This window comes from Haematobia irritans, chromosome 3, assembly GCF_050003625.1.
Source record: "Haematobia irritans isolate KBUSLIRL chromosome 3, ASM5000362v1, whole genome shotgun sequence".
NCBI lineage: Eukaryota > Metazoa > Arthropoda > Insecta > Diptera > Muscidae > Haematobia > Haematobia irritans.
This window is the reverse complement of record NC_134399.1, coordinates 90,332,736-90,404,824: the sequence shown is the minus strand read 5'-3', so window position 1 is coordinate 90,404,824 and position 72,089 is coordinate 90,332,736. Positions and strand designations below refer to the sequence as shown.

Sequence of the window (72,089 nt, the reverse complement as noted above, 5' to 3'; positions counted from 1 at the left end):
TCAAGACCACGAATTATTTCATTTGCCCCGTCAGATATTTTTCTCATGGTTGCAGCATTTTCCGTCGATATTGATGGTAGGGCCATAAATGCTTCTATGAAAGAAGTAACAATTTGCTTAGGGCGATCATACCTATCATTGAGCCTTGTCCAAGTTGTTTGAAAAGCAGTTTCGGTAACCGGAATATGTTGTATTAATCTTGCGGCATCTTCTTTGAGTAGCGACTTCAGGTAATGAAACTTTTGAATATTTGATATTCCTTTTGATCCTATAGCGCTCTCTAAAAGATCTTTAAAACTTGGCCAATCTTTGTATGTCCCTGTAAAAAATGGAATATTTATGCGAGGTAAATCATTTTCTTTAGGATGGCTAGTCGTTGAAAGTTTTTCCAAAAATGCAGCCTGTTGATCTGCCAACTTTGCTATTGCTCCCGAGTTGGCTGTACTTTCATTCAAAGTAGGAGCATATTGTGATTTTAAAGCATACAGTTTACCACGCGCTGAAAGGTATTTCTCTTCGTAGCTTGCAAAATCAGCCTCCGGGTCCGCAAAATTTTCCACATCTTTGAATTTGTATAAATCATCTGTTAATTTTACAAACGCTTGCCAAACCTCTTCCAAACGCTCCAAGCGGCTAACCACATCATCGAAAGTTGTTTCTGCGGATGGAACCTGAGCAAACGCCAAAGCACGAGTAATTGAGCCTTTCAAGCGACCTCTGGTCATCGTCAAGGAATTCATTTCTTCCGACATGATGTGTTATTTTTTACTTTAATTTGCACAATAACTTCTTCGATTTTGATAGTTGTGGAATTCCAAATTTTATTAAATGACTGGAAGATCCGGTTCCAGAAGGACCAACACTTATGGTGAGGAATAAAACAAATGTTGAGTTTGAATTTTATTACACCATAAGGTAGATTTATTAAAAATTCTGTTGAAGACTTTATTCGCGAGCTGTTCACTTGTTTCAATCAATGGGCGAAGCTAAAGTGATTTTTGATTTCATTGTTCAATTCTAGTGTACCAAATTTAAAGCGGTACTTCATTCATTATTTTATCAATGATATTTCAAAGTCATTCATATTTTCTACATACGTATAAAGTATTGCTTAAGCTTACTCTTTTTCATTCATAGGTTTACATTCATTGATATTAACAGTTTTTGAAAGCAACAACAACATATTCATATTAGTAAAGTAATATAAAAAACAACAATAACAATACTCATTGAGAATCATTCTACGTGAGATTATTAAAGTGACAAGAGCAATGAGTATAATTATGAATGAGAACACAGTGTTATATTTATGAATGAGAGCAATGTGTTATACACAACGAGAAATATATAATATAACAAATAGACAGCTAAGCATGAATGAAGTAAATAATAATAAATTTGAAGCGAGCACAGTGTGGATTAAAAGTACGTTCACCACCAGGTACCTTATACTGAATATAAGTAAAATCGGTTAATAGGCAAATTTTTCAAAATCGGGCTTTCAATGAAATTTTACACACTTAAAAGATGGTGACGACGATCGGGGTGTAAAACAGCGCAATGTATACTCATTTGTTGAAATCGGGCGATACATATAGGTATATGTGAGCTATATCTAAATTTGAAGCGATTTTTTCGAAATTCAATTCGTTCGTCCTTGTTCCAAATAAGCACTCAATGCCAAATTTCATTATAATAATTGCGACCGGAATCGTCGAACAACAAATATATGGACAGACGGACCGACGGACACCAAGGGCTAGATGGACTCAGGTGGTGTTTCTGAGTCGACCGGTATATTTTATGGGGCATAAACCAATATTTCTTGTAGGCACATTTTTTGGCAAAGCAAAGTTGTTATACCCTGACCACTGTGTGGTTTAGGGTATAATGAGAGAGAGAGAGAGGGATAAAATTTGAGCATATATATATGTTCTTTTTCGATGAAAAAAAGAAAACAAACACTGAGAGAGTTTCCTTTGACGTCAGCATGTGTTGAATATCCGCTTCCTATCCGTACTCAACAGGTTATTTTAATGGTATGCAAAAAAGAAACCAGCAGTTCGGTTTTTGTGCTTGTATCGCTTAGTTCGTTTTGTGTGTTATGATCATTTTATTTGGGCAATATTTGTATTGTATTTTTGTGTGTGTGTGTTTTGTTTCTTTTGTGAACTACATAACAGAAAAGTTTTTATACCCATGACAAACATACTCGCCACATAATTAGAGTTTTCTATGTTATTCTTTGATTGAATACAATTGGTGCCTTATATGTAAGTTTGTTTTCTGTAAATTTTTCTTATTGAAAATTCATTTTGTCCAATACGAGAACATAGTTATTGGATCGTTTACGTACTGTGTTTCAGTGTATTTTAGTATTTTACTACAGCAACCATAAGTTGTTCTTTTGATAGGGAAATAAAACTGGCATTTCTTCACACACACACACAGACAAGTTAACGAACATAAAGTGCTTGAGGGGAAATGAACTGAACTCTCCTTTGCTTATCAGTGTTCACCACAAAAAAAAATGTATTGGTAAGAGAACAGGGTGGTGAACAAAAGAGAGGATATACATACAGAGCATCACGTAGATATTCTGGACAGTGTGGCAATTTTAGCATTTTTGCAGATAAATTTAGGATTTATTTTGAATTTAGCCGCAGCGCTAAACCCATAGTTTTGTATATCATTGTCTCAGAAGCAATTTTAGCGATGTCCGTCTTTCTGTCTGTCCATGTATCTTTGGAAGTATAGGTCCAACGTCTTCAAATTTGGAAAAGTTTCGTACTTCGATTCAGTCTGCCCAACTCTTGGCGTATTTATTAACCAGTCTTCAATCAATTTTACATATGTGAATGATTTATTGTTTTCGACAAAATTTATTAATTATTACTTTGCTTTGAATTTATTTGAAACAAAAAAAAAAATAAAAAAATAAAATTTAATGGGTAATTTTAATTTTTTAAATATGAAAAAAGCTAGTTATAAAAATTGAATTAATAGTTTAAATAAAAGACATCTTTGGGACGAAATTTTTCGAAGTTCTTTTAAAGTTGTGCGATGCATACATATGGGAGCTATATCTAAATTTGAACCGAATTAGATGATATTTTGCAGATTTGTTTAATATCACATAAGGGTACCTTATAATGAATTTAAGTACAATCAAAAATCAAATTTTTCAAAATCGGGCTTTCAATGCAATTTTACACACTTAAAGAATGGTGACGACGATGGGGGTGTAAAAAAGCGCAATGTATCCCCATTTGTCGAAATCGGGCGATACATATATGTATATGTGAGCTATATCTAAATTTGAAGCGATTTTTTCGAAATTCAATTCGTTCGTCCTTGTTCCAAACAAGCACTCAGTGCCAAATTTCATCAAAAATAATAATTGCGACCGGAATCCTCGAACAACAAATACATGGACAGACGGACCGACGAACACCAAGGGCTACACACAAAGAAAATTTCATTAAAATTGAGCCAACGAAAAATTTTCATGGATATAACGAAAACATTTCTTTAATACAATGAAATAAATCGTTAATAGTACGAAACGCTGATGGACTCAGGAGGTGTTTCTGAGTCGACCGGTATATTTTATGGGGCATAAACCAATATTTCTTGTAGGCACATTTTTTGGCAAATCAAAGTTGTTATACCCTGACCACTGTGTGGTTTAGGGTATAATGAGAGAGAGAGGGATAAAATTTGAGCGTAAATATATGTTCTCTTTCGATAAAAAAAGAAAACAAACACTGAGAGAGTTTCCTTTGACGTCAGCATGTGTTGAATATCCGCTTCCTATCCCTACTCAACAGGTTATTTTAATGGTATGCAAAAAAGAAACCAGCAGTTCGGTTTTTGTGCTTGTATCGCTTAGTTCGTTTTGTGTGTTATGATCATTTTATTTGGGCAATATTTGTATTGTATTTTTGTGTGTGTGTGTTTTGTTTCTTTTGTGAACTACATAACAGAAAAGTTTTTATACCCATGACAAACATACTCGCCACATAATTAGAGTTTTCTATGTTATTCTTTGATTGAATACAATTGGTGCCTTATATGTAAGTTTGTTTACTGTTAAATATTTGTTATTGAAAATTTCATTTTGTCCAATACGAGAACATAGTTATTGGATCGTTTACGTACTGTGTTTCAGTGTAAGTATTTTACTATATATCAAACAGCAACCATAAGTTGTTCTTTTGATAAGGAAATAAAACTGGCATTTCTTCACACACACACAGACAAGTTAACGAACATAAAGTGCTTGAGGTGAACTGAACTGAACTCACCATTGCTTATCAGTTTTCACCACAAAAAATGTATTGGTAAAAGAACAGAGTGGTGAACAAAAGAGAGGATATACATACAGAGCAAGTACTAGTAGATTATCTGGAACCTCGTTGAAAAAAAAGGAGAGCCACAAAAATGTACAATGATTGAGAGAAAACTACTTCGCTCTTCTCTTTTTCTCTTTAAAACATAAGGTAAAAAAAACGATTCCATTTGAATCAATTTAAATAGATGCAGATCCACTTCCCCTCTATTCCTCACTGGTTATTTCATAATAACAAGCACATAAATAACAAGTATATACGGCCGTAAGTTCGGCCAGGCCGAAGCTTATGTACCCTCCACCATGGATTGCGTAGAAACTTCTACTGAAAACTGTCATCAACAATCGAATTACTTGGGTTGCGGTAACACTTGCCGATGGCAAGGTATATTAAAACTTCCTAACACCGTAATATATATCACGTAGTCCATACGTGGTATATAACATATCAAACTAAACAAGTATATACGGCCGTAAGTTCGGCCAGGCCGAATCTTATGTACCCTCCACCATGGATTGCGTTGGAACTTCTACTAAAGGCTTTCATCCACAATCGAATTACTTGGGTTGCGATAACACTTGCCGATGGCAAGGTATCGTAAAACTTTTTAACACTGTCTTCTAAATTGTAAGTTAACCCATACGGGGTATATATTAAACAAAAAAAGGCCGATTAAATACGTATATAATATAGTTTGACAAAATTTTCTATAGAAATAAAATTTTGACAAAATTTTCTATAGAAATGAAACCTTGACAAAATTTTCTATAGAAATAAAATTTTGACAAAATTTTCTATAGAAATAAAAATTTGACAAAATTTTCTATAGAAATAAAAACTTGACAAAATTTTCTATAGAAATAATATGTTGACAAAATTTTCTATGGAAGTAAAATGTTGACAAAATTGTCTATAGCAATACAATTTTGATAAAAATTTCTATAGAAATAAAATGTTGACAAAATTTTGTATAGAAATGAAATTTTGACAAAATTTTGTATAGAAATAAAATGTTGACAAAATTTTCTACAGAAATAAATTTTTTACAAAATTTTCTATAGAAATAAAATTTTGACAAACATTTCTATAGAAATAAACTTTTGATAAAACTTTCTATAGAAATGAAATTTTAACAAAACTTTCTATAGTAATAAAATTTGACAAAATTTTCTATGGAAATAAAGTTTTGGTAGATTACAAAATTTTGTATAGAAATAAAATTTTGACAAAATTTTCTATGGAAATAAAATTTTGACAAACATTTGTATAGAAATAAACTTTTGACAAAACTTTCTATAGAAATGAAATTTTGACAAAACTTTCTATAGTAATGAAATTTGACAAAATTTTCTATGGAAATAAAGTTTTGGTAGATTGTTTTTGGCGATATGGACCAATTTTTGTGTAATAAGTCATCGGCTATATATAACTAAAGACCGATATGGACCAATTTTTACATGGCTGTTAGAGGCCATATATTGACAAAATGTACCAAATTTCAACCGTATCGGATGACTTTTGCTCCTCCAAGAGGTTCCGGACGTCAGAGAGGTTGGGAACTATATATAATTATGGACCGATATGGACCAATTTTTGCATGGTTGTTAGAGACTATATACTAACACCATGTACCAAATTTCAACTGGATCGGATGAATTTTGCTCTTCCAAGAGGCTCCGGAGGTCAAATCTGGGGATCGGTTTATATGGGGGCTATATATAATTATGGACCGATATGGACCAATTTTTGCATGGTTATTAGAGGCCGTAAACTAACATCAGGTACCAAATTTCAACCGGATCGGATGAATTTTGCCCCTCCAAGAGGCTCCGGAGGTCAAATCTGGGGATCGGTTTATATGGGGGCTATATATAATTATGCACCGATATGGACCAATTTTTGCATGGTTGTTAAAAACCGTATACTAAGACCACGTACTAAATTTCAACCGGATCGGATGAATTTTGCTCCTCCAATAGGCTCCGGTGGTCAAATCTGGGGATCGGTTTATATGGGAGCTATATATAATTATGGACCGATATGGACCAATTTTTGCATGGTTGTGAGAGGCCGTATACTAACATAAGGTACCAAATTTCAACCGGATCGGATGAATTTTGCCCCTCCAAAAGTCTCCGGAGGTCAAATCTGGGGATCGGTTTATATGGGGGCTATATATATTTATGGACCGATATGGACCAATTTTTGCATGGTTGTTAGAGACCGTATACTAAGACCACGTACCAAATTTCAACCGGATCGGATGAATTTTGCTGCTCCGGGAGGCTCCCCAAGCCAAATTTGGGGATCGGTTTATATGGGGGCTATACGTAAACGTGGTCCGATATGGCCCATTTTCAATACCATCCGACCTACATCAATAACAACTACTTGTGCCAAGTTTCAAGTCGATAGCTTGTTTCGTTCGGAAGTTAGCGTGATTTCCACAGACGGACGGACAGCCGGACAGACGGACGGACGGACAGACGGACAGACGGACGGACGGACGGACATGCTTAGATCGACTCAGAATTTCACCACGACCCAGAATATATATACTTTATGGGGTCTTAGAGCAATATTTCGATGTGTTACAAACGGAATGACAAAGTTAATATACCCCCATCCTATGGTGGAGGGTATAATAATATACCCCCATCCTATGGTGGAGGGTATAAAAAGACCGATTAAATACGTATAAATTAAGTTTGACAAAATTTTCTATAGAAATAAAATTTTAACAAAATTTTCTATAGAAATAAAATTTTGACAAAATTTTCTATAGAAATAACATTTTGACAAAATTTTCTATAGAAGTAAAATTTTGACAAAATTTTCTATAGAAATAACATTGAGCAATATTTCGATGTCTTACAAACGGAATGACAAAGTTAATATACCCCGCATCCTATGGTGGAAGGTATTAAAACTGGTTTTATTCTTTCTCCATTCAGTAGTCGTACGATACATAAGGTCTAAACAATTTTGTTATTCATTTACAGCGTGTAATCAGGGTAGAATATTTTTGATGAAAACTAATGTTAGGCAGTTCAAACTTTTTGTTTTAATTTTCTTTTAAAATATAGAAATAAAAAAATAATACATTAAATATTTAGTATTCACTCACATGCTCAAAAAGAGCGAATCCAATTTGCTTAAAATCAGGTAAATTTAAATATACCGGCCTATTCTGGCAAACACATTCGCATAAATTTTGCAAATTGGCTTTCTTTGTGTGTTCCGGTCATCTGAATACGCAAAATTTTGCCGAATTGAAATCGCTCGTGTTTGAGCATGTGAATTAAATATTTTACGGCTTTTTTCATGTCATTACGACAAAATTTGTGATATAATAGAGAATACGCGTAAGAGTTGATTTGTACCAGTCAAGCCCACATCAGAAGTTTATTTCTTGGTAAAATTAATTATTTTCTAATACTCTGTATACACTGGTAGAAAAAGTTTCGTTATATTAATGAAATGTGTCATTAAAATTGAGCCAATGAAACAAATTCATTGATATAATGAAATTTTTCGTTATTATAACGAATTTTCTGTTAGTCAACGAAACGTTTCGTACTATTAACGAACATTTTCATTGTCTTAATGAAAAATTTTCGTTGTATCAATGAAAAATTTTCGTTGGCTCAATTTTAATGAAATTTTCTTTGTGTGTATCAAGATTGATATTACCCACTAAAGTAATGAAGAGTGTGACAACCCCGAAAACTACTCTGTGTGCACAATAAAATTCTTCCTTAAAAGTCAGCCAACGTAGCATTTTGTTATATCAACGTAATTTTACGTTATATTCGTTACATTTCGTAGTATTAACAAATAATACATTGCAATAACGTAGCCTTTTCATTATATTAACGAAAATCATTCGTTATATGGATGAAACTTATTCATTGTATGGATGAAATATAATTTAAATATTGGATAGGATATAGTAGAAAATAACATTCATTGATAAATTAAGCAATTTAGTATTTTTTCAGTCAAAATTGGGCTATTTTCTGTTTAATTTTGACAAATTTTTATCATGTCGTTGGACGATTTATCATATATATTGTGACTTTCGCTTAAGAAAAAACACCTCTTATTTCGTATTATTAATGAACATATTTCATTTGTTTTATTTCAACGATATCATTATATTAACTATCAATTTCGTTCTATAGATTATATTTTCAATTCCAAGTCACAAAATTTCCAAAAGAAACTCTCTATGTGCAAATGATTACAATAATGCCATATTCGTACAATTTTTGATACTAATACTTGACAAATTTACAAAGTTAATATAAGTAATATTAACGAAACGTGCTTCATTTATACGAAATTTTCTTTTAACGAGCGATCACTTTCCTTTTTATAATGAACAAGTATATACGGTCGTAAGTTCGGCCAGGCCGAAGCTTATGTACCTTCCTCCATGGATTGCGTAGAAACTTCTTCTAAACACTTCCATCCACAATCAAATTACTTGGGTTGCGGTAACGTTTTCCGATGGCAGGGTATCTTAAAACCTCCTAACACCGTCTTCTAAATTATAAGTAAGTCCATACGTGGTATATATTAAATTAAACATGTATATACGGCCGTAAGTTCGGCCAGGCCGAAGCTTATGTACCCTCCATCATGGATTGCGTAGAAACTTCTTCTAAACACTGCCATCCACAATGGAATTACTTAAGTTGCGGTAACGCTTGCCGATGGCAAGGTATCTTAAAACCTCCTAACACCATCTTTTAAATTGTATATAAGTCCATACGTGGTATATATTAAATCAAAACAGATCGATTCAATACGTATATAGTTCAGTTTGACAAAGTAGACATAAAATTTTGAAATTTAGAAATAAACTTTTGACAAAATTTTCTATAGAAATAAAATCGTGATAGCTTATTTTTGGCTCGAGTGGCAACCATGATTATGAACCGAATAAAATTTGAACAAAATTTTCTATAGAAATAAAATTTTGACAATGATGAAAATTTTATTATGAACGAAATAAAATTTTAACAAAATTTTCTCTAGAAATAAAATTTTGACAAAATTTTCTATAGAAATAAAATTTTGGTAGATTATTTTTGGCTCTAGTGGCAACCATGATTATGAACCGATATGGACCAATTTTTGTGTGACTGGACCAATTTTGGTATGGTTGTTACTGATCATATACTAACACCATGTTCCAAATTACAACCGGAATGGATGAAATTTGCTTCTCTTAGAGGCTCCACAAGCCAAATCGGGGGATCGGTTTATATGGGGGCTATGTATAATTATGGACCGATGTGGACCAATTTTTGCATGGTTGTTAGAGACCATATACAAACATCATGTACCAAATTTCAGCCGGATCGAATGAAATTTGCTTCTCTTTGAATCTCCGCAAGCCAAATCTGGGGATCGGTTTATATGGGGGGGCTATATATAATTATGGACCGATGTGGACCAATTTTTGCATGATTGTTAGAGACCATATACCAACACCATGTACCAAATTTCAGCCGGATCGGATGAAATATGCTTCTCTTAGAAGCTCCACAAGCCAAATCTGGGGATCGGTTTATATGGGGGCTATATATAATTATTGACCGATGTGGACCAATTTTTGCATGGTTGTTAGAGACCATATACCAACACCATGTACCAAATTTCAGCCGGATCGGATGAAATATGCTTCTGTTAGAGGCTCCACAAGCCAAATCTGAGGGTCCCTTTATATGGGGGCTATACGTAAAAGTGGACCGATATGGCCCATTTTCAATACCATCCGATCTACATCGATAATAACTACTTGTGCCAAGTTTCAAGTTGATAGCTTGTTTCGTTCGGAAGTTAGCGTGATTTCAACAGACGGACGGACGGACGGACGGACGGACGGACGGACATGCTTAGATCGACTCAGAATTTCACCACGACCCAGAATATATATACCTTATGGGGTCTTAGAGCAATATTTCGATGTGTTACAAACGGAATGACAAAGTTAATATACCCCCATCCTATGATGGAGGGTATAAAAAGGCCGATTAAATACATATATAATTCAGTTTGACAAAATTTTCTATAGAAATAAAATTTTGACAAAATTTTCTATAGAAATAAAGTTTTGAAAAAATTTTCTATAGAAATTAAATTTTAACAACATTTTCTATTAAAATAAAATGTTAACCAAATTTTCTATATAAATAAAATTTTGACAAAATTTTGTATAGAAATAAAATTTTGGTATATTATTTTTCCAAATTTGAACCGGATCGGATGAATTTTGCTCCTCCAAGAGGCTCTGGAGGTCAAATCTGGAGAATGTTTTATATGGAGGCTACATATAATTATGGACCGATATGGACCAATTCTGGCACGGTTGTTAGAGACCATATACTAACACCATGTTCCACATTTCAACCGGATTGGAAGAACTTTGCTTCTCTTAGAGGCTCCGCAAGCCAAATCTTGGGATCTGTTTATATGGGGGCTATATATAATTATGGACCGATGTGGACCAATTTTAGCATGGTTGTTAGAGACCATATACCAACACCATGTACCAAATTTCAGCCGGATCGGATTAAATTTGCTTCTCTTTGAGGCTCCGCAAGCCAAATCTGGGGATCGGTTTATATGGGGGCTATATATAATTATGGACCGATGTGGACCAATTTTTGCACGGTTGTTAGAGACAATATAGCAAAACCATGTACCAAATGTCAGCCGGATCAAATGAAATTTTCTTCTCTTAGAGGCTCCGTAAGCCAAATCTGGGGATGGGTTTATATGGGAGCTACATATAATTATGGATGTCGACCAATTTTTGCATGGTTGTTAGAGACCATATACTAACACAATGTACCAAATTTCAGCCGGATCGGATGAAATGTGCTTCTCTTAGAGGCTCCGCAAGCCAAATCTGAAGGTCCGTTTATATGGGGGCTATACGTAAAAGTGGACCGATATGGCCCATTTACAATACCATCCAACCTACACCAATAACAACTACTTGTGCAAAGTTTCAAGTCGATAGCTTGTTTCGTTCGGAAGTTAGCGTGATTTCAACAGACGGACGGACATGCTCAGATCGACACAGAATTTCACCACGACCCAGAATATATATACTTTATGGGGTCTTAGAGCAATATTTCGATGTGTTACTTTATGGGGTCTTAGGGAGCCACCGTGGTGCAATGGTTAGCATGCCCGCCTTGCATACACAAGGTCGTGGGTTCGATTCCTGCTACGACCGAACACCAAAAAGTTTTTCAGCGGTGGATTATCCCACCTCAGTAATGCTGTTGACATTTCTGAGGGTTTCAAAGCTTCTCTAAGTGGTTTCACTGGAATGTGGAACGCCGTTCGGACTCGGCTATAAAAAGGAGGTCCCTTGTCATTGAGCTTAACATGGAATCGGGCAGCACTCAGTGATAAGAGAGAAGTTCACCACTGTGGTATCACAATGGACTGAATAGTCTAAGTGAGGCTGATACATCGGGCTGCCACATAACCTAACCTATGGGGTCTTATACTTTATGAGTTCTTAGAGAAATATTTCGACGTGTTACAAAGTTAATGGATGGGGGGGTATATCCTATGGTGGATTCTATAAAAATTCGTTATTCGTTAACAAAGAAAATTTCATTAATTGAGCCAACGGAAATTTTTCATTGATATAACGAAACATTTTCATTAATATAATGAAACTATTCGTTAATAATACGAAACGTTACGATGATTAACGAAAATTTTGATTATAATAACGATAAATTTCGTTATATTAATGAATTTATTTTATTGGGTCACTTTTAACGACACATTTCGTTAATATAACGAGACTTTATTTTATGTATTTTAAACTGTAAAGATTTAAATGTTTATAATTATAAATTATGCTTTACATATTTTTTATAACTACATATTGACTACAATGCTTTTTTTTATAAACGAGGCTTTTGGGTGTGCCTTCATTAGCAATTGATAATTTCTTCTATAAAGAAATTAAAGAAATGCGATTCGTATTGTGTATTGTTGCTCTGAAGACTCTTCTCGCTGCATAGTGTTCTTCTATCAGTATTTCACGATTCGACATAGGTGATATCTTCGTCAAATGCTGCTATCGCTTATTTATAGAGAGTAGTTTGGCTAGCATTGCAAATGTTTTTCTACCCTCCACTATAAGATGGGAAGTATACTAAACTTGTCATACCGTTTGTAACACATAAAACTATTGGTCTAAGACCCAATAAAAAATGTATATTTGGGGTCTTGGTGAAATTCTGAGTCGATCTAGCGATGTCCGTATGTAAAAATCACTCGAATCCTAACTATCACTTCCGAATCCTAATTCATGCACTGTAATTATAAGATTTTAATATTGTTGTGTAGGTACTCAATAAATATTAAATGAAAATGAATGTGGATATCCGCATGTAGTTGTTATTTATGTAGGCCTCTCATAGCCCCCATATAATCCAACACCCAATTTTATCGGATCCGTTTGAAAGTTGGTATGCCATGTATATACTAAGCTCTCTAACAACCATAGGTCCCATGTCAAATCTGATGATCGATTTATATGGTACACAATTATATATAGGCCCCATATAAATCGATCACCGGATTTGATTTCCGGAGCTCCCTGGAAGTTCAAATTTAATGGGATCCTGTTGAAATGGGATCCAAATTAAAACTCGACATTAAATAGAAATTATTCTAGTAGTTTCGAGTGAAAAATATCTCTAGAACAAAGTGTTGAAAAACATCTCCTATATTTGAATGCTTTTTTGTTTTGTAGTCAAGGTACAAAAAGTCAACAAATTTAAAGGCAAATACGAACACAATTGATTTAAAAAATTGAATATTAAGATTAATTTTAATAAAATCATAAGATCTGTTTTCAAATGCCGTAAACATTTGTTGTTTTGCAGCAAGTAGTATGGGGACAAGGGTATGCCATAGATCTTTCATAGCATACGTGAATTCCCAAGTCATTCCGTTACGAATTTTCTTAATAGTGAAACCCATTCGTAAGTTTACATTTCGCAGAGAAGAATTTGAATATTTCACCGTAAAAGGAATAAAACATTTTTTGTCGCGAACGAATATCAATAGCTTGATTTCACACATGTGCTTGTTTGATCATAACATGAAGTACCTGCACAAATATGATGAGTTTAGACAACTAATGCAGTATGAAGCATTTGACAAAAGCAAACTAATGCACCATGACAAGCAGGATGTCGGTACTCGTATATTCTACTGACATATGAAACATATTTTCATATTTTCGACATGGAACTCTCTTCACATTCCTATGAAAATTATGTGAATACATTTTCATATTTGCATATATGTAGATGACAATGGAGAAAAAGTGATGGTATATAAATAAAACAAAATTTCCCAGCATTCAAAGCAGAAACCAAAAGAACTGTATTGAAGACATCAAGCGCGAGCAATTCACTGCTACATACATGACAATGTTAAGTTATAAAATAATTTAAATTAGAAACAAGTATATACACGCAAAGAAAAAAAGTTTGTAAAACTTGAACCGAAAACGTTTTTCTTTTGTTAGTGTTTTTGGAATTGCTTCGAAAATTTTAACCTTTTATCACCAAAAAATTCGTTTGTTACAAATTTTTTATTTTTTCAATAAAAAAGTTATTTTTGAAACACAACACAGTCCATATCGTTTATATCAAACCCTGTTCTTTTCTGACTTTAGGTCGTTAATAAGACACATTTTACAGTTCAACATTTAATATACTACAATGTAATGTAGAACATTTTTTCGGAATCTTCCGAACATATCTGGAATATATGTAAAAAAAAAAACAAAACAAAAACTTTGGTCGAAGCAGGGATCGAACCCACGACCCTTGGCATGGCATCGGACGTAGCAACCACTGCTCCACTGTGCCAAACTAAACGTTTGTTTCTGTTAAATAAACTTTGTTTATTCGGTTCGTGGGCGCCGCAAGCTATGCTATATAAATATAACTTACTAGCGTAACCCGGCCCGCTTCGCTGCGCCTTCCGAAGCGTATTTGGAGGAACATTTTGCGTTAACTTAGTCAACTATATCCTTCGTGCTGAAAACAAATTCGAAAAGATTTGAATTCTTTTAAACAAATCGGACTACTTGATTTTTCGTTTATAGGTACAAATACGGCGGGAAAGGGTGTACCTTCTTCTATATTTCTTGTGAATTTTAAGTGTGGTTTGTCAAGGAAAGGTATCCTTCTCCTCAACATATCTGAAATTGAATGAATTAAGCATTATATTATAATAACATACAAAGAATTACTGTTTCCCATCAAATAAATCGGAAAAGGCAAAAGTAGTAAAAAATTTTACCACATTAACATTTGCTAAAATGTTGGAAAATAATGCACCCTCTACGTTGGCTGCCAATTTCATGTAAATTTAAGTTCTTTACTAAAAAGAAGTCTGGCAGAAGCCTGTGCAAAAATCATAAAATTATGTACCGAGTTCCCATTTACTTTCAACTTAAGAAAAAAAAAAACGGACAAAAGGGAACCCTCTCTTTACTAATAAGAAGTCTGGAAGAAAGAAGCCTGTGCAAAAATCATAAAATTATATACCGAGTTCCCATTTACGGACAACCCTCCACTTTTAATTTAAGAGAAAAAAACCGACAAAAGGGAACTCTCTCCCCACCTTCGCTCCACTCTGACCTGATATCGGACTATCACGTACCCTATATTAATTTCGCAACTACTCAATGGTCCCTATAAATTCTATCGAAGTAAATCGACAAAGTTTATTTCAATTTTCCCCTTCCCCAACCAGATATCGAAAAATCATATATTAATTTAAAAATCATGTATAAATTTCATCACCTCCTCCCACGTTCCCTGTAAATCGGAGATGTTTAATTTTTGCTCTATTGTTTTAAAGGGACGTCACTTTCCCCGATACAATATCGACAAACACCGTAGTGAATAGCACCCTAACCTTCCATGAAAATTCTTGAAACTTTCCTTCAAGTGTGGGGCAATGAAGGTTGCCTCTTCATTTATAACCTTTTCCCCCGCTTCATTTGTAAATTTCAAGAAAACTTTAATTTTTTTTATATTTCATGTTAGCCTGATACCGAAACAGGCAATTTTCGTCCAAATGCATTATATCTAATTATACAATTATTTTTCGAGCTTTATGGACAGATATAGATTAAGGAACATGGTTAATAGAGCCATTTTTTTCAGTTTTAGAGGAGGACCTCCTCCCCGACCAAATGTCGAAAAGCGTATCTTTTGTAAACGTCCCAGAAAATGTCAAGCAAATTATAAGCCTAAAGGGGCGGCCTCTCTTCCGTCCAAAAATCAGGTATCAACTATTACGGTTGACAGAGGTTACGATCTCTCCCCAGTCCTCTGTAAATTTCAAGTAACTCGGCAAAGTTTAATTGTTTCTCTGTATGTACACCCTCAAAAAAAAAATCGCTTCTCTAACATATGTTCCAAACATATTTTGCAGGAAGCACATATATTATTGGATACTGCCGAAACATTAATATGTTTGTTTTATGTGAGCATATTATATGTTTGGATGCATTTTGAATCCACAAATAGTATATGCTTGGAAGAATTCCTCAAAGAAGATTGTGCCCATTTCCTCAGATAATTTTCACTTCCACGAAATTTTTGAGTTCTTCGCATCTTTTTCTGTAATACAAATATGCTGTTTTTTTTCAAATGTCTATTCTCTTGGTTCCGAATGTCTATTCTCTCTATTCCGAATACTCATTCTAATATTCAAATTAAATAATATTTAGACTTAAGCATATCAAAGTTTTGGCCTTATAATAAACAGTTTTCCGAAACAACATATAAACGGTTTCACAGAAATTGCTCTCATTTCATTCTCGCTGTGTTATGTTGATATCTTTTTATTCAACCCTCCCGGTTTCAATCTCTATTTCTTTCTCTATACTAACTCTCTCTCTCTCTCTGTCGCTCTCTGAATAAAGTATAACAACATATATATGTTTACTCGAAATTTGTAAATTTATATATGTATACATTCACACATATTATTTTTATGAAACATTCATGCCCCAAACATAATATATTCTAACATATTAACATATGTGTCCCAAACATTTTGTGTTAGTTTAGGAACATTACATGTTTGCACTTAAATATATTGTGTTTAAAAATTGTGCCGGAAACACATTTTGTTTATATCGGAACATATGAAAAACACATTTTTCTAACAGTGTACTTAAGAGAAGCGGATGTCTCCCTATGCCCTTTTATTTTTATTAAAAAATCAGGAACCTGATATAAATTTCATAACCTCACCTATTTTTCCGTAAAATTTCAGTCGGGGGAGTTTAGTTTTGTTTTCACTGTACTTTAAACGAAGTCGGGCAAAGGGGTGGCCCCCTCCCCGACCAAATATCGAAAAATAATGTAGCGGATTTTTGTCTAGATGCCAACCCCAACATTCAATGAAAATTTCATGCAAATCGCATAATTTTGTTCCAAGTTTCAAACAGTATGGCAAGGGGGAGGTCCCCCTCCCCGTCCGCATACGAAATCATCAGGTACCCCATATTAATTCCATAACCTCACCGCATGTTCTCTTTAAATCTCAGATAATTTAGAGAATTTTAGTTTTTTCACTGTACTTTAAAAAAAGTCGAACAAAGGATGGTCCCCCTCCGCCACCAAATATCGAAATATAAAGTAGCGGATCTTTGTCTAGTTGCCAACCCCAACCTGCAATGAAAATTTCAAGCAAATCGGTCAACTTTGGTCCAATTTTCAAAAAGTCCGACAAAGGGGAGGTCCCCTCCGCGACCAGGTGTCAAAAAATGAGGTACCCTATTTTCACCACATGAACGTCCCCTATGATCTCTGAAAGTTTCAAGTAAATCGGTTCAGCCGTTTCGGAGCCAACTCGGTTCATACAAACAAACAAACAAATAAACAAACATAGATTGAATTTTATATATATAGATATGGATATTTATCTATTGATGACCATAACAGGTACATAGCTCAGTGGTTAGTGTGTTGGCTTAAAAAGTGCATAGTCCGCGATTCGATTCTCCGTCCAGGCGAAAGGTAAAAAAATTTAAAAAAATTATAAAATCGTATAATTTCTTCTACATTGTTGGTATTACAGGAAAAGGTGTTAAGAACTAAAAACCTCGTGGATGTGAGAAAGATGTGAGGGAAAATGCAATTAGCAAGGAAACAATGTGTTTTTTTTTTTTGAGTTTGTCTTTATGAAATTGTTTTTACATCCTGGAAAAGAATAAACGTTTATCAGTATATACTTTTCTTCTAAATACACTTCCTTACAGCGAAAAGCAAATGAGAAACGAACTTTGTTTGTCTAAAATTTCGTTTGGGAGGAAAGAATTATTTTTTTTTGCGTATACCTCTGAATACCTTCGACATGCAAGAATTTCTATTTCTATTATTGCTAATATCTCCTCGTAATGAATTACCATATATGGTAGATAAGAGGGTGATTTTTCAGTGATTGTCTTTTAGGAAAAGCTAGTTCAAACAGCTGACGGCCATTCCGTGTTTTGTTTCATTGTCAAACATCTTCAGTTAGATTAGGTTAGGTTATAGTTGCAGCCCGATTTATTTTCAGGTTCACCGATTACCTACAGGCACTTTTAGTTTTTACCGCTGAATCCAACCAGATTGTTCCAAAAGCATTAACAGACTGCATTTTACAGGTACGCAGGATATGTAAAATTACTTTACACATTACACAAAATGCAGCATAATCACATAAGATGTGTTTAATTGATTCCTTTTCCTCCAAATCATGCAGTAGTCATTATAATTCACCCCAATAGACTTTACAAACTCGCCTATCAGGCAGCCACCCGTTATTGTAAATATCAGGAGTGATATCTAACGTATCGATAACACTAGCATATCTAACAGGATGGCTGATAAGTCCCCGGTCTAACACATAGATGATGTCGCTAGTATTAAATGCATATTATTTTTATATAGTACCAACCTTCAAATGAGTGGTGTCAAAATTTGACGTCTGTAAGTCAATTAGTTTGTTAGTGTGGGGTTTAAGTTTTATTTTCTTAGTGTCGTTGTAACCCTTGCAATTTTCCCATCGGACATTCGCCACCATAAAAGCCTACTCACGCAGTATGAGCTTACAGGTAGCCAGAGGCATACCAACAGATTCTAGTTCCCCAGGAATACGTAAGGTAGTTCCTAGCCTTGCTAACTAATCCTCTTCGCGGTTCCCTGGTATGTTTTTGCTGTGAACATTCGAGTTAAGAAAGGATTTTATAGCAGGTTAACTGTCTGCGTATATATTAATGCCAACATTTAGATATTTTTTAGAATATTAAATTTCAAGCAAATCGACGAATTTTGGTACAATTGTAAAAAAAGTGGTGCAAATGGGGAGGTCTAAATATTTAAAAATCGGGTGCCCCTATTAACTTAATAATCTCCACCCACGTCCTCTGTGAATTAAAAGTTAGGTTGGATTCTAAGTTCGAGGTTAGCCGCTAAAATCGAAATCAAATCTGTAAAAGCAGGGCGAAATTATAATGCCAACTTAATACCGGCCTTAACTCGGAGAAGTTTAGTTTTTTTTTTCACTGTACTTTAAAAAAAGTCGAACAAAGCGGAGGTCCCCCTTTGTCTAGATACCAGCTCATCCTTTCCAGAACATTTTAAACAAATTAGAGAACTTTGGCGTTTCAGAGCTTACCCGGAACTTAAAAACAAATAAACAAACAAATTTCGCATATAATATACATATAGAAGAAGAAGATATGTATATGATTACATGTAAATAAAAGTGAATTTAATACATCTGACATACAATATCAATAGTTATAAATAAAGGACTTTTTTGAGCTAACCTCTAATTAAGTTTATCGAATTGATTTATTTTTACATGTATTCTAATTTGATTCACCAATTATCTATATTTAATTATTGATTTATTGTGGTATATTTTATAATATTGTTAAAAGTCCAATTACTATTGAAATTGTTGTAAAAATCGTGAGCATTTGAGGAGTTTATATTGCAAATTATTTCCATGTGGGTCAGACATCAGAAATTTTTAGCTTTCGTCTATATATTGAAAGGTTATGTCCATACATACATATATAAAACTGTGCCAAAAATGAAAATATTTATTATTTAAATTTAAATATAAAATGGTGACAAATTGAAAAAAACATGCCTACAATGAAAGAAAAAAATTTTTTGTCTGGTTTCAAACATTTGTCGTTACACCAATGATATTGGTATTTATTCCAAGCCATTAATCGGATGACATTTCTGCACATAAAATTGTAAACTGTTATCTAGGGAAAATGATCTACCTCGTACGAAAATTTAACAAAATTTTACTTCACATTTTGAGATTTTCACAAAGCGTTGTTAAAACCAGGAAATTTTAATGCCCTGATGTACTTTTAACTGCACTTTACGAAATTACATCCTATCGTAGAAAAAAAAGTATATACGGCCGTAAGTTCGGCCAGGCCGAATCTTAAGTACCCTCCACCAAGGATTGCGTAGAAACTTCTACGGAAGACTGTCATCCACAATCGAAATGCTTGGGTTGTGTTATCCTAAAACTTCTTAACATCGTTTTCTAAATTGTGAGTTAGTCCATACGTGGTATATATTAGACAAAAAAGGTATATATACAAATAATTACGAATCGATATGGACTTTTGCACGGTACGTAGAGAGCCAGAATTGAAATATGGGGGTCGCTTATATGTGGGCTATGTATATACAATTATGCATTTGATATGGACCAATTTTTGTGCGATTGGGGATCGATTTATCTGAGGGCTATATATAACTATAGACCGATATGGACCTAGTTAGACCGATATGGACCTAGTTAGGCATGCTGTTAACGGCCATATACTAGCACAATGTACCAAATTTCAACTGACTCGCATGAAATTTGCTCCTCCAAGTGGCTCCAAAACCAAATCTCGGGATCGGTTTATATGGGGCTATATATGATTATGGCCTGATATGGACCACTTTTGGCATGGTTGTTAAATATCGTATACTACCATCACGTACCAAATTTCAACCAGATCGGATGAATTTTGCTTCTCCAAAAGGAACCGGAGGTCAAATCTGGGGATCGGTTTATATGGGGGCTATATATAATTATTGACCGATGTGGCCCAATTTTTGCATGGTCATTAGACATCATATACTTACACCATGTACCAAATTTCAGCACGATCGGACAAAATTTGCTTCTCTTAGAGGCTCCGCAAGCCAAATCGGGGGATCGGTTTATATGGGGGCTATATATAATTATGGACCGATGTGGACCACTTTTTGCATGGTATTAAAGATCATATGTTGACACCATGTACCAAATTTCAGCCGGATCGGATGAAATTTGCTTCTCTTAGCGCCTCCGCAAGCCAAATGTGGGGATCGGCATATATGGGGGCTATATACAATTATGGACCAATTTCGACCAATTTTTGCATTGGTGTTTGAGGCCACATGTTAACATCACGTACCAAATTTCAACTGAATCAGGTGAATTTTGGTGTTCCAAGAGGCTCCGGAGATCAAATCTGGTGATCGGTTTATATGGGGTCTATATATAATTATGGACCGATGTGAATAGTTTTAATATCAGTTGCTATTTATACCCTAAACCACATATTGGTCAGGGTATAATAAGTTTAATCTGCAAAAAAATGTGCTTACCAGAAATATTGATTTTAGACCTCCTGAGTCGATCTAGCGCTTGGTGTCCGTCTGTCCACGTATTTGTTGTTCACACTATTCCGGTCACAATTATTAACCGATTTTGGTGAATTTTGGTACAGGGAGTTTTTTTAGGCACAAGGACGAACGCTATTGAATTTGGAAGAAATCGGACAAAATTTTGATATAGCTCCCATATATATGTATCGCCCGATTTGGACAAATGGGATCACGTTGCACTTTTTTACTAACCGATCGTCGTAAAATTTAGCACAAAATAATCTTTTGCATCACCCTTTAAGTCTGCAAAATTTCATACATAGTTGGCTAAATGTAATCTTCTATAGCACTAACTATATTATTTATTATCCAATGCTATATATAACTATAGACCAAAGTAGCCCAATTTTCGTATGGTTGTTAGCGGCCATATACTAACACCACGTTCCAAATTTGAACTGGATCGGATGAATTGTGCTCCTCCAATAGGCTCCGGAGGTCAAATCTGGAGAACGGTTTATATGGGGGCTATATATAATTATGGACCAGTATGGACCAATTTTTGCATGGTTGTTAGAGACCATATAACACCATGTACCAAATTTCAACCGAATCGGATGAATTTTGCTCCTCCAAGAGGTTCCGTAGGTCAAATCTGGGGATCGATTTATATGGGGGCTATATATAATTATGGACCGATATGGACCAATTCTTGCATGTTTGTTAGAGACCACATTCTAACACCACGTTCCACATTTCTACCGGATCGGATGAATTTTGCTCCTCCAAAAGGTTCCGGAGGACAAATCTGGGGATCGGTTTATATGGGGGCTATATATTATTATGGACCGATATGGACCAATTCTTGCATGGTTTTTAGAAACCATATAAAAATACCACGTAGCAAATTTCAACCAAATCGGATGGATTTTGCTTCTCTTTGAGGCTCCGCAAGCCAAATCTGGGGATCGGTTTATATGGAGGCTATATATAATTATGGGCCGATGTGGACCAATTGTTGCATGGCTGTTATATATACCAACACCATGTACCAAATTTCTGCAGGTTCGGATGAAATTTGGTTATCTTTGAGGCTCCGGAAACTAAATCTGGAGATCGGTTTATATGGGAGCTATATATAATTATGGACCGATGTGGACCAATTTCTGCATGGATGTTAGAAACCATATATTAATACCATGAACCAAATTTCAGCCGGATCGGATGAAATTTGCTTCTCTTTGAGGCTCCGCAAGCCAACTCAAGGGATCAGTTTATATGGTGGTCAGCCGGATCGAATGAAATTTGCTTCTCTTTGAGGCTCCGCAAGCCAACTCAAAGGATCAGTTTATATGGTGGCTATATATAATTATTGACAGATGTGGACCGATTTTTGGATAGTTGTTAGAGACCATATACCAACACCATGTACCAAATTTCAGCCGGATCGGATGAAATATGCTTCTCTTAGAGGCTTCGCAAGCCAAATCTGGGGGGTCCGTTTATATGGGGTCTATACGTAATAGTGGACCGATATGGCCCATTTGCAATACCGTCCGACCTACATCAATAAAAACTATTTGTGCCAAGTTTCAAGTCGATAGCTTTTTTCGTTCGGAAGTTAGCGTGATTTCAACAGACGGACGGACATGCTTAGATCGACTCAGAATTTCACCACGACCCAGAATATATATACTTTATGGGGTCTTAGAGCAATATTTCGATGTGTTACAAACGGAATGACAAAGTTAATATACCCCCATCCTAAGGTGGAGGGTATAAATAACAATGGAAACTCATAAATAGGTTATCAAATTCTAGGGGGGACACTAAAATTTTTCTGGGGGGGTCTAAGCCTCCTCCCCAGAGGCCTTCCTACGCCTACGAGTGCATTCGTACTTTTTTGGAAATCGTACGGAAAAGTGTTGTTGATTCAATGTAGTGAACAAGGATTAAAAAATTTTCTACATAGTATATTTTGTCACAGTGTAGACAATGAGTCGATCTAGCCAGGTCCATCCGTCTGTCTGTGAACACATTTTTGTGATCAAAGTCTAGGTCGCAGTTTTAATACAATCGAATTCAATTTTGACACAAGTATGTGGTTTGAGTCAGAATAAAGCCCTAATGATTTTGGAAGAAATCGGTTCAGATTGAGATATAGCTCCCGTATATATCATTCGCCCGGTTTATACCCATATAACCCCAGGAGCCAGAGTTTTACACCGATGTTCTTGAAATTTTGCACAAGGAGTAGATCTAACATTTTTACTATGCATGCCGAATTTGGTTAAAGTCTGATCAGATTTAGATATCGCTCAAGTATATATACATACATGTTGCCCGATTTGCACTCATATGGCCACAGAGGCTATAGTTTCTCTCCGATTTACGTGAAATATAGCTCCCATATATATCTGTCGACCGATATGCACCTCATGGGAAATGGATCAATCACATATGACCACGGTAGTTCAAAATTTCACTCCGATTTCCTTGAAATTTTACACATACAGTACAATCAACATTTTAGCAATGTGAAAATATTTTTTTACTTCAAGTATATAAATATTATAGTGCTTGAATTTTGAAGAGTTACAGGAAAATTTTTCTACAAAACCACAAAAAATTCTAGAACTCGAATTTTCACAAAGAAGAATTTTGTGTTCGCAATTAATCCCAAAATCCATAGGGAAAGGTAAAAATCTTTGAATCCAATTAATTTTTTTAGTGATGAACTAGACTGCAGGTCAAAACTCATTGCAAATAAATTGCTACTTTTTTCTGTTGCACTTTGAGGTGTTTCAGTTGCCCAACATTAACCGGTTGTAAGTTTCCTGCATTAAGGAATCTTCGACCCTAGGCCAAAGTAAAGTCGACTTCATGTTCAGATATTGTTCTGGGACAAAAAATGACGACCAATTAGCTTTAACAGCATAATCATTAAATTTATGACCATGACCATATTATTAAAACCACCTTTGGACCAAGAATAAAGAAAATATTAAACTCATTTATTTACAATTTTGTACAAGTTTAACACTTAATAAAAACCAAACTTTGTGATTTAATTATGATGCTTTTCATTTTTGTAATAAATTTAAGTCAAACATATGACTTTTCCTCTTAGTCTCCTGGGGCAAAGTTTGCTAAAGTGGTCCCTATCTCTTTCCTCCCCCGCCAACACTCTTGTTCTGAGCAAGGAAAGACGAAAATAGGAAAAAAGTCGATGATTGCTTCTCTGTGGTGCGGCAGGCATTATGTTCGAAAAATTCTGAACATTTTCTAATGCTCGTTCATTCAGAGTCACACAGCGTTACCAGCATCCATCCGAGCAAGCAACCTCCATAACACTCCATTTGCTTTTGCAAAAGGTTTAATAAACTGTCGGCCGTTTGGAGCCGAGAGTAAATGAACGCTTAATTGTTGCCATAATATCCTAAAAGTGAGGTACTTATTCACATTGCAAGGGCTTGGTTTGGTTGAGTATGTCAGTTGTGCACTTAAGCATCATCCTCCCTACAGAATGTGAGTCTAAAACTACACCAACTCACGTGCATTCAAAGCACACACACAGATAGACACATAGACACTCGCATCTGTCTGAAGAAACAGACACAACAAACACAGGAGTATTTAAGGCGTTTTCAAAAGGCTTACAAATATTTACAGACATCTTAAGATGGAACATTCTTATCCGCATTTTTAAACTTTGAACAATACTTGCAAAAAGTATTTTGCCACAAGAACTTGTAAAACGATATGTGTATGTTGCAAAACTAAATGTGTTTCTTGAAAATTCAAGATTTTGCTTACTGAAAAACGAACAAAATTTTAACGAAATAATTACTTAATAGGGAAGCTGATATTGTAGCGGTGTGTATGTGTGTGTGTGCCTGTCATTATATATGGTTAGGTTAGGTATATTAGCAGTCCGATATTTTTGGCTCGCTGAGTTTTAGTACACAAGTGGTGAACATCTTTCTTATCAATTACCCACCAAAAAAGCGTCGCCAAAAAAGTAATGAAAATGTTCTTTTTGGATCCGGAAGTGGTGCAAAATTGACACAGAAGCAATGAATTTAACATGGGCTTGTCATAGGACCGAAGTCCTCCATTTCAACAGCCGTTGCATTGAATTTTAATCACTTCTTTAGGTGTGATCCAAATTCAATGTTTTGGATGTAAATTAAAAAATTCTGTGATATTTTGTCAAATAAATAATTTTTATAATTTTTTATAATTTTTAATGGATTCTAACGCTTCTCGGAAACGTTCGACCTCAAATATTTTCAAAAATTCATAATTTTTTTAGATTTGATTCAGCATTTTTTTCGACAAAATTAAAATAATTTGTACCATTTTATGAATTCTTATTCTGTTTTTAACCTATTTGAAACAGAAAAAGTAAAAATTATCCATTAAAAGTGTGAAAAAAAAACATGTTATAAAAAATTGAATTAAAAGAACTTCCTGGGTAGTGAAAATAAAGAATATCATTTGGAGTGCATCTTCTGGAAGTGCTCTTAACGTTGTGCCTTTGGAAGAACTTCCAATTTTTTTGCTGGGTGGTGCTGCCCGATTCTATGTTTAGCTCAATGACAAGGGATCTCCTTCTTATACACATAAAAAAATTTCCGTAGTTAAAGTAATGCTAAATTGAACTTATTTTTATTGCAAAACAATATTTGCTTGTAGTTAAATTTTATTATTTTTTGCGAAATTTTCCACAGCCCAATGAAATCTTCGTTTTTTTAAGTAGGCGTCAAACATTTTATGAACTTAACGTGGGTATAAAGTTCAATGACCGTACACATAAGTTAAATATGAACTAAAGCAAAAGAAAATTTTCGTACGATTCCCAAAAATAATAAGAATTAACTACTACACGCAAAAAAATAATCCTTTCCTCCCAAACGAAATTTCGCTGTAAGGAAGTTTATTTGGAATAAACGTGTATTCTTTTCCAGGATGTGAAAACAATTTCATAAAGACTATCACAAAAAAAAAACAATCTTTTGTAAATTTTTACAAGAATTATTAAAATAACGTAAATCTCCGACGGTATCCATAATTAAGAAAATTAAGCGCTGCTTATTTATGGCAGCATAATCTAAATATGAACTGACATGCCTGATATTTTTCAAATCTAAAAGATGTTACAAATTATTACCCTGTGCTAAATTTGAATAAGATAAGATAAGAAATATTCTGATCTGAATCTGAGGGTCAGAGGAAAATTTTGAATTACAACGATTAATAGGTATTCGTCTGATATTATGATATTTCGAAAGTTTGTGCGGATATCACACCAACTTATTTTGCGGAAAATTGGAATTTGTAACAATGTATGAGATATCTAACAAGTATATACGGCCGTAAGTTAAGCCAGGCCGAATCTTATGTACCCTCCACCATGGGTTGCATAGAATTACTTGGGTTGCCGATGGCAAGGTATCTTAAAACTTCTTAACACCGTCTTCTCAATTGTAAGTTAGTCCATACGGGATATATATTAAACAAAACAAGTATATACAGCACTAAGTTCGGCCGGGCCGAATCTTAAATACCCACCACCATGAACCAAATATTAGGATTTCCTTTGAAATTTCAGGAGGGCTTGAGGACTTGAGGACACTTCCCGAAGATACATTTAAAGATTTCACCTATGAGGACTATATCAGATTCTGGATTTATAAGAACCATTTTTGTTTGAGTTTTAGAGGAATCATTAACATCTCTTGTAAGTGTGCAAGAAAATTATAAAATAACGTCTTGATTTGAAATTTTAAATCTGTAGATTTTCACCCGAAAAATAAAATCTGGAAATTTTACATTGAGTTTCAAGCAATTTTCATGATCAGTGCGCCTTCTATACTCACAAGAAGTGAAATTGGTCTATATGGAGGCATTACCAAATGGACCGATAAAAACTTAATCCGATACACGTTTTTGTGAGCCTTAAATGCGAGAATATTTACAATTTCAGGCAAATCGGATAAAAACTACGGTTTCTAGAAACCTAAGGAGTTAAATCGGGAAATCGTTCTTATGGGGGCTATACTAAAATACCGACCGATACTAACCGTTTTCGGCACACCTCTTTATGGCCCAAAAATACCTCTAGATTTCCAATTTCAGGCAAATTGGATAAAAACTACGGTTTCTATAAGCCCAAGAAGTAAAATCGGGAGGTCGGTTTATATGGGGGCTACACCAAAACATGGACCGACACTCACCATTTTTGGCACACCTCTTCAAGGTCCCAAAATATCTCTAGATTTTTAATTTCGCGCAAATTGGATGAAAACTACGGTTTCTATAAGCGAAAGACCCCAAATCGGGAGGTCGGTTTATATGGGGGCTATACCAAACCATGGACCGACACTCACCATTTTTGGCACACCTCTTCAAGGTCCCAAAATACCTCTAGATTTTCAATTTCGCGCAAATTGGATGAAAACTACGGTTTCTATAAGCGAAAGACCCCAAATCGGGAGGTCGGTTTATATGGGGGCTATACCAAAACATGGACCGACACTCACCATTTTTGGCACACCTCTTCAAGGTCCCAAAATATCTCTAGATTTTCAATTTCGCGCAAATTGGATGAAAACTACGGTTTCTATAAGCGAAAGACCCCAAATCGGGAGGTCGGTTTATATGGGGGCTATACCAAAAAATGGCCCGATATAGCCCATCTTCGAACTTGACCTGCGCGCAGACAAAAGACGATTCTGTGCCAAATTTCAGGACGATAGCTCCATTATTGAATGCTGTAGCGTGATTACAACAGACAGCCAGACAGACAGACAGACGGACATGCTTATATCGTCTTAGAATTTCTCCCTGATCAAGAATATATATACTTTATATAGTCGGAAATCGATACTTCGATGCGTTACAAACGGAATGACAAACTTATTATACCCCGTCACCATTCTATGGTGGTGGGTATAAAAAGGTCGATTACTCGTAAATACGTAAATAATTCAGTTTGACAAAATTTTCTAGAAATAAAATTTTGACAAAATTTTCTACAGTAATAAAATTTTGATAAAATTTTCTATTGAAATTAATATTTTATAAAATTTTCTATTGAAATTAATATTTTATAAAATTTTCTGTAGAAATAAAATTTTGACAAACTTTTCTATAGTAATAACATTTTGACAAACTTTTCTATAGTAATAAAATTTTGACAAAATTTTCTATAGTAATAAAATTTTGACAAAATTTTCTATAGTAAAAAAATTTTGACAAAATTTTCTATAGAAATAAAATTTTGGTAGATTATTGTTGGGGATCGGCTATTAATAACTAGTATCGAATTTCATCAGCCTGATCGGATGAAATTTGCTTCTCTTAGAGGCTCCGCAAGCCACATCTGGGGATCGGTTTATATGGGGGCTATATATAATTATGGACCGATGTGGACCAATTTTTGCATGGTTGTTAGGGACCATATACTAGCACCATGTACCAAATTTCAACCGGATCGGATGAATTTTGCTCCTCCAAGAGGATCCGCAAACCAAATCTGAGCGTCTGTTTATATGGAGGCTATGCGTAAAAGTGGACCGATATGGCCCATTTTGAATACCATCCGACCTACATTAATAACAACCACTTGTGCCAAGTTTCAAGTCGATAGCTTGTTTCATTCGGAAGTTAGTGTGATTTCAACAGACGGACGGACATCCTTAGATCGACTCAGAATTTCACCACGACCCAGAATATATATACTTTATGGGGTCTTAGAGCAATATTTCGATGTGTTACAAACGGAATGACAAAGTTAATATTGGTGGACGGTATAAAAATCGAGCGATATGTAATTTGTTTGTCTGATATTGTGCAGTTTAGTGAGAGGCCATATATGCCATATGGATGAGTGCCCACTTCGAATCAGATCGGTAAGGTGCTTATAGGCATGGGAATCTGGCTATACTTGATTTACACATACTATAAATGTTTTACATGCAAAGAAATATTTCGTTAAAAGTACGAAATATTTCGTAATTTTTACGAAGAAAAGTTCTTCCAATTTTGTCATAGTTTGTAAGAAAAAAATTCGTACTTTTTATGAAGAAACTTCGTACTTGTTATGAAAAATCTTCATACTTTTTACGAAACAATTTCGTTCTTTTTATGAAAAACTTTCGTAGTTTTTATGAAAAATGTTCGTACTTTTTATGAAACAATTTCGTTCTTTTTATGAAAATGTTTCGTACTTTTTATGAAAAACTTTAGTACTTTTTTTGAAAAATGTTCGAACTTTTAGAAAAAAAAATATAATCAAAATTACATTTGGTTGTAATAACAAATGTGAAAAATTTCATCACTACTTTACATCTTAAGTTTTTGAATAATTTTTAGTTTTATTGCTTCACTTTTATTCATACCGCGCTATCACCCAAATGAGAAGTAGCAAAGACATGCATAAACAAGTAAGGAAAGTTAGTCGGACGGGGCCGACTATATTATACCCTGCACCACTTTGTAGATCTACATTTTCGATACCATATCACATCCGTCAAATGTGTTAGGTGCTATATATAAAGTTTTGTTCCAAATACATACATTTGAATATCATTCGATCTGGACAGAATTTGATAGACTTCTAAAAAATCTATAGACTCAACATTTAAGTCGGCTAATGCACTAGGGTGGAACACAATGTTAGTAAAAAAATAACTTATAATACCCTGTTCCACAGTGTGGCGCAGGGTATAAATATGGGAATCATTTAAATCTGAAGCATTTTTAATGAATTTTCGCAAAAGTTTATTTATGATTTATCGCTCGATATATATATATATATATATATATATATATATATATATATATATATATATATATATATATATATATATATATATATATATATATATATATATATATATATATATATATATATATATATATATATATATATATATATATATATATATATATATATATATATATATATATATATATATATATATATATATATATATATATATATATATATATATATATATGGGAGCCAAATTGAACCAAACCGATTTCAACCAAATTTGGCACGCATAGCCACAATGCTAATTCTACTCCCTGTGCAAAATTTCAACTAAATCGGAATAAAAAATTAGCCGCTGTGGTCATATTAGTGTAAATGTGGCGGAAGCTATACATGGGAGCTATATCTAATTCTGAACCGATTTCAACCAAATGTGGTACAGACAGTTGAAAAGTTAATTCTACTTCCTGTGCAAAATTTCAAGTAAAAGATTGCCCTCTGTGGTCATATGAGTGTAAATCGGGCGAACAATATATATGGGAGCTATATCTAAATCTGAACCGATTTCAATAAAATTTGGCACACTTGACTATAGTGCTAATTGTTCTTCTTCTGCAAAATTTTAGTTAGACTTGAGCTTTGTAAGGAGAATATCTAAAATGTAAATATAATTATTGTTACATTTTTTGTTGTCATTGTGAAAGTTAATATGTTAAATGTTTAAATTATGATATTTTATAGATAATATCTAACTGAAGATAATCGCCGAAGGTGCATTGAAATATCAGAGGATAGTAATACTTTAAGAATAAAATGAAAAACAATTACACCAGCATTTTTTAATTGTTCATGACCTCAAGGCAAATAAAAAAGCCCAAAATTGTAAAATTCCAAACGTCAACTAAGAAAACTAAACAAGTTTTAATTTGCTATTAGTTGTGTCAAAATTCACCACTAATAGCTTCACCACTAATATTGAACTTGACTAAAATTTGATCATCCGCTCTTTTAGGCCATCAACGTAATTTAACATATTTTCGACAAAACAAGGTTAAATTTCAAATATTTTTATACCCACCACCATAGAATGGTGACGGGGTATAATAAGTTTGTCATTCCGTTTGTAACGCATCGAAATATCGATTTCCGACTATATAAAGTATATATATTCTTGATCAGGGAGAAATTCTAAGACGATATAAGCATGTCCGTCTGTCCGTCTGTCCGTCTGTCTGTCTGTCTGTCTGGCTGTCTGTTGTAATCACGCTACAGCATTCAATAATGGAGATATCGTCCTGAAATTTGGCACAGAATCGTCTTTTGTCTGCGCGCAGGTCAAGTTCGAAGATGGGATATATCGGGCCATGTTTTGGTATAGCCCCCATATAAACCGACCTCCCGATTTGGGGTCTTTCGCTTATAGAAACCGTAGTTTTCATCCAATTTGCGCGAAATTGAAAATCTAGAGATATTTTGGGACCTTGAAGAGGTGTGCCAAAAATGGTGAGTGTCGGTCCATGGTTTGGTATAGCCCCCATATAAACCGACCTCCCGATTTGGGGTCTTTCGCTTATAGAAACCGTAGTTTTCATCCAATTTGCGCGAAATTGAAAATCTAGAGGTATTTTGGGACCTTGAAGAGGTGTGCCAAAAATGGTGAGTGTCGGTCCATGGTTTGATATAGCCCCCATATAAACCGACCTCCCGATTTGGGGTCTTTCGCTTATAGAAACCGTAGTTTTCATCCAATTTGCGCGAAATTGAAAATCTAGAGATATTTTGGGACCTTGAAGAGGTGTGCCAAAAATGGTGAGTGTCGGTCCATGTTTTGGTATAGCCCCCATATAAACCGACCTCCCGATTTTACTTCTTGGGCTTATAGAAACCGTAGTTTTTATCCAATTTGCCTGAAATTGGAAATCTAGAGGTATTTTTGGGCCATAAAGAGGTGTGCCGAAAACGGTTAGTATCGGTCGGTATTTTAGTATAGCCCCCATAAGAACGATTTCCCGATTTAACTCCTTAGGTTTCTAGAAACCGTAGTTTTTATCCGATTTGCCTGAAATTGTAAATATTCTCGCATTTAAGGCTCACAAAAACGTGTATCGGATTAAGTTTTTATCGGTCCATTTGGTAATGCCTCCATATAGACCGATTTCACTTCTTGTGAGTATAGAAGGCGCACTGATCATGAAAATTGCTTGAAACTCAATGTAAAATTTCCAGATTTTATTTTTCGGGTGAAAATCTACAGATTTAAAATTTCAAATCAAGACGTTATTTTATAATTTTCTTGCACACTTACAAGAGATGTTAATGATTCCTCTAAAACTCAAACAAAAATGGTTCTTATAAATCCTGAATCTGATATAGTCCTCATAGGTGAAATCTTTAAATGTATCTTCGGGAAGTGTCCTCAAGTCCTCAAGCCCTCCTGAAATTTCAAAGGAAATCCTAATATTTGGTTCATGGTGGTGGGTATTTAAGATTCGGCCCGGCCGAACTTACTGCTGTATATACTTGTTAAAAATAGTTCTAGTTGATTATAGAAAAATATTTATTTTTGTATTCGATGCTATATATAATTGACTACATAAAAAGAAATTAGAATAAACAAGTATATACAGCACTAAGTTCGGCCGGGCCGAATCTTAAATACCCACCACCATGAACCAAATATTATGGTTTCCTTTGAAATTTCAGGAGGGCTTGAGGACTTGAGGACACTTCCCGAAGATAAATTTAAAGATTTCACCTATGAGGACTATATCAGATTCTGGATTTATAAGAACCATTTTTGTTTGAGTTTTAGAGGAATCATTAACATCTCTTGTAAGTGTGCAAGAAAATTATAAAATAACGTCTTGATTTGAAATCTTCTACACCCTCAAGAAGTGAAGTCGGTCTATATATAAAAACTTAATCCGATACACTTTTTTGTGAGCCTAAAATACCAGAATATTTAAATCGGGAGATCGTTCTTATGGGGGCTATACTAAAATATGGACCGATACTTACCCTTTTTGGCAACCCTCTTTATGACCCGAAAATACCTCTAGATTTCCAATTTCAGGCAAATAGGATAAAAACTTCGGATTCTAGAAGCCCAAAAAGTAAAGCTGGGAAATCGGTCTATATGGGGGCTATACCAAAATATGGACCGATACTCACCTTTTTCGGCACACCCTTTATGGTCCTAAAATACCTCTAGATTTCCAATTTCAGAGAAATTGGATAAAAACTACGGTTTCTATAAGCCCAAGACCCCAAATCGGGAGATCGTTTTATATGGGGACCATAACAAAACATGGACCAATACTCACAATTTTTGGCACACGTATTTGTGGTCCTACAATACCTCTAGATTTCCAATTTCAGGTACATTGAATAAAAACTGCGGTTTCTATAAGCCCAAGAAGTAAAATCGGGAGATCGGTCTATATGGGGGCTATACCAAAATATGGACCGATACTCACAATTTTTGGCACACGTATTTGGGGTCCTATAATACCTCTAGATTTCCAATTTCAGGTAAATTGAATAAAAACTGCGGTTTCTATAAGCCCAAGAAGTAAAATCGGGAGATCGGTCTATATGGGGGCTATACCAAAACATGGACCGATACTCACCATTTTTGGCACACCTCTTTATGGTCATAAAATACCTCTAGATTTAAAATTTCAGGCAAATTGGATAAAAACTACGATTTCTATAAGTCCAAGACCCCAAATCGGGAGGTCGGTTTATATGGGGACTATATCAAAACCTGGACCGATATAGCCCATCTTCGAACTTGACCTGCCTGCAGACAAAAGACGAGTTTGTGCAAAATTTCAGCACGATTGCTTCATTATTGAAGACTGTAGCGTGATTACAACAGACAGACAGACAGACAGACAGACAGACAGACAGACAGACAGACAGACGGACAGACGGACATCGTTATATCGTCTTAGAATTTCTCCCTGATCAAGAATATATATACTTTATATAGTCGGAAATCGATATTTCGATGTGTTACAAACGGAATGACAAACTTATTATACCCCCGTCACCATTCTATGGTGGTGGGTATAAAAATAGGAGCATTGATGTTGGCACATATTATAATTTAAAATTTTTTTCGATGGACTATGTACCCCCTCCCTGCCGTTTTGTTAAGACGGACCATTTTAAACCTACATATTCACCTTAATTCTATATAAAAAAGAAAAAAGAAGGGGTCCGATTTGTTTGAAGGAAACTTCCCCTGACTCTACTCGGTAAAATAGTCCAAATCATTTAGAATCTCTTTAAAAGGATTATCTAATATCGAACGCAAGATGTTCCTCAGCAAGCATATACAGCAGTAAGTTCGGCCGGGCAGAATCTATCGGGATATCGGTCTATATTGGGATATATGCCAAAAACACGGACCGCTACATACAATATTCAGAACTCTTAAATGTGGCTCTGGGCAATATCAAATCCTGTATAGATTTATAAGATATTCAGCACACATATTTATGGTCCCAAAAAAAAAAAACTCTAGATTTCCAATTTCAGGCAATTTTGATAAATTCTACGGTTTCTAGAAGCCCAAAAAGTAAAATCGGGAGACTGGTCTATATGGGGGCCATTCCAAAACATGGACCGATACGCACCATATTCCGCAGACCTACTTGTGGTCCTAAAATACTTTTAGATTTCTAATTTCAGGCAAATTGGATATAAACTTTGAACCAACACACGCCATATTTGGCGCTCTCAATTATAGTCAGTTTCTGGAAGCCCAAGGGGTAAAATCGTGAGATTGGTCTAAATGGGTGCCACACAAAACCATGGACCAATACACAACATATTCCGCACACCTAAAATACTACTATACTGAAAGATTTCTTGATTTCAAACCAATTGGACAACTTGGATTCTAGAAACCCAAGAAGTAAAATCGGTAGATCGGTCCATATGGGGGCTATACTAAAACGTGGACCGATATACACCAGTTTCATCACACCTCTTTATGGTCTTAAAATACCTTAAGATTTCCAATTTCGATACCTTCATCGAACTTGACCTGCCTGCAAACAAAGACTATAGCGTGATTACAACAGACAGATGGACATGGTTATATCGTCTTAGAATTTCTCCCTGATCAAGAATATATATACTTTATATAGTCGGAAAGCGATATTTCGATGTGCTACAAACGGAATGACAAATTTATTATTCCCCCATCAACATTCTATGGTGGATTAATAGATACGAGGATGGATTCCTTTATTAACACAATGACAAGAGTTTTGCTTTTTCTAGTCTGAACGGCGTTTCAAATTACGGTGAAATTTCTTGGAGAAACTTTAATACACTCAGAAATGTACTTTGAGTCCACACAACCTACCCTGCCACGTTATTTCAGGCTTATATTGTTCAGTCCATTATGACATGCCGATTGTAAACTTCTTTCTTATCACAGAGTGATGATGGATTCCTTTAGCACAATGACAAGAAATTGCTTTTTCTAGTAGAGACTGATCGGCGTTTCAAATTACCGTGAAATTTCTTGGAGAAGCTTTAACACACTCAGAAATGCACTAGCATCAATGAAAGGGCTTAAACCAAAGTTTTGATGTTCGCCCGAAAAAGCAATTTAACCCATGACTCTTTGAATACAAGGCGGGAATGCTAACCACTATATCACCGTGGTTCCCAACCACAAAATCTAGGGTAAAATCGTGCAGCATCAATCCTCTTTAAATTTAAAGGAAAACATATTTCAACATCCTTGTTTTACTCTATTAGCAATTCAAATTATAACGACTACAAAACAATCGTTGCATAACTCATAACGTCCCATTTAGAGAATCTGCATACGACGGCATCCATAGGATACATTCAGTTGCATTAAGTTTAAATGAATATCATTTTTATTGCAGTAATGACATGCCGTTCCTTTGTATCCATCTTAAGTTTGCATTTTATTTGCTGTCTAACAAAACCAGTTCGTTGCCATTGCACAAATCCCAATGACATAATGCATAGTGCTCCTGGATCGCGGGTGCTAAAAAAACAAACAAGAACTGGAAAAGTTTAACTCTGCCACATAGAGCAGAATAAACAATTTGTTCCAAGTTATGCAAGGTAAACTTTTGTTTTGCAGAAGTTTTTCACTCTAGCGAAGCGTGGCATTTTCACCGTATTCGAAACACTGACGTAGCACAATGCCAAGTTCGTGATTTCGCTATAGCTTTGGTAAAATTATAGGGGGAGAGGGTTGAGAGAAAGTTGTACGATGTTTACCACCTGTAACCACATTTTGTATTTTATGCTCCAAGAAATATTAACAGTGATTAACAAAGTTAGTTGCTCGAGTTATTTCGCCTTCGAAAAGGTGCATGCTTATGCACATATATATAAATGCAGCTTCTGCTTAGAAGGACACTGGTGTTACGATGGACAGGGGCAGTGAAACCTAAATATAATTGGCAATCGCTACACAAAACAAAAAATATTTCTTTCCTCCTCAACGAAAACTGATGTTGCTAAATAAACATTCTGGCTAGTTGCATTTTCTCTCATATCCCAGCAAAAAAATTTGGAAGTTGTTCCAAAGGCACAACTCTAAAAGCACTTCCAGAAGATGCACTCCCAATGATGTTCTTTATTTGAACTACCCAGGAAGTTCTTTTAATTCAATTTTTATACCCTTCACCACTACTGTGGTACAGGGTATAATAAGTTTGTGCATTTGTATGTAACGCCAAGAAGGAAAAGTCTTATACCCATCGTTTAGTATACCGATCGTCTTAGAATTAAATTCTGAGTCGATTTAGCGATGTCCGTATGTCTGTCTGTCCGTCTGTCTGTTGATGTATTTTTGTGTGCAAAGTACAGCTCGCAGTTTTACTCCGAATGTCCTAAAATTTGGTATAGGGTCCTCTTTCGGCTCAAAGTCGATCCCTATTGATTTTGGAAAAAATCGGTTCAGATTTAGATATAGCTGTCATATATATTTTTCACCGATCTGGTCATAATTGGCGTGTATATCAAGTGTCGAAAAAATTGCAAAATATCAGCCAAATCGGTTCAGATTTAGATATAGCTCCCATATATAGCTTTCGCCCGATTTACACTCATTTGCCCACAGAGGCCAATTTTTTGCTCCGATTTAGTTGAAATTTTGCACAGGGAGTAGAATTAGCATTGTAGCTACGCGTGTCAAATTTGGTTGAAATCGGTTCAGATTTAGATATAGCTCCCATATATAGCTTTCGCCCGATTTACACTCATATGACCACAGAGGCCAATTTTTAACTCCGATTTAGTTGAAATTTTGCACAGGATGTAGAATTAGCATTGTAGCTATGCGTGCCAAATTTGGATGACATCGGTTCAGATTTAGATTTAGCTCCCATATATATGTTTTTCTGATTTCGACCAACATATTCCTTGTAAAAACTGCATAGTCGAAAAGTTCTAAAAATGACTCTAATTTTCTTAAACTTCTAATACATATATATCGAGCGATAAATCATAAATAAACTTTTGCAAAGTTTCCTTAAAATTGCTTCAGATTTAAATGTTTCCCATATTTTTTATACCCTCCATCATAGGATGGGGGTATATTAACTTTGTCATTCCGTTTGTAACACATCGAAATATTGTTCTTAGACACCATAAAGTATATATATTCTGGGTCGTGGTGAAATTCTGAGTCGATCTAAGCATGTCCGTCCGTCCGTCCGTCTGTTGAAATCACGCTAACTTCCGAACGAAACAAGCTATCGACTTGAAACTTGACACAAGTAGTTGCTATCGATGTAGGTCGGATGGTATTGAAAATGGGGCATATCGGGCCACTTTTACGTGTAGCCCCCATATAAAGGGACCCTCAGATTTGGCTTGTGGAGCCTCTAACAGAAGCGTATTTCATCCGATCCGGCTGGAATTTGGTATATGGTGTTGGTATAAGGTCTCTAACAACCATGCAAAAATTGGTCCACGTCGGTCCATAATTATATATAGCCCCCATATAAACCGATCCCCAGATTTGGCTTGCGGAGCCTAAGAGAGAAGCAAATTTCATCCGATCCGGCTGAAATTTGGTATATGGTGTTGGTATATGGTCTCTAACAACCATACAAAAATTGGTCCACATCGGTCCATAATTATTATAGCCCCCGATATAAACCGATCCCCAGATTTGGCTTGCGGAGCCTCAAAGAGAAGAAAATTTCATCCGATCCGGCTGAAATTTGGTACATGATGTTGGTATATGGTCTCTAACAACCATACAAAAATTGGTCCATATCGGTCCATAATTATATATAGCCCCCATATAAACCGAACCCCAGATTTGGCTTGCGGAGCCTCAAAGAGAAGCAAATTTCATCCAAGAGAATCAAATTTCATCCAAGAGAAGCAAATTTCATCCAATCCGGTTGTAATTTGGAACATGGTGTTAGTATATGATTTTTAACAACCGTGCCAGAATTGGTCCATATCGGTCCATAATTATATATAGCCCCCATATAAAACGTTCTCCAGATTTGACCTCCGGAGCCTCTTGGAGGAGCAAAATTCATCCGATCCGGTTCCAATTAGGAACGTGGTGTTAGTATATGGTCGCTAACAACCATACCAAAATTGGTCCAATCACTCAAAAATTAGTCCATATCTGTTCATAATAATGATAGCCACTAGAGCCAAAAATAATCTACCAAAATTTTAATTTTATAGAAAATTTTGTCAAAATTTTATTTCTATAGAAAATTTTGTCAAAATTTTATTTCTATAGAAAATTTTGTTAAAATTTTATTCGGTTCATAATAAAATTTTCATCATTGTCAAAATTTTATTTCTATAGAAAATTTTGTCAAAATTTTATTTCTATAGAAAATTTTGTTCAAATTTTATTCGGTTCATAATCATGGTTGCCACTCGAGCCAAAAATAATCTACCAAGATTTTATTTCTATAGAAAATTTTGTCAAAAGTGTATTTCTATAATTTTGTTTAAATGTTTAAATTTTGTTAAAATTTTATTTCTGTAGAAAATTTTGTTAAAATTTTCTTTCTATAAAAAATTTTGTCAAAATTTTTATTTCTATAGAAAATTTTGTGAAAATTTTATTTCTATAGAAAATTTTGTTAAAATTTTATTTCTGTAGAAAATTTTGTCAAAATTTTATGTCTGAATTATATACATATTGGAAACTGAATTATATACATATTGGATCGATCTTTTTTGATTTAATATAAACCACGTATGGACTTACATACAATTTAGAAGATGGGGTTTAGGAGGTTTTAAGATACCTTGACATCGGCAAGCGTTACCGCAACTTCGATTGTGGATGGCAGTGTTTAGAAGAAGTTTCTACGCAATCCATGATGGAGGGTACATAAGCTTCGGCCTGGCCGAACTTATGGCCGTATATACTTGTTATACCCACCACCATAGAATGGTGACGGGGGTATAATAAGTTTGTCATTCCGTTTGTAACACATCGAAATATCGATTTCCGACTATATAAAGTATATATATTCTTGATCAGGGAGAAATTCAAAGACGATATAACGATGTCCGTCTGTCCGTCTGTCTGTCTGTCTGTCTGTCTGTCTGTCTGTTGTAATCACGCTACAGTCTTCAATAATGAAGCAATCGTGCTGAAATTTTGCACAAACTCGTCTTTTGTCTGCAGGCAGGTCAAGTTCGAAGATGGGCTATATCGGTCCAGGTTTTGATATAGTCCCCATATAAACCGACCTCCCGATTTGGGGTCTTGGACTTATAGAAATCGTAGTTTTTATCCAATTTGCCTGAAATTTTAAATCTAGAGGTATTTTATGACCATAAAGAGGTGTGCCAAAAATGGTGAGTATCGGTCCATGTTTTGGTATAGCCCCCATATAGACCGATCTCCCGATTTTACTTCTTGGGCTTATAGAAACCGCAGTTTTTATTCAATTTACCTGAAATTGGAAATCTAGAGGTATTATAGGACCCCAAATACGTGTGCCAAAAATTGTGAGTATCGGTCCATATTTTGGTATAGCCCCCATATAGACCGATCTCCCGATTTTACTTCTTGGGCTTATAGAAACCGCAGTTTTTATTCAATGTACCTGAAATTGGAAATCTAGAGGTATTGTAGGACCACAAATACGTGTGCCAAAAATTGTGAGTATTGGTCCATGTTTTGTTATGGTCCCCATATAAAACGATCTCCCGATTTGGGGTCTTGGGCTTATAGAAACCGTAGTTTTTATCCAATTTCTCTGAAATTGGAAATCTAGAGGTATTTTAGGACCATAAAGGGTGTGCCGAAAAAGGTGAGTATCGGTCCATATTTTGGTATAGCCCCCATATAGACCGATTTCCCAGCTTTACTTTTTGGGCTTCTAGAATCCGAAGTTTTTATCCTATTTGCCTGAAATTGGAAATCTAGAGGTATTTTCGGGTCATAAAGAGGGTTGCCAAAAAGGGTAAGTATCGGTCCATATTTTAGTATAGCCCCCATAAGAACGATCTCCCGATTTAAATATTCTGGTATTTTAGGCTCACAAAAAAGTGTATCGGATTAAGTTTTTATATATAGACCGACTTCACTTCTTGAGGGTGTAGAAGATTTCAAATCAAGACGTTATTTTATAATTTTCTTGCACACTTACAAGAGATGTTAATGATTCCTCTAAAACTCAAACAAAAATGGTTCTTATAAATCCAGAATCTGATATAGTCCTCATAGGTGAAATCTTTAAATTTATCTTCGGGAAGTGTCCTCAAGTCCTCAAGCCCTCCTGAAATTTCAAAGGAAACCATAATATTTGGTTCATGGTGGTGGGTATTTAAGATTCGGCCCGGCCGAACTTAGTGCTGTATATACTTGTTCTTTACTAACATTGTGTTCCACCCTAGTGCATTAGCCGACTTAAATTTTGAGTCTATAGATTTTGTAGAAGTCTATCAAATTCTGTCCAGATCGAGTGATATTTAAATGTATGTATTTGGGACAAACCTTTATATAGCCCCCAACACATTTGACGGATGTGATATGGTCTCGAAAATTTAGATCTACAAAGTGGTGCAGGGTATAATATAGTCGGCCCCGCCCGACTTTAGACTTTCCTTACTTGTATAACTTGGTTTGTTCATACTTTTAATGAGTAATTTCAACTTTTTTTCTTTCAAATAGATTAAAAACAGAGTAAGAATTCATAAAATGGTACAAATAAATTAAATTTTGTCAAAAAAAAAATGCAAAATCCCATCTGAAAAAATTTTGATTTTTTGAAAATATTCGAGGTCAAACGTTTCCGACAAGCGTTAAAATCCATTAAAAATTATAAAACATTATAAAAATTATTTATTTGCCAAAATATCACAGAATTTTTTAATTTACATCCAAAACATTGAATTCGGATCACACCTAAAGAAGTGATGCAAATTCAGTGCAACGGCTGTTGAAATGGAGGACTTCCATCCTATGACAAGCCCATGTTAAATTCATTGCTTCTGCGTCAATTTTGCAATACTTCCGGATCCAAAAAGAACATTTTCATTACTTTTTGGGCGACGCTTTTTTGCTGGGATCTTGCTCAGTTCCACTCACTCAATGTAGAATTCAGTATTCAATTTTATAATTTTTTCAAATTTTAAATTTGGCCAGATAGAGAATCGAACCGCGGACCATACAGTTTGCAAGCAAAGACTTTTTTCACTGGCCCATGCAGCTCTTTTGTCATAACACACAATTATCGCTATGGTTATCAACGAAACCAGTCCATCAGTTCTATTTATAGACATTGTTATACACACACAAGCCGATTTTAAGAAACGTTATTATACCCTGCGCCATACTGTGGAACATTGTATTATTAGTTAAAACGCGTTTAAAAATAGGAGATGTTTTCCAACACTTTATTTTAAAGATGATTTTTTCTTAAAACATAGCATTATTTCTACTTCATGTCAAGTCTGTATTTAAAAGTTTAAGTTGCCGTTACTATGTTTCTAAAGGACTCTAATACTCACATGAAGAAAAAGAGCAAAACAAACGAATTAATTCAAATTTGTGTCCTTGTACTAAGTAGAGGTGTGTACGTGAGTAATGTTTTACTCAGGCACACTCACGCACGAACATTTAGTGACAGACGAAAACTATCGTGACTTACGAATTCTATGGATAATTTACCTGTGCGTATCTGAAAACATGAGCATGATTAAACTCGAGAGCGTTAGTAAACTCTTAACATCCTAGGTGTCACTAAAATTATAAGCGGTATATGTTCGGAAGTGTGATTATTTTCGTAAGCGTATTTTTCAGAAATTCGGTACTCACACACACTCACGAAGATGCTATTTTCGTGACTCACGCTCACGCACGACATTTGGTTTGTTAATCACGCTCAATCACGCCGTTAACATCAGCGTGACTCACGCGTGAGTCACGACAATTTCATGTCACATGTCCTAAGTACGCAAAACTCAAAATTTATCAAAATCTTGTTAAAATCAATGTATTTGTCAAAATTTTCTATAGAAATAAAATTTTGTCAAAATTTTCTATAGAAATAAAAGTTTGACAAAATTGTCTATAGAAATAAAATTTTGACAAAATTTTCTATAGAAATAAAATTTTGACAAAATTTTAATAGAAATAAAATCTTCACAAAATTTTCTATAGCAATAAATTTTTGATAAAATTTTCTATAGGAATAACATTTTGACAAAATTTTCTATAGAAATAAAACCTTGAAAAAATTTGGTATAGTAATAAAATTTTGACAAAATTTTCTATACACTGAAAAAACAGTGAACCCACCAGAAAGAAAACTTTTTGTTAATTTTAGAAAATTTTAAATATTTTTAGAAAATTTTAACTAAACAGTATAACAATCGCTAGAATCACGCCGATATCACAAAAATAAGTAAATATTTTTCGACAAATTCAAGAAAATTTATTAGACATAATTAATTTTTTTCACTTGCTAAAGAAACTTGTGTAGTTTGAAGGAAAAAAATTGGAGTTCAAAAATGCAAGAATGTCTTTAGTGACATACGAAGTTCATGATGGACGCAAGTGTAGCTTAACCAACAGAGGAAAAGTTGGTTAAGCTAGACTTGTAGTTTAGTCAATGCATGGTTTTAAGCTGAGATCAAAAACAACAATAACGATTGAAGAGAAAGCAACAATAACAAACAAAACAAATAAAATTTTGACAAAATTTTCTATAGAAATAAAATTTTGTTAAAATTTTCTATAGAAATAAAAGTTTGACAAAATTGTCTATAGAAATAAAATTTTGACAAAATTTTCTAAAGAAATAAAATTTTGACAAAATTTTTATAGAAATAAAATCTTCACAAAATTTTCTATAGCAATAAATTTTTGATAAAATTTTCTATAGGAATAAAATTTTGACAAAATTTTCTATAGAAATAAAACCTTGAAAAATTTGGTATAGTAATAAAATTTTGACAAAATTTTCTATACACTGAAAAAACAGTGAACCCACCAGAAAGAAAACTTTTTGTTAATTTTAGAAAATTTTAAATATTTTTAGAAAATTTTAACTAAACAGTATAACAATCGCTAGAATCACGCCGATATCACAAAAATAAGTAAATATTTTTCGACAAATTCAAGAAAATTTATTAGACATAATTAATTTTTTTCACTTGCTAAAGAAACTTGTGTAGTTTGAAGGAAAAAAATTGGAGTTCAAAAATGCAAGAATGTCTTTAGTGACATACGAAGTTCATGATGGACGCAAGTGTAGCTTAACCAACAGAGGAAAAGTTGGTTAAGCTACACTTGTAGTTTAGTCAATGCATGGTTTTAAGCTGAGATCAAAAACAACAATAACGATTGAAGAGAAAGCAACAATAACAAACAAAACAAATAAAATTTTGACAAAATTTTCTATAGAAATAAAATCTTCACAAAATTTTCTATAGCAATAAAATTTTGATAAAATTTTCTATAGGAATAAAATTTTGACAACATTTTCTATAGAAATAAAACCTTGACAAAGTTTGGTATAGTAATACAATTTTGACAAAATTTTCTATACACTGAAAAAACAGTGAACCCACCAGAAAGAAAACTTTTTGTTATTTTTAGAAAATATTAAATATTTTTAGAAAATTTTAACTAAACAGTATTACAATCGCTAGAATCACGCCGATATCACAAAAATAAGTAAATATTTTTCTACAAATTCAAGAAAATTTATTAGACATAATTAATTTTTTTCACTTGCTAAAGAAACTTTTGTAGTTTGAAGGAAAAAATTGGAGTTCAAAAATGCAAGAATGTTTTTAGTGACATACGAAGTTTATGATGGACGCATTTTTGGTAAAATTTCCAAATTTAAAGAAATAATGAACTATTTTGTGAGAAGTACGAGTTTAGTAAATCTTTTTGCTTAATTTATGTATAATTTTTCCCCGTTTTATTAGGAAACTTTCTCGAAGCATAATAATTCCATGAACTAAAATGAAGTTAAATTGGCTTTAGTGAAATAGAAAGTTCACTTTTTTTTGAGTGTAGAAATAAAATGTTGGTAGATTTTTTTTGGGGATCGGCTATATATAACTATAAACCGATATGGACCAATTTTGGCATGGTTGTTAGCGGCCATATACTACCGCAATTTACCAAATTTCAACCGAATCGGATGAATTTTGCTCATCAACGAGTTATGTTATGGACCGATGTGGACCAATTTTTGCATAGTTGTTAGAGACCATATACTAACACCATGTACTAAATTTCAGCCGGATCGGATGAAATTTGCTTATCTTAGAGGCTCCGCAAGCCAAATCTGAGCGTATACGTAAAAGTGGTCCGATATGGTCCATTTGCAATACCATCTGACCTACATCAATATCATCTACTTGTGCCAAGTTTCAAGTTGATAGCTTGTTTCGTTCGGAAGTTAGCGTGATTTCAACAGACGGACGGACGGACGGGTATGCTTAGATCGACTCAGAATTTCCCCACGACCCAGAATATATATATATATATATATACTTTATGGGGCCCTAGAGCAATATTTCGATGTGTAACAAACGGAATGACAAAGTTAATATACCCCCCATCCTATGGTGGAGGGTATAAAAGAGGAAAAAGTTTTTTTTTTATATTTGGGTGTAAAAATTATATGTTTGAAACTCAAATTTTTATCACATTAATTTTAAGTGCAAGCATATAATGTTCATAAACTAGCATAACATGTTTGCGGCATATATGTTAATATGTTAGAACATATTATATTTGGAACATAACATTTCTTTAAATATAATATATGTGAATGCAAACATATATTAATTTAAAAATTGCCTATAAACATATGTATGAGATTAGAAAGAGAGACCGAGAGAGTATGCTGCAGGTAAAAAACGGAAGTAACCAATTGGCGCCTTTAAAATATATATACACAAATTCGTTAAAAGTTTTTTTCTACCAGTGTATGCCTAAGGTGAAGCACAATATGTTCATGAGCAATACGAGTACAAACAATATTTTGTTTGGACCAATCCTGAAAATATATATACTTGTAGCAGAATATGTTTGGGAGTATATGTTACAGAAGCGAATTTTTTTGAACGCAAATATATGAGTCACCCAATTATCAAGTAACTTTTATATTAACAATAACCTAATGTGTTAGTCGATCTCATTTAAATTTAACACATGCTATTACTTTTCAACACCTAAAGGATTTAACAAAATGTGGGACATATGTGTTCATATTTGGATAAAGCTCCCCTTAACTTTCTTAGATACGGAAAGAATACTAATAATTCACCACAAATTTACTAATTCAGTAGGGTTGGTCTAGGGTATGATATACTCGTCCCCACCCGACTTTTATTTTACTCAATTGTTTAGTATACATTTATTACTGTTATTTAGTAAGCTTTACTGTAGTGTAGTTACCTTCAAAAGCAAAACACTTTTAATTCTCCCAACTCTACTCAACTTAAGTACATTACAAATAAGCTTATAAAATTGTAACTGAATAAACGCGGCTGATACAAAAAAATTATTCTGGCAAATTATATTGATGGAAGGCCAAGAATTATAAAACTTGTATGTTGTAGTTGGAAAAGTTGTTTATGTTGAAAATGCACTAAATATCTTCGTGGAAAGGCTTTTCAGTTTTCTTCAAAAATCAGCAACGTAATAATTTTGTATCAATTATTTGACTAAATAAGAGTTTGTATTCAAGTCAAAATTAAATGTTTTCACATACGCAATAATTATTAATCGGGAAAATAGCAGTTTTCTAGAATGGCTTCCAAACTCTTGACATAATACCACAAATGGAGCAAAGCACAGGTTTCTTTAATACATTTAATACATTTTGCCCATATCTCTGAAAATATAAACACAAACGACTGATTGGTGTTAACCAAGTGCATGATGATGAAGTCATATAAACCACCCAGACAAAGATTTGACTGCTGGAGCCTCTTGGAAAAGCAAGAAAAAATTTCACTTGGAAGTTATATTTGAAAGAGGGCATAAACTAACACCCCGTACCAAATTTCAACCGGATCGAATGAAATATATACTTCCAGCTTGTTCAATTTTTACATGGTTCTTAGAGGCTCCATATACCAAATTTTACTACTCCTGGGAGATCCACAAGCCAAATCTGATCGGTTTATCGGATCGCTCTATGACCCTAACTTCTATCTAGTTATCTAAGACACACAGAAAAAAAGTGTCTCGTAAATTTAAGAAGATTTTTACAATAATTTATTACAAGAATTTTCCAGAATTTTAGTTCATTTTTCGTATCTTCAACGAAAATTAACTACTCGAAAGGAAATTTTACAAATTCTAAGTAGCAATCGTTTAGTTCATGGCCTACAAAATACGATGGAAATTTCCTTAAAAAATTTCTTAACTGGTAGTTAAAAATTCGTTTGTCATGCTATAAAACTACTTGTGAAATGTAAAGTATTTTCTAAATAATAAGTGCAATTTACTATAAGATTTTTTTGTATGAGAAAATAATTTTTTACGAAAAATGAACTTGAAAGTGGATAGCAATTTCTTACTGACAATTCCTATAGTTAATAATTGTTGGTAAAAAATTACCCAATGAAATATTTTTAGTTCACATGTAATTAAATTTATAGACATTTTCGTCAAAAATGGTAGATAACATTTCATGAAAATTTTGCAAATTTTAAGTTAAACTTTTCACCGTTCATAAACTGGTGTGCCTTTACGAATATTATTCTTAGAGTAAATTGTCAGCAGATGCGATGAACTAATGCATAGTACAGAGATCTTTATCGGAATAGTGGAATGTGATTAATGTAAAGATGATGTTACTTGAGTTTTGTTGTGTATACATGAGCGTGGGGTTGTTTTTATTTTTGTTCATTTAGTGGTTTGTGTGTGTGTGTTTGTTATTCGAGGATGGTTTATTTGGCTGGATGAGGCGTTGTTTTCAATAAAGGCACATGTGTTTTTGTTGTTGTAGGAATGTTTTGGCTTTGCTTGGTTTTGTTTGGCATGCTTCAGTTGTATAGTTGGCGTTGGCGTGGGCTGTTGCATCTTTTAAGTAGGTATGCAACAAGGCAATATAAAAGCATGGCATATTTTGGATTTTTGAGACATATATTGGTGTTTGTTTATTAAACCTTTTAAATGAAAGTTATTAATATTTTATCGGTAGTTTAGAAAAAAGTTATTACGAATATTTAGGAAAATATGTTGAAATTGAAAGTGTATTGAATTTTTTATTATTCTATGTAAAAAATTTATATTCAATTCCAGATGAATTTGGAAAATTGTTGTTATATCTCAGCGTATAGTTTATTCATAAATTGGTAAGTATTTTTTTAAAATGACTTTCTTTTAAAAAGAATATTTTTTATGTATATTATTATTTGTTAATTATTTTTTTTTTTTGGAAACCAGTTTAATGTTTTTCTTTGTTGTAAAAACAATATTTAATTTCAGAGCAACTCCAGATGGATTCGAACAAATAAAAAATAGAGAATTGGTAAGTTTTCTTTTAAAAATTGGCTTTATTTTAACTAGAATATTTACGTTTTTGTGACCTTTTTATCATCAAAATTACAGGTTTTTAATGCCTTATTTTAGTATTTCTTTAATCAAATTTTTTGGAAACCAATGTAATATTTTTAAAGTAAAAACAAATATTTAATTTCAGAATAACCCCTTAAATATTTGGACATATTTTTAGTACTCCTTTGCCTGTAATTTAATAGTGAATTGGTAAGGATTCTTTTACTTTCTTTTAGCCCTGGACAGTCATCCTTATTTTTTGTACATTAACGTCAGCCTTCGTCATTTTGACTACGGCTCATTTCAAGACGCTAAAATATTCATCGTGAGCGAACAAGTTAACCAAACTTGAGTTTATTTTCTTACTCCATTTGGTTTTAAGTAATATAAAACAAAAATTCATAAAACGGTCGAATTAGTATAACTTAAATTCACCATTTCCCAATAGACTAAAATGCATTTTAAATCGAAAATGAAATTACGTGTCGTCATTTTGACGAATGATGTCTAGGGTTATCAAGAATATTTGGTCTTTTATGCATATTATTATTTTTTTCATTAGATTTTTTGAAAACCTATTTAATAATTTTATTTAATGTAAAAAATAAATATTTAATTTCAGAGTAACTCAAATAAATTTGGACAACTTTTTATATTCCCCTGAGCGTACAATTAAATAGAGAATTGGTAAGTTTTATATTAAAACTTTGGTTTTCTTTCAACTGGAATATGTATTTTATTATATCCTTCACATCGATAACAACACAGTTTCATGAGTTTATTTAGAATACTTCATTATTTCTCTAATTGTTTCAGGTACAAATTTTATGAGATACGTTTTCCAAAGAAAAGTTGAATTCTTTAAACCACTTGATAAAATGCCCCAAATATGGTAAGTTACAAGCTAAAATGAAGAATTAAAAATTATATTTCATTACATGGTGTTAATTTTTAACAATTTTCATTTTTGTTTCCATTTTCTAGCAAGATATGTGAAAAAACTACCTACGATGAATAAAAAAAGGATAAGTCAAAATGTCCAAACAGCGGGTTCAAATGAACTACTCTCTGTTCCACGTGGTCACAATTTTTATTCACAAAAAACATTGTATTAAGAACTTTCATCATAAGTTTTTATAATAAAGTAATTTTGCTTAAAGAAAGTTTAATTTTAATGTATGAAAATTTTCATAATAGTAAAACGGTTTGTTGTTCCTTTAATTATTTAATTTCTCTGCACTGTGGAATGACTGATTTAAAAATAGTTTAGTCGTCGACATTTTAAAGAGACTGTTAACCAATTTTTATTATCGGGTTTCCCACAAAATAAGCAAGTAAACCAAAAAATACTGAGTTTTTAACTTGGTAGGGGTATATAAATCTTATGGTGTTGTAAAAATGAACTAAAGTACAATGTTATAGATGAACTAAAATTTAAGAAAATTATAAACTAGACAAGTTGAAAAAAATCTTAAGGGCTAAATCATGGTCAATATTACTACAGTTTAGTTCATTTTGCAATGGAAAAGGGTTCACTGTTTTTTCAGTGCATAAACGAGGACGATTGGAGAAGAGACCAATTATAATATGATCTAATCCTAAATCCTGCAAATGCAGAATTGCTTATGTAAAAATCTTAAGATTTTACAGTTAAATCCATTTCCTTTAAAGCTATAGAATTTTTATACCCTCCACCATAGGATGGAGGGTATATTAACTTTGTCATTCCGTTTGTAACACATCGAAATATTGCTCTAAGACCCCATAAAGTATATATATTCTGGGTCGTGGTGAAATTCTGAGACAATCTAAGCATGTCCGTCCGTTCGTCTGTTGAAATCACGCTAACTTCCGAACGAAACAAGCTATCGACTTGAAACCTGCAACCAGTAGTTGTTATTGATGTAGGTCGGATGGTATTGCAAATGGGCCATATCGGTCCACTTTTACGTATAGCCCGCATACAAACCGATCCCCCGCTTTGGCTTGCGGAGCCTCTAAGAGGAGCAAATTTCATCCGATCCGGCTGAAATTTAGTACATGGTGTTAGTATATGGTCTCCAATAACCATGCGAAAATTGGTCCACATCGGTCTATAACTATATAACATAGAGCCACCATATAAACCGATCCCCCCGCTTTGGCTTGCGGAGCTTCTAAGAGAAGCAAATTTCATCCGATCCTACTGAAATTTGGTACATGGTGTTAGAATATTGTCTCTAACAACCATGGAAAAATTGGTTCATATCGGTTCATAACTATATATAGCCCCCATACAAACCTATCCCCAGATTTGGCTTGCGGATCCTCTAAGAGAAGCAAATTTCATCCGATCCGGTTGAAATTTGGTACGAGGTGTTAGTATATGGTATCTAAAAACCATGCCAAAATTGGTCCATATCGGTCCATAATTATATATAGGCCCCATATAAACCGATCCCCAGATTTAACCTCTGGAGCCTCTTAGAGGAGCAAACTTCATCCGATTCGGTTGAAATTTGGTACGTGGTGTTAGTATATGGTCTCTAACAACCACGCCAAAATTGATCAATATCGGTCCATAATTATATATAGCCCCTATATAAACCGATCCCCAGATTTGACCTCCGGATCCTCTTGCAGGAGCAAAATTCATCCGATTCGGTTGAAATTTGGTACGTGGTGTTAGTATATGGTCTCTAACAACCATGCCAAAATTGATCAATATCGGTCCATAATTATATATAGCCCCTATATAAACCGATCCCTAGATTTGATCTCCGGAGCCTCTTGGAGGAACAAAATTCATCCGATCCGCTTGAAATTTGCAACGTGGTTTTAGTATATGGCTGCTAAAATTGATCCATATCGGTCAATAGTTATATATAGCCGATCCCCAATCACACAAAAATTGGTTCATATCGGTTCATAATCATGGTTGCCACTCGAGCCAAAAATAATCTACCAAAATTTTATTTCTGTAGAAAATTTTGTCAAATTTTTATTTCTATAGAAAATGTTGTCAAAATTTTAATTCTATAGAGAATGTTGTCAAAATTTTAATTCTATTGAAAATTTTGTCAACATATTATTTCTATAGAAAATTTAGTCGAAATTTTATTTCTATAGAAAATTTTTTCAAAATTTTAATTCTATAGAAAATGTTGTCAAAATTTTATTTCTATAGAAAATGTTGTCAAAATTTTAATTCTATAGAGAATGTAGTCAAAATTTTAATTCTATTGAAAATTTTGTCAACATATTATTTCTATAGAAAATTTTGTCAAAATTTTGTTTCTGTGGAAAATTTTGTCAAAATTTTACTATAGTAAATGTTGTCAAAATTTTATTTCTATAGAAACTTTTGTCAAAATTTTATTTCTAAAAGAAAATTTTGTCAAACTTAATTATATACGCATTTAATCGGCCTTTTTTAGTTTAATATATACCACGTATGGACTATGTGGTATATATTACGGTGTTAGGAAGTTTTAAGATACCTTGCCATCGGCAAGTGTTACCGCAACCCAAGTAATTCGATTGTGGATGACAGTCTTCATTGGAAGTTTCTACGCAATCCATGATGGAGGGTACATAAGCTTCGGCCTGGCCGAGCTTGCGGCCGTATATGCTTGTTTTCAGTTATTGTTGTAAAAAGTCCACAGTTAAACGCTAAATTTAACTTATTTTTATTGCAAAAACATTATTTGCTTGCAGTTAAATTTTGTTATTTTTTTCTCGAAATTTTCCATAGCTTAATAAAATTTTACTGTTTTTAAGTATGTCGCAAACATTTTGTGAACTAAACATGGGTATAAAATTCCATGACCGTACACATCAGTTTAATATGAACTAAAGCAAAAAAAATGTTCGTACAATTCCCAAAAGTAGTAAGAATGAACTACTGTAGGGTTAAAATGGTCATGATTTGCCGCCAATGATTTTCATCTTTACTTTTAGTCCATTTCTTTTTCAATGACAGGGTGTAGTTTTGTGTGTTCCAGTTAGAAAGTACAACATGGAATTTAATTTTCCTGGTTTTAACAACGCTTTGTGGAAATTTCAAAATGTGGAGTACAATTTAGTTCAATTTTCGCACGAGTTAAGGTTAAAGGTTAGGTTAAAGTGGCAGCCCGATTAAGATTCAGTCTCACTTAGACTATTCAGTCCATTGTGAGTTACTTTTATAAAATTCAAAATGTTAAAACTAAATTTTTTGATTCTCATTACGAGTACAATCCCTATCTCATATCTGCCATATATAACTAAAGCAATTTGTAGAAGGTGTTAATGAAGCAATTTTCTTTTGTGTGGATAATACAGGTGTTAATCCTTATATTTTCATGAAAAATTCTCCGAGTATATTTCACATCTACGACTTATTCATAGCACTTCGGGTAACTACATCTAACTTTTTTAAGCAATCAAAAGTTTTTAGTACTTTACTTGACCTATTTATATATAACTGTGTGTGTGCAGAAATGTATGCCTACATCAGCATTCATTTTCTCTCCCAGAAAAAATTGACCATGGTAATTGTGTGTGTTTGCATGGAGATATGAATTTGCAGCATTGGTTAAATGAATCGCCATTCCTTGCTTATATTTTAGGGATCCAGTCTGCAAAAGTCTCTTTATTCAAGTCGTAAACATATTCTATATTGGAAGAACAACTGTCTTAAAAAAAATTATTTATATATTAGTGATAAATATACATATATGGGACCTATATCTAAATCTAATCCGATATGAACGAATTTTTTTGAGAGGTGTCTAATATAAATTTGAAGTTACATCGATAAATAGGTGAGACAAATTTTGTATTAGAAGTAGCTATACTTGATTATACGACCGAATTAGTATACCAATAAAGTTGAGTCCATTATTAAAAACGAGGGAGTAACTCAATTTTTCTATATTTCTTAAAAATCACCCTTTACACTGAAAAAAATATTGTCGTGAGGCCAAAGATTTCATGTCTTTAAAATACAAATGCAAATTTTGCTTAGCATAGAAGACGCAATTCTCTAATATAAAGTTTTTTCCTTGTTCAAAAGTCGATAAACTGTTCAATGAAGTCGTACTGTCCTTATTATTATTATCATAACATGAAAGAAAATTTTTTTGGGGTAAGGTCAACTTGACTTTAATAATTCAGAAAAATATCTTTAAAATTAATGAAATGGTCTTTAAATTTGTTGTCTTTTTGCATCTTGACTACAAAGCAAAAAATCGTTCGAATATAGGACATGTTTTTCAACACTTTATTTTAAAGACGCGTTTTACTTGAAACATAGCATAGTTTCTACAGGAAGTCGAGTCTGAATTTGGAAAAAAGTTGTCGGTAACTCGTTTTTAGAGGACTTTGATAGCATATGAAGAAAACAAGCTGAAAAAAAAACAAAAAATTAAAATTTGCTTCCTAGAAACAAGTACATAAACCCAAAATTTTTAAAGTAAAGACAAAATCTTTAGAACCGGGTATGCTTTTTTCAATGTTTATTAATGGTGTTGGATATTTCAGATTCCGCCAGGCCGAACTTACGTTCGTAAGTGCCTTTTATACCCTCAACCATATGATGGAGCTATACTGACTTTGTCATTCCGTTTGTAACACATCGAAATATTGGTATCAGACCTCATATTCTGGATCGTGGTGAAATTCTGAGTCGATCTAGCGGAAATCACTTTAACTTCCGAACGAAACAAGCTAACGACTGCAACTTTTGTTGAAATAGTTGCTATTGACGTAAGTCGGATGGTATTGCAAACGGGCCATATCGGACCATTTAGGTATATTCCCTTTATAAACTGATCCCCAGATTAGCCTTACGCGGCCTCCCGGAAGAGCGAATTTTATCCGATCTGGTTGAAATTTGATATAGGATGTTAGTATATGCACTCTAATTACCATGCACAAATAGGTTCATTTCCGTACATAATGATATATAGCTCCCATATAAACCGATTCCCGGATTTGACCTCCGAAACCTCGAAGGAGTAAATTTCATCCGATCTGGTTGAAAGTCAGAGTATTATAAGCTTGCGCAAATATTTGCAGCACCCAGAAGGAGGGGAAATAGACACATAGTGTCTTTTATAATATTTCCCAGGGTCAGCATCTGAGTCGATCTAGCCATGTCCGACCGTCCGTCTTTTTGTGAACACATATTTGTAATCAAACTCTAGGTTGATTTTGATCTTTATTTTTAGTTAATTGTTTTGATTTTCAATGATTTTCTTCTTTATTATACCCTCCACCATAGGATGGGGGTATATTAACTTTGTCATTCCGTTTGTAACACATCGGAATATTGCTCAAAGACGCCATAAAGTAAAGGGTGATACGGTCAAAATTTGGTCAAGGGAAAACGCGTGTAAATCGGTGAAATCGTTTATTTAAAAAATCAAATTAAATTTCTTTTTCACCTGACACCTGCCATCAGATTTTGTACAGCCACCTTGTCCACCTTCTTCGCCGCAGAACGCCAGTTTGCATTGAAGTGCTGCTCGTCCTTAGCAGTTTTTTTTGGTCTTTTTTAGGTTCCGCTTGACAATAGCCCAGTATTTCTCAATTGGGCCGAGCTCTGGCGTGTTGGGAGGGTTCTTGTCCTTGGGAAGCACCTGCACCCCGTTGTTGGCGGCGTACTACTCCATGGCCTTTTTACCGTAATGGCAAGATGCCAAATCCGGCCAAAACAGTACGGAACAACCGTGTTTCTTCAGGAAAGGCAGCAGACGTTTATTCAAACACTCTTTCACGTAAATTTCTTGGTTGACAGTCCCGGAAGCTATGAAAATGCTGCTTTTCAAGCCACAGGTACAGGTGGCTTGCCAAACCAGATATTTCTTTGCGAACTTTGACAGTTTTATGTGCTTGAAAATATCTGCTACCTTTCCCCTTCCTTTTTCCGTATAAAACTCCTGTCCCGGAAGCTGCTTGTAGTCGGCTTTGACGTAGGCTTCGTCGTCCATTACCACGCAGTCAAACTTCCTCAGCATCGTCGTGTACAGCCTCCGGGATCGCGCTTTGGCCATCGTATTTTGTTTATCATCGCGATTTGGAGTCACTACCTTCTTGTAAGTCGATAGTCCGGCTCATTTTTTGGCTCGATGCACGGTTGTAGACGATACACCCAGCTTATTTTCGGCATCTCGGAGAGAGAGGTTAGGGTTTCGCTTGAAACTACCGTCAACTCTCTTTGTCGTCTCAGCGGCTTCCGGTTTTCGATTTCCCCCCGATCCCGACTTCCTGGCTGTCGACAAACGTTCCCCAAACACTTTAATTACATTTGTAACGGTTGATTTGGCAACTTTTAGCGATTTTGCCAGCTTTGCGTGCGAGTAGCTCGGATTTTCGCGATGCGCGAGCAAAATTTTGATACGCTGCTCTTCTTGCTTGGACGGCATTTTGACAACTGAAGAGTGAATTCCAAAATCAAAATAGGAGCAACATTCTACACACACACACCTTCAAAATGAGGGGTGTTCATGCAAAATTGAAAGAAATACGTCAAGTTTATATTGACCAAATTTTGACAGTATCACCCTTTATATATATTCTAGGTCGTGGTGAAATTCTGAGTCGATCTAAGCATGTCCGTCCATCCGTCCGTCTGTTGAAATCACGCTAACTTCCGAACGAAACAAGCAATCGACTTGAAACTTGGCACAAGTAGTTGCTATTGATATAGGTCGGATGGTATTGCAAATGGGCCATATCGGTCCACTTTTACGTATATCCCTCATATAAAGGGACCCTCAGATTTGGCTTGCGGAGCGTCTAAGAGAAGCATATTTCATCCGATCCGGCTGAAGTTTGGTATATGGTGTTGGTACAGATACACAGAATTTACGGAAATCCACTCGTGCAGGTACACGCGCCCGTCTTAATTTCATTTATGGTACATTTTTTCTGATTGTTTCTTCTCTACGGACTCTCACGATCAGCTCGATCGGTTGGTTGGCGATATGTGGTGTTGGTATATTGTCTCTAACAACCATGCAAAAATTTGTCCATATCGGTCTATAATTATATATAGCCCCCATATAAACCGTGGAACAACACATTTTTCTTCTTCATATGGGGACGTTTTGCCGCGATTTCGACCTTCAAACGCTCCAATAACGCCATATAATAGTCACTGTTGATGGTTTTTCCCCTTCTCAAGATAATCGATAAAAATTATTCCATGCGCATTCCAAAAAACAGAGGCCATTACTTTGCTAGCGGACTTTTGAGTCTTTCCATGCTTCGGAGATGGTTCACCGGTCGCTGTCCACTCAGCCGACTGTCGATTGGACTCAGGAGTGTAGTGATGGAGCCACGTTTCATTCATTGTCACATATCGACGGAAAAACTCGGGTGTATTACGAGTTAACAGCTGCAAACACCGCTCAGAATCATCAACACGTTGTTGTTTTTGGTCAAATGTGAGCTCGCGCGACACCCATTTTGCACAGAGCTTCCGCATATCCAAATATTGATGAATGATATGTCCAACACGTTTCTTTGATATATTTAAGGCCTCTGCCATCTCGATCAACTTCATTTTACGGTCATTCAAAATCATTTTGTGGATTTTTTTGATGTTTTCGTCGGTGACCACCTCTTTCGGGCCTCCACTGCGTTCATCGTCCTCCGTGCTCATTTCACCACACTTGGATTTTGCATACCAATCAATTATTGATTTCCCTGGGGCAGAGTCTGGAAACTCATTATCAAGCCAAGTGTTTGCTTCCACCGTATTTTTTCCCTTCAGAAAACAGTATTTTATCAAAACACGAAATTCATTTTTTTCAATTTTTTTACAATAACAAAAGTTGCTTCACGAAAGACGCTCTATCTCGAAAACTAATTGACTTACAGACGTAAAATTTTGACACGAATCATTTGAAGGTTGGTACTATATAAAAATAATATGCATTTAATACTAACGACGCCATCTATATGTCAGACCGGGGACTTATCAGCCAACCTGTTACTTGCACACAGAGTAAGACTAACATTGTAACTATACAGGCCAAATTTGGTTGAAATCGGTTCAGATTTAGATATAGCTTCCATATATATATATATATATCTTTCGAGCGATTTTTATTCAAAGGAGTCAAAACATGAGCATGATTAAAATCGAGAATGTTATTAAACTCTTAACATCCTAGGTGTCACTAAAATTGTAAATTAATTCAACTCGTACACATTTTATGTTCATGAGCGGGATGTTTTCCGAAATTCGTTACTCACGCACAATCACGAAGATATTATTTCCGTGAATCACCCTCACGCACGACAATTAGTTTGTTAAGCACGTACACTCACGCCGTTGCCATCAGCAACATCGTTAGTCACGACAATTTCGTGTCACCTGCACATCTCTAGTTTACAGACAGTTCGATTCGGGGGCCGATCCTGTGCAATATTGTCAAAGACACTATATGTCTAAGTCGTCTCCTTGTGGCTGTTGCAAAAATATACACTAACTTACCCTGTCCACAGTGTGGCGCAGGGTATTATGACCATGATTTGCGCCAATGATTTTCTTCCTTATTTTTAGTTCATTTTAATACCCACCACCATAGAATGGTGATGGGGGTATAAAAAGTTTGTCATTCGGTACGTAACATATCGAAATATCGATTTTCGACTATATGAATTACATATATTCTTGATCAGGAAGAAATTCTAAGACGATATAACCATGTTCGTCAGTCTGTCTGTTGTAATCACGGTACAGCCTTCAATAATGACGCTATCCTTCTTAAGTTAGGCACAGACTCGTTTTGTGTTTGCAGACAGGTTAAGCTCGAAGATGGGTTATATCGGTCTAGATTTTGATATAGTCCCCATATAAACCAATCTCCCAATTTTAATTCTTGGGCCTCTAGAATCGATAGTTTTTATGCAATTTGCCTTAAATGTATTTTAGGACCACAAATAGGTAATGTCCTCTGATTTGAGGTCTAAATTCTGTTAGTTTTCAGAACCGCCATAAGGAGTTTTTAACGCGCTAAACTTCAAACAAAAATGGTTCTTATAAATCCAGAATCTAATCTAGTCTTCATAGGTAGAATCTTTAAATTTATCTTCGGGAAGCGTTCTGGTTGAACTGATCTGCTTGGGAGAGTATCTGTCATCAAACCCTCCTGAAATTCTATATATTATCAAGTAACCCGATACGATGAAGAGTTTTCAAAGGAAACTATTATATTTGATTCATGGTGGTGGGTATTTTAGATTCGGCCCGGCCGAACTTACTGCTTTATATACTTCTTTCTTCTATGAGAAGGTGTAGTTTCGTGAACTGGAATTAAAAAGTAGAACAGGGGATCACATTTTTATGTTTTTTAAACGCTTTGTGGAAATCACAAACTCAAACAATTTTCGCACGAGTTAGTTCATTTTTCTTTTTTTCCGATGTAGAACTTCGAACGCAATCCCTGGTAAAGAGTACATAAAATACGGCCTGGCCGAACTTTTGGCCGTATTTACTTATTTTATCTAATCAATTCTCACTTCCAACTCGATTGAATAAACAAAACATAACCATAAAATATAACATATTTTTATGCAAACTTCCTCTCTTTACTCTATATCAAATGAGTTTTTACTCTCAACCTACATTGAAGGTTAGAAAACATTTCGATACTTAAGAAATTTCAATGTTGAGCTATTCAATTAAATAACACATGTTACTTAAAGATTGTTTCAAAGAAAACTTTTTCAAGATATAAATACAATTGATTTATTTATCAAATGACTTACGAACAAGGTACCTGTTCTCCAATATGATATGAAGATCCTTGACGCCTATTTCAATTGGCTTCAAAAGTCACAATCTTTTCAGTTAAGAATTGCAGTTACATTTCTTTCAAAACACTTTGAAAATTAAAATTGCTCCTTTGCTTTGCTATCATTAAATACTTCAAATTTCATATTTCACCTTTGTGTATAGAGAATTCTATATACATACGTATAAGCGTATGTGTGTGTTTGTAAAATTCAATATGTCAGTACGGGTGTACATGGTCCAGTTGAACACATTCGCTTAGTTGTGTAAAGATGAGTTTGCTGCATCGTCTACTTCGATAGTGGAGAACAGCATCTTGACTTGGCCATGAGAGGATTATGAAACAAAAGCATGAGAACAATTTGAAGCCAATGCCAAGGCATCAGCATCGAAGTAAACACTCCAAATGTCTGACATGAATTTCTGATGTGAACTCCAAAGAAACAGGGATTTCAACGTAACATTAAAATTGCATAAAATATCCTGACATGACTCCCCATGGTTTTTAATAATTCAAAGTAAAGTAAAACTAAAGAAAATTAAAAAGAAAACTAAAATCTGAAAAATGTGTAAGTGGAATGATATTCTAGGATGCTACACACAAAAAAAAAATAATTCTTTCCTCCCAAACGAAAATTTAGAAAAACAAAGATCGTTTCTCGCTTGCTTTTCGCTGTAAGGAAGTTAATTTGAAGGATAAACGTTGTGATAAACGTTAAAAAAATATAATTTTTGTAAAAAACGATTTTTTTGGTGATATCAAATTTGGTGAATTAAAATTTTCGAAGAAAATCAAAAAATCTAACAAAAGAAAAACGTTTTCGGTACACGTTTTCCAAACTTTTTTTTTTGTGTGTAGTATTACACATCCTAGATTTGTATTATGTATATTGACGCCAAAGAAAGAAAAACGTAATCCATCTAAATTACAAAATTTAATTTTGTACAAGAAAGTGTGTCAATTGAGTTTTTGATTCAATCGACTATTAATTCCCTTATGCTTAAAAATATTCAAGGTAGTAAAATGAAAATAAATTGACGTAATGATGAAGCAAATGACAGAACATTCTTTCGTGAATTATTTATAGTTTATTTAAATTCAAAGTGTAATTTAGAGGCGATTTCAACAAATGCCTAGAGAATAAAGGACAATGACGAAGAGATATAAATTTGGCAAAACATTGGCGTTATATCCTAAACTATGCAATGGAATCATTAAGTTGCAGTCATACACACGAAACAATAAAATGTCAATTTGGACATATATAAAAATGAATGAATTGTTACATAATATCGATGTCTCCATTCCAAAGTACACTAAGTCCAAAAGTGAATTTTACAGGAAACAAGTTCAAAGTTTGTTTTTTTTTTTTTTTTGAATTTCTCAAAAACCGTATAAGATATAAATTCAGTTTTTTCGGACTTAAAATCATGTTTATTGTAGATTTTTGTAGTATGTACGAATTCCAATTAGTGACAATAGAACGTGGCTAAAAATGACTTACACCATTTTAGACCGAATAAAGTGGTTTACGTGAACACATTTTTTAATCAAAGCCTAAGTCGCAGTTTTAGTCCAATCGAAATTTGGCACAAGTATGTGTTTTGGCTCAGAATAGAACCCTATTGATTTTGGAAGAAATCGGTTCAGATTTAGATATAGCTCCCATATATATATTTCGCCCGATATGGACTTATATGGCCTCAGAAACCAGAGTTTTAGCCTGATTTTCTTAAAATTTTGCACAAGAGGAATAATTAGTACTATAGTCAAGTGTGCCAAATTTTATTGAAATTATTAGATATAGCTCCCATATATATCTTTCGCCCGATATGGACTAATACGGTCCCAGAAGCCAGAGTTTTACCCCAATTTGGTTAAAATTTTGCACTAGGAGTACAATTAGTAGCGTTGTCAAGTGTGCCAAATTTTATTGAAATCGGTTTAGATTATATCTAAATCCGAACCGATTCCCATATATATCGTTCGCCCGATTTACACTCATATGACCACAGTGGCCAATCTTTTACTCCTATTTAATTGAAATTCTGCACAGGGAGTAGAATTAGCATTGTAGCTATGCGTGCCAAATTTGGTTGAAATGAATATGACCACTCATATATAATATCTAGATACAAAAAAACAAGTATATACAGCAGTAAGTTCGGCCGGGCCGAATCTTAAATCCTTTGAAATTTCAGGAGGGCTGGAGGACTTGAGGACACTTCCCGAAGATAAATTTAAAGATTTCACCTATGAGGACTATATCAGATTCTGGATTTATAAGAACCATTTTTGTTAGAGTTTTAGAGGAATCATTAACATCTCTTGTGCGAGAAAGTGTGCATGAAAATTATAAAATAACGTCTTGATTTGAAATCTTAAATCTGTAGATTTTCACCCGAGAAGTAAAATCTGGAAATTTTACATTGATATTCAAGAATATTTACAATTTCAGACAAATCGGATAAAAACTACTCTTTCTAGAAACCCAAGGAGTTAATTCGGGAGATCGTTCTTATACTAAAATATGGACCGATACTCACCGTTTTCAGCTCACCTCTTTATGGCCCGAAAATACCTCTAGATTTCCAATTTTAGGCAAATTGGATAAAAACTTCGGATTCTAGAAGCCTAAGAAGTAAAATCGGGATATCGGTCTATATGGGGGCTATACGAAAACATGGACCGATACTCACCATTTGTGGCACACCTCTTTATGGACCTAAAATACCTATAAATTTCCAATTTCAGGCAAATTGTATATAAACTACGGATTCTATAAACCCAAGATGTAAAATCGGGGGATCGGTCTATATGGGGGCTATACCAAAACATGGAACGATACGGACCATTTTCGGCACACCTTTTGATGATCCTCAAGTACCTCTAGATTTTCAATTTCCGGCAAATTGGATAAAAACTACGGTTTCTATAAGCCCAAGACCCCAAACCGGGAGGTCGGTTTATATGCGGACCATACCAAAACATGGACCGATGCTCACCATTTTTGGCACACCTCTTTACGGTTCTAAAGTACCTCTCGATTTCTAATTTCTGGTAAATTGGATGAAAACTGCGGTTTCTATAAGCCCAAGAAGTAAAATCGGGAGATCGGTCTATATGGGTCTATACCAAAATATGGACCGATACTCACAATTTTTGGCACACGTATTTGTGGTCCTACAATACCTCTAGATTTCAAATTTCAGGTAAATTGAATAAAAACTGCGGTTTCTATAAGCCCAAGAAGTAAAATCGGGAGATCGGTCTGTATGGGGGCTATACCAAAACATAGACCGATACTCACCACTTTTGGCACACCTCTTTATGGTCATAAAATACCTCTAGATATCAAATTTCAGGCAAATTGGATAAAAACTACGATTTCTATAAGACCAAGACCCCAAATCGGGAGGTCGGTTTATATGGGGACTATATCAAAACCTGGACCTATATATCCCACCTTCGAACTTGACCTGCCTGCAGACAAAAGACGAGTTTGTGCAAAATGTCAGCACGATTGCTTCATTATTGAAGACTGTAGCGTGATTACAACAGACAGACAGACAGCCAGACAGACAGACAGACAGACAGACAGACAGACGGACATCGTTATATCGTCTTAGAATTTCTCCCTGATCAAGAATATATATACTTTATATAGTCGGAAATCGATTATACCCCCGTCACCATTCTATGGTGGTGGGTATAAAAATAGTTTCCTACGTAACGAAATATTAGACAAACGAAATTGCCCTTTCTTATAAAGTATTTGCTTTTAGAGCAAATAAGCTCGAATTTATAATTGCCTCTAAATTTTATATTTGCTTTCAAATCAAAAGAAAACTTTTCTTTCAGAAATGTTTAATTTCCGTGTAGTAGCTTTCTCTAAAAGTGGGTTCGACCTTTGCCACAAAAATCCAAAATGAATCAGTAAAGCAGAATGAAATTATATACACAGTCTCACACAAGTTTACATACCCCTGAGTTTTTTACCTCTTAACTTGTTGTTGTTGTTTATAACCCACACCAAAAAAATCTTCTTGAAAATTAACAAATACTTTGTTTTTATACCCTCCATCATAGGATGGGGGTATATTAACTTTGTCATTCCGTTTGTAAGACCCCATAAAGTATATATATTCTGGGTCGTGGTGAAATTCTGAGTCGATCTAAGCATGTCCGTCCGTCCGTCCGCCTGTTGAAATCACGCTAACTTCCGCACGAAACAAACTATCGACTTGAAACTTGGCACAAGTAGTTGTTATCGATGTAGGTCGGATGGTATTGAAAATGGGCCATATCGGTCCACTTTTACGTATAGCCCCTATATAAAAAGACCCCCAGATTTGGCTTGCGGAGCCTCAAAGAGAAGCAAATTTCATCCGATCCGGTTGAAATTTGGTACATGGTGTTAGTATATGGTCTCTAACAACCATGCAAAAAATGGTCCACATCGGTCCATAATTATATATAGCCCCCATATAAACCGATCCCCAGATTTGGCTTGCGGAGCCTAAAAGAGAAGCAAATTTCATCCGATCCGGCTGAAATTTGGTACATGGTGTTGGTATATGGTCTCTAACAACCACGCAAAAATTGGTTCACATCGGTCCATAATTATATATAGCCCCCATATAAACCGATCCCCAGATTTGGCTTGCGGAGCCTCAAAGAGAAGAAAATGTCATTCGATCCAGCTGAAATTTGGTACATGATGTTGGTATATGGTATCTAACAACCATGCAAAAATTGGTCCATATCGGTCCTTAATTATATATAGCCCCCATATAAACCGATCCCAAGATTTGGCTTGTGGAGCCTCAAACATAAGCAAATTTCATCCGATTCGCCTGAAATTTGGTACATGATATTGGTTTATGGTCTCTAACAATCATGCAAAAATTGGTCCAAATCGGTCCATAATTATATATAGACCCCATATAAACCGATCACCAGATTCGGCTTGCGAAGCCTCAAGAAGAGCAAATTGCATCCGATCCGGCTGAAATTTGGTACATGGTATTGTTATATGGTATCTAATAACCGTGCAAAAACTGGTCCACATCGGTCCATAATTATTTATGGCGCCCATATAAACCGATCCCCAGATTTGGGTTGCGGAGCCTCAAAGAGAAGCAAATTTCATCCGATCCGTCTGAAATTTGGTACATGATATTGGTATATGGTCTCTAACAACCATGCAAAAATTGGTCCACATCAGTTCATAATTATATATAGCCCCTATATAAACCGATCCCCAGATTTGGCTTGCGAAGTCTACAAGAGAAGCAAATTTCATCCAATCCGGTTGTAATTTGGAACATGGTGTTAGTATATGATCTTTAACAACCGTGCCAGAATTGGTCCATATCGGTCCATAATTATATATAGCCCCCATATAAAACATTCTCCAGATTTGACCTCCATTTTGTTCAAATTTTATTCGGTTCATAATCATGGTTGCCACTCGAGCCAAAAATAATCTACCAAGATTTATTTCTATAGAAAATTTTGTCAAAAGTTTATTTGAAAAAATAAAAAAGTTTGTTAAAATTTTATTTCTGTAGAAAATTTTGTCAAAATTTTATGTCTACTTTGTCAAACTGAATTATATACGTATTGGATCGATCTTTTTTGATTTAATATATACCACGTATGGACTTATATTACAATTTAGAAGATGGTGTTAGGAGGTTTTAAGATACCTTGCCATCGGCAAGCGTTACCGCAACTTAAGTAATTCGATTGTGGATGACAGTGTTTAGATGAAGTTTCTAAGCAATCCATGATGGAGGGTACATAAGCTTCGGCCTGGCCGAACTTACGGCCGTAGGTTAGGTTAGGTTAAAGTGGCAGCCCGATTAAATTTCAGGCTCACTTAGACTATTCAGTCCATTGTGATACCACATTTAACTAAAAGTACCTATTACATATGGGCACTTCTAGTCTTAACCACTGAACCTTCTCCATTATTTACTTTTGTGGAACCAACCAGATTGCTCCAAAAACATTAACAATCTGCTTAAGTTAACGTTTTCCAGGTCAGCCAGTAATCTAAAGCTATATGCTCCTAAAATTCGCTTACGCCTTACACAAAAAGCAGGACACTCACACAAGAGGTATTTAATTGATTCCTTTTCCTCCACGTCATGACAGCTTATACAATAGTCATTATACTTCGCACCTATAGTTTTTGCAAATTCGCCTATCAGGCAGCGACCCGTTATAGCAGATATTAGGAGTGCTATCTGACGCCTTGAGAACACTATCAAATCTTGTGTGCGGTTTAAGTTTAAATGGGGCCATATTTGCTTGGTGTCGTTACAACCCTTGCAATTTTCCCATCGAATATTGGCCATCATAACAGCCGTCTCACGCAGTAAGAGCTTGCAGGTGGCCAGAGGCATACCAACAGATTTTAGTTCCCCTGGAATATGTAAGGTAGTTCCTAGCCTTGCTAATACATCTGCTTCACAATTCCCCGGTATTTTCCTATGACCAGGCACCCATATTAGGTGAATATTGTACTGCTCAGCCATCTCGTTGAGAGATTTGCGGCAGTCTATGGCCGTTTTTGAGTTAAGGAACACAGAGTCCAAGGATTTTATTGCAGGTTGACTGTCTGAGTAAATATTAATGCCAATATTTGTTGGAACATTACTTCTCATCCAATTCACCACCTCTCTTATTGCCAATATTTCAGCCTGAAAAACACTACAGTGATTAGGTAATCTTTTCGCTATTCGAATTTCCAGATCTTTAGAAAATACTCCGAACCCCACTTGTCCATTCAATTTGGAGCCATCAGTATAGAAATCTATATATCTTCTATTCCCCGGGGTCTGTGTACACCTCGCCTCACTGTTGGGAATTAGAGTTTCAAACTTTTTGTCGAAAAGTGGTTTTGCCAGGGTGTAATCGTTAGGCACATCTGGCATTACTTTGAGGACCGAACTATGACCGTACATTTTTTCCGACCACAGCGATAGCTCGCGCAACCGCACAGCCGTTGTTGCAGCTGACTGTTTGGCCAAAATGTCTAAAGGCAATAGATGTAGCATGACATTAAGGGAGTCTGTTCCTGTCTTACTAAATGCGCCTGAGATACATAAGCTCGCCATATGCTGAATTTTATCTAAACAAGTCGGTTTCTGAAGTGCCGGCCACCAGACTACAACACCATATAGCATTATAGGTCTAACCACTGCCGTGTATAGCCAATGCACAATTTTTGGTCTTAGTCCCCACTTTTTCCCTATTGCCTTTTTGCACGAGTACAAAGCTACCGTGGCTTTTCTCGCCCTCTCTTCAATATTAAGCCTAAAATTCAGCTTCCTGTCCAAAATAACGCCAAGGTATTTTGCACACTCACCAAAGGGAATTTCAGTACCCCCTACGGAAATGGGCCTAACCGTGGGAGTTTTGCGATCTTTGCAGTACATGACTATTTCTGTCTTTGCTGGATTTACACCAAGACCATTATCTTTCGCCCATTTCTCAGTCATCCGGAGAGCTCTCTGTATAATATCTCTGATTGTGGATGGGAATTTTCCCGGCCGTATATACTTGTTTTTTTAGGCCCCATATAACCAATCCCCAGATTTGACTTCAAGAGCCTCTTGGAAGAGGAAATTTCATCCGGTTCGGTTGAAATTTGGTACGTGACGTTAGTATATGGTCCCTAATAATCCATATCGGTCGACAATTATATGTAGCGTCCATGGATACTAATCCACAGATTTGATCTCGGGTGTAAATAACAACCGATCCGGACAAAATTCGGTCCTTAAATTACCAAAAATTGCTTCATATCGGTTCATAATTATGAAAAGCTATTTTTGTTTCTTTAATCTAACACAGACTCCATATGGACTACCTTACAATTTAAAGGTCTATACGCAACCTATGGTGAAGGGTACATAAGATTCGATGTGACCGAACTTTTGACCGTATATACTTGTTTTACGTAAAGTTTCATGTATTTTATAAAATACCAAATTATATATATATTAAAAAAGTATTTATGAATACAGTACTACATGAGTTCTATAAAAAGTTCATTTGAAATACCGCCACTCATGCATCAGCATATTGGAGCTCATTAAAAGCAGCACAATTATCACGTACTTGTTTGACATTTGCCCAAGATGGTAGTGACAGGCGTTGTGAGGCAAATATTCCGTTTTTCCATCCACCAATTTTATTTCCAAATGTCTTCTAATTACTTCATTTTCAAATTCAAATGTAAAGTCGGCCTTAATAGGATGCACATTTTTAAATTTGCACGTAGCTAGGACAACATGCTTGATTCTTTTCAGGTGGAATATTGTTGACCTAAATTTTCGATTGCATAAACGGAAAGGGTGTGTTATTAGGTTACAATACATCGTAAGGTCTGGTGAGCCTATTTCGCGTAAATAGTATTTACTTGATGTCACAGCATTATCCCATAAGGAGACGAACGAAAATGCATGTTCCCTCACACAACCAAAATTTTTTATGGAGTTTTTGGAAAAAAAAAAAAATTAAGTAAAGTCTAAAGTCGGGCGGGGCCGACTATATTATACGCTTCACCACTGTGTAGATTAACAATGTACAATGTCAAATCCATCACATTTATTGGTAACTGCATAAAAGTCTAAATTGGAATACAAATGTATTTCTCTAATATATTCTCTACAATAAAAATTTAAATAAGATAACACCCTGAGATAACACCCTGAGATAAAACACGATCCCAGCAAAAAAACTGTTGAATTTTCAGCAGCTTTGTAAGGGAAGTTAAAGTCAATCAGCTCTTACATCTGCGAGGAATTCACTGATGAATTTATAAGGAAATGTCCCACTTAAATGCGCTTCTTCTTTGTATGAAATTCAGCGCTTTCAGAAGCAGTACATTTACATGAGGAAATCATTGCAACTATAGTACGCTTAGGGAAGCACATAATAATTTCGAATATTGGAACCATAGCCTTTAAAAATTATGAAATGAACATATTTGTAACCGACTTCCTTTTTATACCATCCAGCAGAGGATGAGGGTATATTAACTTTGTCATTCCGTTTGTAACACATCGAAATATTGCTCTAAGACCCCATAAAGTATATATATTCTGGGTCGTGGTGAAATTCTGGGTCGATCTGAGCATGTCCGTCCGTCCGTCCGTCTTTTGAAATCACGCTAACTTCCGAACGAAACAAGCTATCGATTTGAAACTTGGCACAAGTAGTTGTTATTGATGTAGGTCGGATGGTATTGCAAATGGGCCATATCGGTCCACTTTTACGTATAGCCCCCATATAAACGGACCCCCAAATTTGGCTTGCGATTGCTCTGAGAGAAGCAAATTTCATCCGATCCGGCTGAAATTTGCTACATGATGTCAGTATATGGTCTCTAACAACCGTGCAAAAATTGGTCCACATCGGTCCATAATTACGTATAGCCCCCATATAAACCGATCCCCCGATTTGGCTTACGGAGCCTCTAAGAGAAGCAAAGTTCATCCGATCCGGCTGAAATTTGGTACATGGTGTTAGTATATGGTCTCTAACTACCATGTAAAAAATGGTCTACATCGATCCATAATTATATATAGCCCTCATATAAACCGATCACCAGATTTGATCTCCGGAGCCTCTTGGAAGCCCAAAACTCATGTGATTCAATTGATATTTGGTACGTGGTGTTAATATATGGCCTCAAACACGCATGCGAAATTTGGTCGAAGTCGGTCAATAATTATATATAGGCCCCATATAAACCGATCCCCAGATTTCACCCCCGGAGCCCCTTGGAAGAGCAAAATTCATCCGATACGGTTGAAATTTGGTACGTGACGTTCGTATATGGTATCCACCAACCATGCAGGAATTGGTTCATATCAGTCCATAATTATGTATAGCCCCCATATAAACCGACCCCCAGATTTGACCTCCTGTGTCTTTTGGAGAAGCAAAATTCATCCGATCTGGTTGAAATTTGGTACGTGGTGTTAGTATATGATATTTAACAACCATGCCAAAAGTGGTGCATATCAGTCCATAATCATATATAGCCCCATATAAACCGATCCCGAGATTTGGTTTTGGAGCCTCTTGGAGGAGCAAATTTCATCCGAGTTGAAATTTGGTACACTGTGCTAGTATATGGCCGTTAACAACCATGCCTAACTAGGTCCATATCGGTCTATAGTTATATTCAGTCCTCAGATAAATCGATCCCCAATCACACAAAAATTGGTCCATATCAAGTTCATAATTCTATATAGCCCCCATATAAGCGACCCCCATATTTCAATTTCCATGTCGATTCGTTATTATTTGTAGACTTACCCACACATAACTTTTTTGTCTAATATATACCACGTATGGACTAACTCACAATTTAGAAAACGATCTTAAGAAGTTTTAAGATAGCACAACCCAAGTAATTCGATTGTGAATGACAGTCTTTCGTAGAAGTTTCTACGCAATCCATGGTGGAGGGTACATAAGATTCGGCCTGGCCGAACTTACGGCCGTATATACATGTTTATAATTATACTAGCTGGGCCGGGTCCACGTTGCTGGCTGCAATACTTATTCTTACCTAGAATTCAATTCAACAATACAAAAATACAAGAGAACACAAAATGAATTGAATCGTCCGCAGAACACGTCTCCTTCCTTCAAACACAATACATCAACTGATTTATTTTTACTAGTTTCTTTTCGCGCCAAATCGTTCGTTCGTAAGAATTCATGATAATAAAACACAAAAAGCTCTTGCTTACAGAAGTACAAGTTGGTAAGCGAAGGAGGAAGCACCCGCTTTCTCTAGTGCAACGAAATTGCGCTAGTTTCAGAACTTACATATTTTAACAAATTTTTGCCGGCCGTCCAATAAAAAAATTATTAAGTGCGTCGCCCGCTGTAAGCGAAGAACTTACTACACCTTTAGAAGAAGTAGCGCTGAATTATGCACTTACAATTTTGCGCAGAATAGTATTGCCTACAGTATGAACACTGATATTTAATTGCATGATTTGACTACAATATCGGAAATCATCACAGAATTTTTTGAATAATATGCATATTTTTCCTGTATTTTCCTAAACGGTAGGATCAAATTCGACACAATTGAATATAATGTCAAGTCTGTTCTCTGTGTAAAATATCAAGTAAATTGAAGTAAAATTTCATTGCACATGGATATAAAATATGAAATATTCTACCATATTTCCCTAAATCAGGAGTGTTATATACCCTCAAAAAAAAAATCGCTGTAACATATACCCCAAACACATTTTGCTTCAAGCTTAAATATTTCCAGGATTGGTCCAAACCAAATATTGTTCGTATTGTTCAAACATATTTTGTTTCACCTTAGGCATACACTGGTAGAAAAAACAAAAATACCTGCAGCATTCTCTCTAGGTCTCTCTTTCTAAACACATATATGGTTATATGCTATTTCTAAATTGATATATTTGCATCCAAGTAACGCCGCAATAGTTATTCCAAGCAGCCAAGCGTATTGTATTTACAAAATATTTATGTCCCAAACGTAATATGTTCTAACATCTATTCTATATATAAAATTCAATCTATGTTTGTTTATTTGTTTGTTTGTATGTTCCGAGTTGGCCCCGAAACGGCTGAACCGATTTACTTGAAACTTTCAGAGATCGTTCATGTGGTGAAAATGGGGTTCCTCAATTTTTGACACCTGGTCGCGGAGGGGGACCTCCCCTTTGTCGGACTTTTTGAAAATTGGACGAAAGTTGACCGATTTGCTTGAAATTTTCATTGAAGGTTGGGTTTGGTATCTAGACAAAGATCCGCTACTTTATATTTCGATATTTGGTGGCGGAGGGGGACCACCCCTTTGTTGACTTTTTTTAAAGCACAGTGAAAAAACTAAAATTCTCTAAATTATCTGAGATTTACAGAGAACATGCGGTGAGGTTATGGAATTAATATGGGGTACCTGATGGTTTCATATGTGGACGGGGAGGGGACCTCCACCTTGCCCTACTTTTTTAAACTTGGAACAAAATTATGCGATTTGCTTGAAATTTTCATTGAATGTTGGGGTTGGCATCTAGACAAAAATCCGCGACATTATTTTTCGATATTTGGTCGGGGAGGGGGACCACCCCTTTGCCCGACTTTTTTTTAAAGTACAGTGAAAACAAAACTAAACTCCCCCGACTGAAATTTTACGGAAAAATGAGTGAGGTTATGATATTTATATCAGGTTCCTAATTTTTTAATAAAAATAAAAGGACATAGGGAGACATCCGCTTCTCTTAAGTAACTACATACAGAGAAACAATTAAACTTTACCGAGTTACTTGAAATTTACAGAGGACTGGTGAGAGGTTACGATATTAATAGTTGATACCTGATTTTGCGATATTTGGACGGAAGAGAGACCGCCCCTTTAGGCTTATAATTTGCTTGACATTTTCTGGAACGTTTATAAAAGATACGCTACATCTCTTTTCGATATTTGGTCGGGGAGTAGGTCCTCCTCTAAAACTGCAAAAGAAAAACAAAAATTCTTAAGTTTTCTTGAAATTTACAAAGGCAGTGGAGGAAGGTTATGAACGAAGAGAAGTTTCAAGAATTTTCAGGGAAGGTTAGGGGTGCTATTCACTACGGTGTTTGTCGATATTGTATCGGGGAAAGTGACGTCCCTTTAAAACAATAAGCAAAATTTAAACATATCCGATCTACTTGAAATTTAAATTAGTATATGATTTTTCGATATCTGGTTGGAGAAGGGGAAATTTGAAATAAACTTTGTCGATTTACTTCGATTGAATTTATAGGGACCATTGAGTAGTCATGAAATTATGTTAATATATTGTACGTGATAGTCCGATATCAGGTCAGAGTGGAGCGAAGGTGGGGAGAGGGTTCCCTTTTGTACGTTTTTTTTTTTCTTAAATTGAAAGTAGAGGGTTGTCCGTAAATGGGAATGTCTGATTTTTGCACAGGCTTCTGCCAGACTTCTTTTTAGTAAAGAACTTAAATTTACATGAAATTGGCTGAGGGTGCATCATTTTCCAACATTTTAGCAAATGTTAATGTGGTAAAATTGTTTACTACTTTTGCTTTTTCCGATTTATTAGATAATTCTTTGTATGTTATTATAATATAGTGCTTAATTTTCAGATAAAGGGTGATAGGGTCAAACTTTGGTCAATATAAACTTGACGTATTTCTTTCAATTTTGCATTTAAAAAACCTGAACACCCCTCGTTTTGAAGGTGTGTGTGTAGTATGTTGCTCCTATTTTGATTTTGGACTTCACTCTTTAGTTGTCAAAATGCCGTCCAAGCAAGAAGAGCAGCGTATCAAAATTTTGCTCGCGCATCGCGAAAATCCGAACTACTCGCACGCAAA

General features: G+C 34.8%; 1 protein-coding gene across 1 annotated transcript in view; it reads right to left on the bottom strand.

Moving 5' to 3' along the window:
• The window catches only part of LOC142231061 (uncharacterized), a 3,873-nt gene extending 3,121 nt beyond the window's left edge, over nucleotides 1–752 (bottom strand). The window contains exon 1 of the mRNA XM_075301681.1: nucleotides 1–752. This exon is cut by the window's left edge and continues 3,121 nt beyond it. Coding sequence (XP_075157796.1) covers nucleotides 1–752 — 752 coding nt within the window.
• Between the last annotated feature and the right edge of the window lie 71,337 nt (nucleotides 753–72,089).